Raw genomic sequence first — 72,089 nt, 5'->3', positions numbered from 1 at the left:
GGCATCTGTGGGGATGATGTGAATGGTGAACTTCACTTAGACAATCTGAGGGGCTCCAGGGGTAGAGGGACATAAGAGTAGTCAGATATCAGATCTGGGAGTGATGGAGCAGTTGAGAATTTCAATAACTCTGTCTCAGTTTTAGTTCCTCTGTGGAAGGGCAAGGCATGAAAATTAGCCTTCAATCCAGTTTATTTGTTGCTATCTAAATTCCAATTTATTTTTTGTCAAGGTGGTCCATTCACATGCAAGGCACCTCTCTCTAATCTACTCTGATAATGACTTGGGTAAGCAGGTTGAAAATTCCTTACTCCTCCCTGAAGGCCCACAATGTGGGAAGGATGGATAGTAAAACAACCTTTTCATGATTAAACAGGAGAGAAAATTGCATCTTGTTTTGCTTTTTTTTCCTTCTCTCACTACTTGGAATGCAGAGCTAGGCTTGGCAGGGATCTGGATTGGGGGTGGAGAAGCTTATTTGTTTCTTGGCATCACAATGCCTTACCACTTCTGTCAGCGTCAGCTCTACATTAAACAAACCCAAATGAAGGTAGAGGAGACATTGATCGCCATATGGCAGGTGTCCTTTAATAACATGGAAATATGTACTTTTAGAACTGAAAGGGAACTTAGGAGATCATCAAGGCCAACTTTCTCATTTTTTCAAGGAAGGAAACTGAGACCGAAAGGTGAATTGCTCAAGGCCACAGAGTTAGTAAGATGTAGGATTAGGACTCGAAAATGGGTCTTCTGACTTTGATACAGTTCTCTTTACACAAAACTATGCATGTTGAAAGGTACAGTGACATGATTATTTTGTTTTCCATACATATTTGGATTTCTTTTAATTTTGGTTATTAGAGCAGATATTCTTTGTTTTCTCATCTAACTAATATGACCTTTAGCTATTGACATGGCTGAAACAATGCACCTCCTTGAAATGGATTCAACAATCATCCATTCTTTTCCTTTCCTGACCTTTTCCATCTGATCCTATTCTAATCCCATCTCTTTCCAATCCTTCTAATTCCATCTCTTCCCACTTTGCTCCATCCCACCCCACCCCATTCCATCCCATCTCTTGTCATAATCAGAATACTACAAGTATTTCATAATAACCCTTCAGATTATTCTTCTACTAAAGTCTGTTTTTATCCCTCATTTTGATATGGAGATGAAGTTGGATTCTGGAAGACTATGGCAGAAGAGTATAAGGTCTTCCTGAGACGTAGATTTCCTTGAGATGGAAAGGCTTCAAGTATGCAACTACCAGTGAACTGTGTGACTACTGTCCAAAGACAAAAATAGCCTAGTAAGAAGATGCTCATTACTAAGAAACTGGCTATGGATAAGGATTATTTTTTATTTTACAGGCTCACCAGATGATAAAGAAAGACTAATAAAGTATTGAGGCATAGTTCTCTATTTTCATCTATTGAAATATTACCAACACCAATAACACATCATTGAAGTGTGAAGTAAACTAAAGAAGAAGGTGATAATTCATAAATTATAACAATAGTTTGAAAGACAGCCTGATGCTATGGATATAGAATGGTTTTCTACTTTCACCTTTTCAGTATCTCTCAAAATCACTCTGCCCCTTTATTCCTATGATACTACATATCACAAGCTCTCATGATTTCATGTTTGGACTATTGCAAGAGCCTTCTGGTGTGCCTATTTGCCTCCAATCTCTTTACACTCCATCCATTTAGTTGTCAAAGTTATTTTCTTAAAATGCTGGTTTGACCATGTTACTCCTTGCCCCCCCTCCCTTCTTCACTCAGTAAACTCTCGTGGCTCCCTATTACTTTCATGATCAAATGTAAAATTGTCTGTTTGGCATTTGAAGTCCTTCATAATTTAATCTCTTCATACCTTCTCAGTCTTCTTATACCTTACTCACCTCCACATACTCTGGGATCCAGTGACATAGTCTCCTGGCTGATCTAGGAACAAGATACTCCATCTCTCCACTCCAAGTATTTTCTATGTCTATCCCGAAAGCCTGGGATGATCTTGCTCATCAGCTTTGCTTGTTGCCTTCCATGGTTTCTTTTAAATCCCCAACTAAAATCTCAATACTGAAAATCTTTTCCAGTTTCTTTTAGTTCTAGTACCTTCCCTCTTCTAATTGTCTCCTATTTATTCTTTCTGTATTTGTTTCTTGTTGTCTCCTCCATTAAATTGTAAGCTCCTTTAGAGTAGGAATTGTCTTCATCCATAGTGCTTAGTATCATTTCTGCAATAATAAATAATAATTAATAAATGCTTAATGAAAGCCTTTGGAACCAGAAAGACGTAAGGACAAGTCCAGTCTCCCATGCTTATATGACAATGAGCAACTCAAATCCTCCTTTGGCATTCAAAGCCCTTCATAATTCCCCCCCCCCAAAAAAAAAATTTCCAGGATTTTCTCATATTATACATCCCGTACACAAACTCCTACTCTATAATATGGCGACACTGGCCTTCTTGCTGTTTCTCACTCAAGAGATTCTGTCTCCTGACTTGGGGCATTTTCACTGTCTGCCACTGCTTGCTGAGATCCTATTCCTCCTCATTTCTGCTTCCTGGGTTCTCTGGCTATGTTCACATCCTGGCTAAAATCCCACATTCTATAGGAAGTCTTTCCCAATGTTTCTTCATTCTGGTGTCTTCCCTCTGTTAATTATTTTTCCAATTTGTCCTGTATAGAGATTGTTTATACACAACTGTTTGTATGCTGTCTCTCCCATTAGACTGAAATCCTGGAGAGCAAAGATTGTCTTTTACCTTCCTTGAATCCCCTGCACTTAGCCCAGGCCCTGAGGTGCTTAATAGAAGATTGTTTATCGACCAAACTGACATCTTTTCAGTATTCTGGCAATGCTTGAAGACTATAGTCAATCTGCATCCATAGAAGGAATTTCTTATGCCAAGGGATTTATAGTCCTCATCCTAATCTCCCAAGAAGAGTTTATATATTACCTTATAATAATAGTAACAATAATCTTGATCTTGGAACAACTCCAAGAATTTGCCTGTATAAATATAATTGACTTTATTTTACATATGAGGAAAATGACATGGGGGTGGGGTTAAGTGATTTTCCCTTAGACACATGGTTAGCAAGTGACATAGTTAAAGTTCAAACCAGATTTCCCTCAATTGGTAGTTTCCTCTCTTTCTTGATATTACCTGGCCCTATTTATGATCTAAATTCAGGATTTACCACCATCTCAAAGTTAGAGACTGTTTAATTTTCGCTTTTGTATCCTCACCTCTCATGTTGTAGGTTCTTTATAAACTTATTAAATTTAATTCTGCCTATCTCATTCTATCCTATTTAATTCTACTCCCCCATGGAATAAAATACTGACTATTAATTCCCTTGCCCTCTCTACCTGCTTAATGATTGGGATGGTGACTTGAGATCTCTTTCTGTAGTCTAAGTTAAGACCCTGACAGAGTTCAGTTTCACTGAAAACTTTCATACCCTTGGACACTACTCACTGAGACATGTTCTTCAACACCAGTATGGTTTATAGACTACAGTCAAAGTGGATTTGCCAAACTGTGTAGGGCAGGTAGGTGGCTCAGTGGATTTAGTGTGAGACCTGGAGTCAGAAAGACTCATCTTCCTAAGTTCAAATCTGGCCTCAGAAACTTACTAGCTATGTGGTCTTGGGTAAGTGAACTGAACCTCTTTGTCTCAATTTCCTCATCTGTCAAATGAGCCAGAGAAGGAAATGGCAAGCCATTCCAGACTTTGCCAAGAGAATCCCAAATGGGGTCACAAAGAGTTGGACCCAACTGAAATGACTGAATAACAACAAAGAAGGGGAATACCAAGAAAGAAATAGCAGAAATTCAGGCTGGCTTGAGAGAGAGAGATTATGAACTAGGATAAATGTTACTGTCCCATCTAATTCTCCTTTCCTCTTCATCTTCCCTTTCCTATATCCCCATTTCTATTTCAGGGAACCAGTTTCTCTGATGCTATAGCTTGTCCAGATCTAGCATTCTATTTCTTCCCAGCCCTTTCTCAGGAGACAACAATCTCTCTCCCTTTTGACCAGCTAAATCTCTATTCTCTTATTTCCTTGAGGTCCTCCTCTTTCTAATTATCAGATAATTATCTAAGAAGTTAATAAAGGCTAAAGTGTTAATGACCAGATAAAGGATCATCCGTTCTACCTCCTTGAAGTTGTTAACATTTTAAATGGGGATTTCTAGGGTCCCTTAACCCAAAGGAAATACTTTCAGTGATGGGTGGAGGAGATTGGGGAAGAAAGGCAAGGAGTCAGGTACCTTTTGATTCTGTAGACAGGTCCCTATTCCATTTTGGAGAAAGGCCAGGTGTCACAATCTAGGACTATGAGATAAAGACCTTGGAGAGAGATGCTACTGACCCAAATCATTCCTTGAAGAACACAAATATATATACTGACTTCTTCCTGACCTATAATATTTGCCAAACTCAAGGCACCCACAAAAGAAGAAAAAGGGAATAATCGTATCAGCTGGTACACTTGAACTTATGGTTCCAACATGCACAGTAGTATTTTCTTCATACAGTTTAGGAATAAAGGGTATGGAAAAGAAAGATAAATACCAGAACAGGCTGCCTGCTAAAATATATTTAAAAATCAAATTACCATTTTAATAGTATGCATCATTTCCATATCAAATGATGACATTATTGGCAAAGACTAGAAGGTGACACAATTCTTGAGCACTGAAACCTCCCTTACAATAGATGAAGCCATTTCAAGTGACTACAAAGCCCTTCTACCATCTGGAACTGTCTTACCCACTTCTGGTAGGGCTGGGGAGGGGGGGAGGGAAATGGATATCTAAAAGCTAAAGTAGTATTTACTTTCACTTAGGGTATATAGATTCAGGATCTAAGGAGTCTTCAATATTTTAACTAATCCCACACTAGAGAAAAGACCATAACTAATCCTTTAAAAGGCCCCTACCTTTTTCTGAGAGGTTTACCCCACTTAAAGTTTCCAGACTAATAATGTTTTGACATTAACATAGGTAAATTTATATCCCCCATTTGAAAGAAAAGTTCAATTTAGCTTAATAAATTTATTAGTAATGTCACCAAATTCTGTCATTTCATTTTGGGACCTGACCTCTGATTTCATTGATTTCACAATGAGGGAAGCTCCTGTTCCTTCTACCAATGCAGATTGGCACCTGCCAATTGGTAATTGATAGTCTTAGAGAGGCAGCTAGATGACACATGAAGAAAGCATTGGCCTTGGAATCAGGGAAACTCATCTACCTGAGTTCAAATCCAGTCTTAGGCACTTCCTAGTTGTGTGATCCTAGGCAAATCACTTGACTGTTTGCCTCAGTTTCCTTACATGTAAAATGAGCTGGAAAAGAAAATGGCAAACCATTCTAGTATCTTTGCCAAGAAAATTTAAAAATGGGGTCACGAAGTGTCATACACACCTGAAATGACTCAACCATAACACTTTTAGAGAAGGGAGTTATATGGGTGAGGGAGGACTTACTCAGGCCAGTCTGTGTCTGGATCAAAAGGAAAATTTGAATTAGGTGTTTCTGATCCTGAGGGCTGATTCTCTATCAGCTCTACCTCTTTTGTCTTGTCCCATTACGAATGTTACACACCAGCTTTAATATTGCTATTTTTATAGCATTGTTTGTATGGAGTTAATTGCTCCCAATAACTTTATTTTTCTTAATGCAGTGTTTGTAAAGTACTAATTAATGATATTAGGCAGGTATGCCTATAGAACAGGTCAATGCATTTGAATCAGTGCGACTAACTGCTTAGTTCACAGGAAATTGTAATCAGGATTTATTATTATTATTATTTAGTTAGACACAATTTAGTACCTCATTACATAGTACTTTGTTCTTTACTTCATAGAATCATAAAATGTTTATAGCTGAAAGGGACCTTAGAGATAATTTAATCCAAGCCTATTATTTCACAGGTAAGGAAACTGAGGCTCAGAATTGGAGATATAAGTGGAGACAAAGCAATTAAAAATAGAAGAAAGAATTCCGTAGCTGCTGCCAAAATTCCCTAAAGTAACACTGACTTCTTTTCTATTCTGAAGTCAGTTTTAGGTAGTAGATAAAGTCAAGCAGAGCCAGAAACTCTGGGATGGTCATTCTAAGATGTCCAATTACATTTTGGCTACAACTCTGATTCTTAAAAGAGAAAGCTTGGGAAAGTGATAGAGGCAAGTGAAGAAGACTGTTCTTCGTAGGTAGCTTCCTTATTGGGTCATTGTGTTCCTTTTTCTTGTGTGACACCCTGAGGAAGACTTGTGTGCTGTGAAGCACCAGAATTTATAGGCATAGGGAACACCAAAGTGTTTGTCAGTGATTCATTTCATTTAGTTTCATTCATTCATTCATTCACTCACTCACTCACTCACTCACTCACTCACTCTATCAGCAAGTACTTTTTAAGTACCAATGGTTTTCCAGGCATTGTGCTCCATGTTAGGGATATAAAGACAATACAAAATAAAGCAACCAGAAAGATTTTTCCTGCTCTCCAGCAGCTTACATTATAGTGGACTATGCGACAAGTTTGGTGACAAGTAATTCCTTAATATTAGCTTTCAAGCCCACATGCCTCATATCTGAGCTTCTATACCGTGACATGCAAACCGTTTGTGTCATAGATTTATGACTTATATTTCCCTTCGATATGCGTAAATGCTCACTCTGAAAATTTAATAATGGACTCCATTAGAGTTGGCTCCAGCACTCCTCTTTGTTAGAATGGGCATGAGAGGTAAGATAGTTTATTCCCTGCCCAATGTATTCCCTACTGTTCCATTCTGCTTAAGGAACCTCAGTGCTAGGGAAGTCAATGCCTTCCTTAGAAGTAATAAAAGCTTTCTTATTTTTGAACAATTCTAAATATTGTAATTTTTCATAATGTTTAGTCAAAACTTTCCTCTAAGTGAATATCTGATTATTTCTAGTCCTGCTTCCCAGTATCAAATAGAGAAAATTGAATTTCTTTTCCTCACCACAGGTCATTACATATTGGAATGGAACTATTGTGTTCCCCCTATGTCTTCTCCTGACTAAACATTCCCATTTCTTTCAACTAGTCTTTGTGTGACACCCTCTTAAGAACTCTCATTATCTTGGCCATCTTCCCATGGACTCATTTTATTTGTAAATATGACTTCTAAAACATGGTACCTAAAATGCACACCACTCTCTGGAGGTGATCTGATCAGTACAGAGAACCCTAGATCTGTGACCTCCTTTGGTGGATAACTCAGAGAAATAGATAAAAAGTGGATATGTTAACATTGTGTTTTTTAAAAAAATGGTATCATTGCTAACTCACACTGAGCTTTTCCCAAAGTTCTTTTTATAAGGGTCTACTATGGAAGCACTTCTGATCTATCCTATACTTGTATAGTTGATTTTATAAGTGAAATGATTTAATTCATTAAACATTAAATGCTGTGTATGAGAAACAATGTACTAGGCACTGGAGCTGCAGAGATAAGAACAAAACAGCTTTTAAAGATGTAAGGAATGTATGTATAAGTGGTGGTTGAAAGTCAATAGTGTCAAAAAGCAGCCCAAAAGTGGAGAAGAATAAGGGACCAGGAGAAAGTCATTGGATTTTTCAGAGGATGTCTCCAGGATGATAATCCTGGAAAAAAGAAAATTCAGTCTAAGAATGAGGGTGGAAGTAAAATTGAAAGATGCTCAAAAGTGAGTAGGAGGTGAGAAAGTAAAGGCAAAGATGAATAATCTTTTCTAGGGGTCTCTCTGTGAAAGAAAAGTATAGATCACAGGTATCAAATTAAATAGAATTGGGAAGGGACATTAAATGGTATGTAAGGAAACCAGATAATCTGAAAGTTGACTTAGTTTTAAAATGTAACATTCTCAATGCTCTATTTTATTCATATTTATTTTTATTAAATATTCCACAATTATACTTTTTTCTAGTTCAGGACTCACTCTAGAGTGTTGCAGGCTGGTGGTCCATGAGTTTGACCCCTCTGGTATAGGTTATAGGACAATAGTTTGAAAAAAATATCAAGTCTAGTGAAAGGTTTTTGTTTTTGTTATTAATGGAGGTGACCTGCCTTTAATTTGTAGGTATAATGGAAAGGAATGGTTGTAAATTAAATAGAGAACGATTGAGTTAACAAAATCCTGGAGGACATGAGGGTGGAATAAAGAGCACAAGTAGAGGAGTTGACTTCATCCAGGAGAAGACCTATGTATTTGTAGCACATATTCTGTAGCTACTCATTTGCATTGGCTGGATGTCTAGAGCCTGGATCCTATAGCCACTCAAGGCCTTAGGGTTAATTCTGAAGGATGAAAAAGTGTCTTTCTAATACCACTTAACTCATGAGCCTCTACCAATGAGCTTCCTGCCATGACTATCAGTTGATATCATTTGGTAGGGGGATATAAATGCTATAGTAAGAAAAATTGGTATAAAACTCCCCTCTAGGAATAAGTAAATTAGGGGAACATAGAATAGTATACTTGTCAGATCTAATGGGAAAGGGAAGAATTTAAGACCAAGCAAGAGACAGAGAACATTACAAGATGTAAAATGAATAATTTTGATTTTATTAAATTAAAAAAGTTTTATTAAATTAAAAACAAAACCAATGCAAACAAAATTAGAAGGGAAGAAATAAACTGGGAAAAATTTATAACAAAATTCTCTGACAAAGATGTAATTTCTCAAATATATAAGGAACTAAGTCAAATGTGCAAGAGATCAAGCCATTCTCCAATTGACAAATGATCAAGGTATATGAATAAGAAGTTTTGAGATAAAGAAATTAAAGTTATCACTAATCACATGAAAAAGTATTCTTAATCCCTCTTTATAAGAGAAATGCAAATCAAAACAACTTTGAGATACTACCTCATACCTAGCAGATTAGCAAATATGACTGTAAAGGAAAGTAATAAATGTTGGAAGGGATGTGGCAAAATTGGCACACTAATGCATCACTGGTGGAGTTGTGAATTGATCCAACCATTCTGGAAGGCTATTTGGAATTATGTCCAAAGGACTTTAAAAGAATGCCTGCCCTAGGTTTGTACCTCAAAGAGATAAAAAAATTTTGTACAAAAAATATTTATAGCCACGCTCCTTGTGGTGGCAAATAACTGGAAAATGAGGGGCTGTCTGAGGTCAGATTTGACCTCATAATGATAAGCTTTCCTGACTCCAGGCCCAGAACTTTATCCACTGAGACACCTAGGTTCCCAAATGCTTCTTGTGTAGTCTTACATCTTTTTCTAGACCGTCCTTGGCTCCTAGTGTAGACACTGCTGTCAAGTGATCTGGAAATGTTGCTAGGATGATGAGGGGAAGATGGAAAGTCCTCTAGCTCTCTTAAGGTCATGAAGTCTTTTTGTGACCAAGGATCAAGGGGTGGGGGGGGGGAAAGAGATGCCTAGCTATTGATGACTGAGGCACTTCCTCCACACAACAGATTCCTTGTCTGGGGATTAGCTGGAATGTTTTCTTTTCTCCACTTGTTTTAATCTGTCTAATTTTATTCAAGCCCCACAATGCATCATCAAATATCTGACACAATTAGAACAGACTTCCTGTCACAATGAGTTGAAATGTTTTTGATGGATTTGTGGAGATGTCAAGGTCTTGTTCAAAACTACTGAACAATTGAAACATTTTCCTATATTAAATATTTTGGAGTTTATTATATAATCACTTACTTTAAGTGGGACAGAAGACTTGATTGATTTATTTAATTACTCCCTCCACACCTTTACCTCTTTATCAAAGACTATATAAAGGGAGAAAATAGAGGATGATCAAGAAGAATTCTGAAATGTGTATTGGGAAAAAAAAAGAAATTCATAACAAATAGCTGGTATTTTCTCAGTAAAGTGAGAGAAAAGATTCTCTAATGTAAGAAAGGCAAAGGAGATATAAGAAGAGAGAACATTTAGAATGCATAGGCTTTGTTGAGAATGGGGTAGAGAGTCAATCAAGAAAGAACAAAAGGGTTTGCTCTGGAGTAGTGAGGGCTCAATTGAGATTAAAACAAAAACTTAAATTTGTAATGAACTCAGTTACTGTGATGATGTGTCTTTTCCTCCAAAGATTTCAGTGACTGTGAATAGAACAGAGAAGGTGATTCATAGTAGCAACCTATGGTTGGAACTTGTTGGAATGTGATTGGCAATGGACAAAAGGGTCAAGGAATTCTAGGATAGTCAATATTATGTAGCTGAATTGGTCAACCATAGGGACAAACTTCTGAGGGTGAAGGAAGGAAATTATGGAGTATTTGGATAATGAACTGGAAGAAGAGAAAAGAGTAGAGTGCGGATTATTGTAAAGAAGAACAATCCAATAAGCATTTATTAAGGTCCTACAGTGTTCAAAACACCACATTAAATCCTAGAGATACATAGACAAAATGAATGCCCTCCAGGAGCTAGCATTCTAAACATTGGTGAAAAGGAGTCTGTTCTTTGTATCTCGGAAGACAGTGTTGATGTCAAACAAGCCTAAACTAAACCACTCAGATTACCTTTAATATGCTCTGCATGTATCTTATATGTAAACAGTTGTCTGTTTACAAACAGAGACATATTGTCTCTCCCATTGGAATGTAAGTTCCTTGAGGGCAGGGGCATGGTTGGCCTTTGGATCCCCAACTCTTAGCATATAGCAAGCCCTTAATAAAATATTTTTAACTTACTTTTGCCTCACCAGAAAGGTGGTAATAAGATTGAAGGCTGGTTCTTGGAGAACAATCTTGGTTTCTTCAGTCAGTATTGGGAATTGAAAACCTGTTATACTCCACTGAAGTTCTTCTCTGAGTTCATCATTTTATGGCAATGACCCTGACTTCTCAAATGCTATGCTAGTCAACACACTCTGCCAGTTCATTTTATAGATGAAGAAATGGAGTCAAACAGGGTAAAGTGACTTCCCAGGGTCATGCAGCTAGGAAGTATCTGAGGTGGATTTGACTCAGGTCTTCCTAAGTCCAGGTCTGGCACTGTATCCACTTTGCCACCTAGTGTCCAATTTTTCTTTTTTTTTTTTTTAACTTTTGGCAATTTTTGTCTTTCTCCTTTCCCCTTTATATTCTCCTGTTTCTTCTTTTCTGAATTCTTCCTCTTGATAGTAGTTCTCCTAAAACTATCTCAGCCTCCTCCCATGTTGGGGAATTCATTTTTCACCCACCTCAATCTCAATTCCAGGTAACTTCTGGGGGTAGGGGAGGAACAGAAATGGATTTAGCTGGATGGCATTTTCCTTTCCTTCAGGGCTGGTGGAGCTACCTTCCCATATATAGCGTTGTCCTTCTTCAGTTCCCTCTGTTCCTTAATATAAATTATTAACACAAACTATTAACATACTGTCATACCTTGCAGATCAGCCTTTCCATTTTCCTGTACCTATACCTCCATTTCACAAGGTGAGCATGGGGGCAGAGTGGAGTTCTGTTGTTTGTTGCCATAAAATAGTGGGATGAGGGGAGGGTTAAGGATGTGGCTGGCAGACCCTGTAGTAGCAGCAAGAAAATTGCTAGTGGATCTCAGGGCATGAGTCCATGGGTCAGACTGTGCTACTCTGTCAGAGCAAGGGGCTGGTGGGGAAGTAAGTACTAGGTGAATACATTAGGAATTTACACACGTTTTGCCAGCTCACTGGGTATTGCTTCATTAGGACTCTTGTTGTCTTAAGCTGTGGAGACAAATACTTTATCTCTTCTTGTGCATAATTCTTATTTTGATGAAGTTTTAAAGGTAGTGAGAATCAGAGAAAATGGTTCTATTGTGTTGGTTGTGTGACTATAAAGCCCAATCTAGCTACTCTTAACAACAACAACAACAACAAACCTTTACCTTCTGTCTTTGAATCAATACTGTGTATTTGTTCTAGGCAGAAGAGTGTTAAGGGAGTGGCAGTGGGGCTTAAATGGTCACACAACCAGGAAGTGTCTGAAGCTAAATTTGAACCCAGGACCTGGATCTGCTTCTCAACCCACTGTCACCTACCTGACCCCCAGACATCTACTTTTATACAAGAATTACAAAATTCATGTGATAGCACCATTGTCTACCCATGTTCTCCAAACTCTAGCAACATGATTGTGGTTAATTCTATTTCTCCTCATTCCTAAGACAGGAAAGTTGTCTCAGGGACTTGATCATTCTAGGATGCTAAGGCTCAAGCTATACTTTACTTGATGCAACTCCCTGATATTCTCTGGCTATGTGGATGTGACTGTCTGGTTGCCTAAGAACACATAAGGAAGCCATGCAGATAGAGTTGGGAGTGTTTCCTAGTGGGCATCCCAAGATCAAGTGAATCACTCTACCTTTTCCTGATGACCAGATAAGTTTCTGTAAGGAGATAGAAAGTAGTAAGGTATCTTTGTGGACTATTCTTTCTTTGCTATGGCTAAGTAAACCCCTTTTTGTTGATTGATGCATGACCAATAAGGGTCTCATTTCATTCCAACATGGTACTAGGGTACTATGCCTGTGTTGGCCCACCCATCACACTGAACCTGTGAAAGAAATGTCCACACTGTTGAAATCAGAGGGTTAAAGTAAAAATCTGGTAGAAAGAGTGTTGGGAAGTTGCTGACTAATCCAGGGAGACTCTCACAAGCTCTGAATAGTAGTCCAAAACACAGGCGGTTGGAAAGGAACTTGTGGTCCCATTAAATGGTGTCCTTCCAAATCTACATTTCCAACTTTATCTTTTCCCCATTATGTACTTCATAATCTGCCAAATTGGACTACTGTTTCTCATTGCCTTTTATTTTACCCTCTAATTTCTACTTCTGGGCATTTGTTTTAAATTCTTTTAAGAAAGGAATTGTTTTACACAAAGAATATTGGGAAAGTGGTTGGGAAATAGCTCATGTGAAAAGACCCAAGAATTTTTGTGAACTTCAAGCTCAAGGTGAATTGACATTGTATCACAGCAGCAAAAAAAAATACTAATGGAATCTTAGGTTGTATTATTTGGATCCTAATGATCAGAACAAGGGAGGCTAGAATCCCTTAGTATTCTGACCCTGTTATTCCACATATGTTATGTACTAGACACCACATCTTAGGAGAGTCATTAAGAAGCTGGAGTGTGTTTAGAGGAGAGTAAAGTGAATAGAGGAAGGATGATATAAAACCATGGCACTAATATTGGTTGAAATATCTGGGTTGAGAGGAAGAAGATGGTTGAATTTTCTTTACTTTCCTTTTAGCATTTACAAGATACCTTAATATTTACAAAACAATTTACAAATATTATCTCATATTATCTTCACAACAACAACCCTTAGAGATAGGTGTTATTATTATTCTCATTTTAAAGTTGAGGAAACTGAGGCAAATAGAGGATAAGTGACTTGCCCAGGAATACACAGGTAGTAACTGTCTGAGGGCAGATTTGAACTTAGGTCTTGTTACTGCCAGGCTGGTACTCTATTCACTGCAACTGTAACTACCTAGAGAAGAAAAGACAAATAATTGTCCTAAAGTAATTGAAGGGCTGTCATAGGTAAGAGGGATTGGGCTTATTCTGCTTGTCTGTAGGAAGCAGAATAATAAAAAATGAATTTCTGTTATATAGGGGCACATTTTAGTTTAGTATTTTTAAATATATATACCCCAACAATTGAAATTGACCTAAAGTGGGATGGACCACCTTGAAAAGTAGTGAATTTCTCATTTCTGGATATAGTTAATAAGATCCTGGAAAATCATTTCCAGTATGCTGAAGAAAACACTCTTTGCCAGGTATAGGCTGGTTTAGATGACCTCCAATGTCCCTTCCTATCATGAGATTCTATGATTCTTTGTCTTTTCCATTATACCTGGAACCACTCTCTGCATATCAAACAAGTAATTATTACTCTGGTGTTTTGGACACTGTCCTTGGTGCTAGAGATAAAAAGCATGAAGAATGAAACAATCTTCACTGGCATGGAGTTTATATTTTATTTGGAGAAACATGTACATATATGGGTATATATAATATGAATAAACAGTAAATAAATATAAATATATACAAAGTAGTTAAATACATAGTAGTTTAGGATGGATGACACTAGCAAGGGAAACCAGGAAAGACAATACAGAAGATGGTGCTAAAGTGATGTCTCAAAGGAAGAAAGGGACTGAGATGGAGATATGGGAAGAGTGAATTCTAATAACTATTGGGGAAGGTAAGTGCAAAGGCATTGAGAGTAGAGAAAGGATGTCATATGTGAAGCACACCTGAGAAGATTGATTTGGCTGGACAGAGTTTGGAATGTGAAAAGAGGGAGTGTCCAATGAGATTGGAAATATGGGTTGGGTCCAGATTGTGAAGGGCTTAAAAGACAAATGGTGGAATATATTTTATTTTAATGGTAATAAGGAGCCACTGGGGTCGATTGAATAGTGTAGTCACATTTTTATATTTTTGCTTGAGGAAAATTATTTTGGCAGCAGTGTGAGGGACAGAATGTAGTGAGAAGAAACTCGTGGCATGGCAGGGAGAGTAATTCAGAGACTGTTGCAAGAATCTCCTTAGGAATCTTAGGGGCCTGAATCAAGCTGATGGCTGGGGGTAAGTGGAGAGAAGGAATCAGTTTTTGGAAGTGCTCTAGAGTTAGAAATGGCAAGAATTGCTAGCTTGATTATATAGATTATGAGAAGGTGATGAATTCAAGATAATGCTTAAGTTATAAACCCAGGAAGCCTGGAGGAATAGTAGTGACATCAGGAGAAACAGGCAGTTTGGAAGTAGAAAAGAAGGTTTTTTTTTGGGGGGGGGGATAGTGGTATTGGATTTTGTTTTGAATCTGTTGAATTTGAGATATCTCTGGTATATGCACTCTGAAATATTCAATAGGTGATCAATAGAATATTCAACAGAAATTTCAATAGGTTTAATGGAAACTCAGGAGGGAGCCTGATGATGAATTTATAGATCTGTGAATTATCTGCATAGAAATGATATATTCATGGGAACTTACAAGATGGTCAAGAGAAAGTATAGAGGGAGAAAAGGTAGGATGGAAAGAACCTTGGAAAAACTAGTTAGGGGGCAAATATGAATAATGACCCAGAAAGGGAGAGTGAGGAGAGGTCAGACAGGTAGGAGGAGAATCAGGAGAATAGTAGTGTCACACACACACACACACACACACACACACACACACACAAACAAAAATAAAGGAAAGAATATCAAAGGGGAGTGAGTGGTCAGCAGTGCTAAATGTAGCAGAAAGGTCAAGAAGAATGAGGATTGAGAGAAAACCACTGCATTTGGCATTTAAGAGACCTGCTGAGTTAGAAGGAAACACTTTCCGTTTAGTTATGAGGTAAAAAATCAGATTGTAAAGTTTTGAAGAAAGGAACTGGAGTAAAGTGTAGGTAGCTTTTTAAAAGGAGTTTTAGATATAGAAGAAAGATATAGAACAAGAACATGAGGGAATGGTATGGACCAGTTAGACATGTGTGTGTTTGAGAGTATTATTATGAAGGGACAGTTGGTAGGAGAGGTTGAAAATTTGAAAAAGTGGATGCATGACTGAAGACAAAATCTGCTGGGGGAAATGAGAAAGGAGGGGAACAAGAACACATTTAGAGAAAGGGATTGACTTTAGAAAGGAAAAAAAGACACCTCTTTTTCAGACTGGGGGGAAGGGAAGAATGAAGAAGAGATGATGTTTTGGGATATGGAGAGGATGGGAGAAAAGGGAACTGCTGTCAAATGGTCTCTGTTTGCTCAGTCAAATGTCTTCACATCCAGTGCTCTGCACAGTTCCTTGAACATGGTAGTCTTTAATAAATGTTTATTGAGTTGAACTTATTTTGTGGAATAGCAGATGCTAAATACAGGAAATATTTGCTTAACTGAATTGAATAATTGAATTGAATTCTCCAGGTAAGAGGAATATTTCAGCTCTACTGCTGAGGCAATCTGGGGACTTTCACCAGCTCACTCAAATTAAGGGGGAAATGAGTGGGGTGGAGAATTGAAACAAGGAGAGAATAAATTGAATGTGAATAATTGAATAATAAAAAAGAGCAGTGGCATAGTCCTCATAACCTCCCAATGCCAGATAATATTACTAAGATGCAAGTCAAAATGCATTATGTCTTTAATGTGTCACATATGGTGGCCATCAGCGGTAATTGGAAGAGAAGACAGGGATAATAATCAATGTGGAAAGAGTTGAAGACACTTAACTGATGAGAAAAGGTCAGAGTGGATCTTCTGTAGAAATTTAGTTAGAAATTTGTGGCAGAGACAGGGAGGATGGGAGATGGGGGAGAGGAAGTGAATGGAAAAAAGGGGGAGAAGGAAATAAAAAAAGTAAAAGCAAAAAGAGGAGGAGGGAAAGAAAATAAAGATGGGGATAGGGACTTGTATGGGGAAAAAGGATAGGGGAAATGGGAAGAGTTTGGTTGAGTAGTAACAAATGAGAGGGAAGGGAAAGTGGAAAAAGAAGAGGTGAGAGAGGGAAAGGGGGAGGAGGGAAAAGAAAATAGAGAACGTGAAAGGGAAGGAGAAGAGTAAGAGAGAAGGGCCACGCAGAAGGAGAAGAGGAAGAAAAAGGTGACAAGGAGAAAGAGGAAAGAGAAAAAGAAGATATGAAAGAGAGAAGAGAAGGGAAAAGGGTCAAGTGCACTTTACTCTCTGTTAGTTTCTACTCTCTGGGCTCTGGACTTCATTTCTTCCCCAGCAGCTTTGACCCCATAGGAAAGCCTCTATCCTTTCTTATATCCTTTTAAATGTTGTCTTTTCTTTATAGGATATAAGTACCTTGAGGGCAGAAAATTTTACATTCTTATCTTCAGAATTTAGCATGGTTCCTAATCTGTAGAAAACTTAAATATGTTCGGTCTTCTGTCTGTCTGTCTGTCTCACTCCTCTATCTCTCTTCCAATTCCCCATCTTCTCTCTTCCCCTCTTTTTCTCTCCCTACCTGCTCTCTCTTTTTTCCCTTCTTCTCCCCCTCTCTCTTGCTCTCTTCCTTTCCCACTCCTCCTTCCTCTCCTTCTCCTACCCCTCTTCTCCTCCTCCTTCTCCTTCTCCTCCTCCTCCTTCTTCTTCTCCTCCTTCTTGTTCTTCTTGTTCTTCTTCTCTCCCTTCCTCTCTCTGTATCTCTCTCTGTGTCTCTCTTTCCTTCTCTCTGTCTCTCTTTCTCTTTCTCTCTTTCTTTCTCTCTCTCCTGCCCCCAAGGGGGACTAAAAAAAAGCTTCCTTGAGTTCTTCCAATAAGATGAACAGTGAAAGGGATGATGCAGATCCCTCTGTGTTGGGTTTTGAATTTTTGTTTGTTAGATCTTAGCAGAGTCCCTGGTTCAAGGTGGCAGCCATATTTGTTGATTGGCTTGGGGAATTACTGTGGGGATGGGAGATTTGCTTTAATTTTCCTCAGATAAGACATGAGTAAAGATGAACTGCTACCTTTCCTTGTGCTCCCTATTGCTGAGGCCAGACCAGCTGCCTCTCATTCTTGGAGAAACCAGAAGGCACAGGGGAGCTTTAGTGTCCTCAGCATGTCATTGGGGATTTTACATAGCAATAGAACATTGACCAGGGGACCCAGATGGTGATTTCAATTGTCTCTACTCTTGAAGAATTGTCTGGGAAAAAGGAAGGAAAAATAGCTCAAGACACACCGGCCTCCCTTGGGAACTCATCAGTGTCATCTTGTCACTGGTCAAAGAGGTCGCCATTGAGAGATCAGGGGCTGGAGCTGCTCCTTCCTATTTCTCAGCCCAGGCAGAAAGGTAGCAAGCACAGACATCATAACGGAGTCCCCTAGGTGTCAATGCAGGCAAAAGGAATGTGCCTTCCTGGATCACACAAATTCCTTTGGCATTTCTCTGCCTTTGCTGCTGCTTCTCACTTGACAATTCTGCCTCTCCAAGGCTACCAGCTGTCTCTGTCACTGGGAGCATCCTCCCTGTCTCTCTCTTCTCCCTCTCTGCCTTGGCATCAAACAAAATATGTTTGTTAAGCAGAAGCTTTTTGCAGTAGGGGAGTGAGGTCATGTGGTTGAAGGCCCCCCTCCCCCATCAGCAACTTCAGCTGCCTGGGGCTCTAGACATTTTTAAGATCAAAATGGGGGGGAGAAATCAAACCACTTTTTGAAGTTGGTATTCCAAGCTTCCTTTGGAGTGTTGGTGTTCCTCTCCACCCACTGCCCCAGGCTGTGTCTGACCCAGCCTTTTATATACTTACACTCTGGAACATTTCCTAAAATATATATGCACTTTAAATCAAAAGTCAGCATTGCCCGTGTTCTCTTGCACAGAGCTTGGCTGTGTATGCATTCCATGGCTTCTAGCTTTGAGAAGAGGACTGGGAAGGAAGTGGAGGAGCTTGGAGCTTAAAGGAGGCAGAGTCTCTTCCATCTGGAGCCAGAAAATGGGGATTTTTCTATTTGGGAGCAAGCATTGTAAACTGCACCAGGAAAAAACAGAACAAACCCTGGAACTAAGTTAGGGAGAAGGCTAAGAATGGGACTGGAGGAAAGTGGGGAGAAGAGCCATACTGTAGTTTTTTATTTAGTTATTATTGATGACAAGCTCTACTAAAGGATAACAGATTTAGTCAGAACCTCCATTTTCTCTCTTGTTTAGAGGTTCACCCTCCTTACAACTCTGCTCTCACTGCTGCCACTTTCTATGCATGACCTTGGGAAAAGGCACTTTGTCTCTGAGCCTCAGTTTCCTCATCTGTAAAATAAGTTTACCACTAGATATGAGAAAGCAAGATGTTATATAGTAGATAGTGTGCTGAACTTGGAGGCATAAAGACCTGACTTTGAATCCTACCTAGATACTTACTGTGTTGTTCTGGACAAATCATTTAACTGTTCAAGCATCAGTTTCTTCATCTGTTAAATGAGGGGGCTGGATTCAGTGGCTTCTAGGGTTTCTTCCAGGTCAAAATCTTTAACATTGTGATCTTTAAGATTCCTTTCTGATCTGGTCATCCTATGATATGGCCTACTTTTAGCTCTCTAGCCCTAGTCAAAGCAAAATGTTTGGTTTTAAGAGAAGCACATCTTTCTTCCCCTTTGAGTTATAGTTTTGGATTCTACAACCTTCTCATTCCAATTATACATTGAAATTGACTTGTTAAATGGTACCCCTTCTGGTATGATGAGCACCTGAGGAACAGAGAGAAGATGTAATTAGCTTGAGATTATAGGCTCAGAGATCTAGATCTGGAAAGGATCTTGGAAGTTATTTTGTCCAACCCTCTCATTTTATAGTTGAAAAAACTGAGGCTTTCAAAGATATTAAGTTATTTTCTCATGGCCACACAACTCGTTAACAACAGAACAGACATAAGAAGCCAAGTCCCTTGACTCCCAAATCAGGGTTTCCCCCTCAGACTTCCACCTTGGAAGGGATCACAGAAACTACAAACTATGACTAAGATCTCCTTTTCCACCAGAGATTCTAAGCAGAAATGGTTAGACTAGACCAGTGATGACAAGCCTTTTTAGAGGGGGGTGTGATGTTCTTAGTTACACATGGAAAGGAGGAGGGGAGCAGCTTAGCCTTGCATCCCTCTGGCTTTCTAATAATGAACTCTGTGCTGAGGCAATGGCAGGTATGGCCACAGAGAGGGCTCTGACTGCCCCCTCTGGCACATGTTGCCATAAGTTCACCACCATGGAACTAAATCAAGAGAAAAAGAGGATCTATGGCTTCTTAAGTCTTAATCTTAATCAGTGACTGAGTAGATTCAGGTCTCCTGAATGGTTATCTTTTCCAAACAAGTCCCCTTTGGTTAGTTTTCCTAATTAACTTCTTTCCCAGCTTCCATAAAGGCCCCAGTACTTAAGAAATTCATCAGCACATTTGTTGAGGGGGGGGAGGGCATTAGGATGAAATCAATGAAGTTATTTTATCAATAAACATTAATTGAGCACCTACTAATTGTTTAGCACTCTGGTAGGGCAATAGAGCAAGACACAGCATCTGCCCTCAAAGGGATTATTCTATTGCTAGAGATATACAGTTACACAAATATGAAACAATTAAAACATAGTGTATTTGAAAGATCTGCATACACTTCAGCTGGTATATCCTTTATGCAGGTGCTCTTTGTAATTTCCTGTTACTTGATAGATGGTTTTCAAAGGAGAGAGAGAGAAAGAGAGAGACAGACATACAGACAGACAGAGACAGTGAGACAGAGAGAGACAGAGAGACAGAGAGAGATAGACAGAGAGAGAGACAGAGAGACAGAGAGACAGACAGAAATAGAGAGACAGACAGACAGAGAGAGAGACAGAGACAGACAGAGACAGAGAAAGAGAGAAAGAGAGACAGACAGAGAGAGACAGAGAGGGAAAGAGAGAGAGAGAGAGACAGACAGACAGACAGAAACAGAGAGACAGAGAGAGACAGAGAGACAGAGACAGAGAGACAGAGGCAGACAGAGAGAAACAGAGAAAGAGAGAAACAGAGACAGACAGAGAGAGACAGAGAGGGAAAGAGAGACACACAGAGAGAGAGAGAGAGAGAGAGAGAGAGAGAGAGAGAGAGAGAGAGAGAGAGAGAGAGAGATTGAGGGGAGCCCTTTCTACCTCATGTAGTCTTGTTCTTAAATAACAGGCATACAAATTGAAAGCCTTTCCAGCTTGGTAGATGGTACCAGAGTTCACAAACCCTGGCCTGGCCTTCAAGAACCCAAGTTCATTGCCATGCTATAAGGAGACATTAGGGGAAGTCTTTAGTGGAGAAGGAATAGCTTAAGATGGCATATAATCATGTGTTAAATGGTGGGTAAATCAGTGGTGTTCAACTCAATTAGAAACAGGGCTACTAATGGTACATCAGATCCCTTCATGCCACATATTGACTTAGAAAACCACATATTAACATCTATGTTCTGTTATATTTTTATTTATTTTTAAAATATTTCCCAATTACATTTTAATTTAGTTCATGCCTCAGGGATAGTATTGGATATTTCTGATGTAGACAATTTGTAGACTGAGAGAACAAATAAACAAAAGATTATTAGTAGTTCTTATAGTCAGGGAATGCTTCATGGAAGAGATGGCTTAGGCTAGACACTGAGGGATGATTTGAATTTAAGCAGACACAGAGGGAAAAGGATACTTCTGAAAGAGAGATTCCCAGGAATATAGGTGTAAAGATAAATATAAGAATGGCATATTGGATGGATAACCAGATTGACTTGTCTGGAATAGAGCCGAGGAACAGTAAAGAATCTGAGGCCAAATCGTGGAGGGTGTAAGTAAGGCAGAGCTACTAAGGGTTTAGCTTTAACCCCAAGGAGGTTAAAGATAGCAACAAAATATTTATAACAGTATTTGTGTGAGTGTGTATGTGTGGTCAAAATGAGCTGGAAACAAAATGGTTCCCTATCAACTGGGGAATCTCTGAACAAAGTCTGGTACATGAATGTAATGGAAATATTATTGTATCATAAACAATGAAGAACATGAATTCATTTGGGAATACTTGTATGAACCAAGAAAGAGCAAAGCCAGCAGAAACAAGAGAATAATTGTACCCAATGACTGTGATCATATCAAGATAAAAACAAGACTGAAATGTAATAGAATGCCGATCAATGCAGTGACCAATGGCCCGACTGTGATTTCACCAATGGTGAAGTATACTTCCTATCATGGTGGATGATAATGGGTTTAAAAGGAAGTGTATGATGTCAGGTATGGGCAAGGTCTTGATTTATCTTGCTTATCTTTACTCCTTGGTTATAAAGGAGGTTTTTGTTGGTGGGTTAGTGAAATGGGATATTAAGGAGAAGAAAAGGTATTAATAAAAACTTTATATTAACTAGTGAGGGAGTCAAGTTTAAAAAAAGAAGGCAGAAGAACTTAGGTTTGATAATGCTGGCAATGAGGGAAGATCTATATAGGATTAAATTATTTTAAAAGCTATATTAAGTGTTTTGGCCTTTCTTTATATTCCCAGCACTTAATACATCTGGCATAATGGTAAGCACTTAAAAGATGTTTGTGGACTAACTGACCATCATTTATGAAACACCACATTAAGTGTCTAGGTAAGGCAAGTAGGTGGTACCATAGTGCATAGACTATCGGGTCTAAAATCAGTGAATCTTCATCTTCTGAGTTCAAATCTGGCCTCAGACACTTATGAGCTGGGTGACCCTGGACAAGTCACTCAATCCTGTTTACCTCAGTTTGTCATCTATAAAATGAACTGAAAAAGAAAGTGGCAAATCACTCCAGTATATTTGCCAAGAAAGGCCCAAATAGGGTCACAAAGAGTTAGACATGAGTGAAAAACAACTAAAAAATGTTAACAGACATCAAGATGTTAGATATAACATGAATTGAAGGGGGCAGACTGATGTTGAAGAGTTCAGCTTAGGAAGCTATTGAAAATAGTACAGATATGAGGTGGTCAAGGGGAGGAAGAAGAAGAATGAATAAAGTGCCTACTATGTGCAAGGCGCCATGCTAAACACTTTACAAATTTCTCAATTAATCATGGCCAAGAACAGGATACTGATAGTTGTCTTGGGGGAGAAAGAATGAATTCAAATGACATTTCCAAAGGAAAAATGGACTAGTCTTGGAGACAAATTGTTAAGACAGAAGGTGAAGGTGAGGAAGGGGTCATGCTGAAATTATGACTTTTCTTAGAGCCTGACCATCCCTCTGAGCTGAGCTGTAGAAAGAAAATGATTTCCCAGCCAGAAGCGAGAGGTTCCAAACCATTGAAACTGTTATTATATGCTCTGGTAGCTTCCAGCAAAACAGAATGCTGTGCAACACGGGAAGCTGGGACAGAGAGTCCTCGCAGGTGTTCACTTAGTGGCACCCAGTGAAATCGAAATCTGAGAACCAGTTTAGTGGCTCCATTCTGCCCAGGTGGAGAGCATCCCAGAGAGCTGGGTGGTGCTGTTTTGTATTTGACCAGGTGGTTTGTATTGGATCAGCTGATACTTGATCCCAAGCACTAGTTACTTTTTTAAATTTCTGGATTTATTTTGAGCAAACACCAAATAAAATGAATGTCTTACTGTACATTCTAGCAGAGTAGAGGATTGTACATAAAACTGTGTAACTATTATGTAGAAGATGTTCTTTTTTAGCCACTGGCTGACCTTATGCATGCCATGTCTCACATGTGTGGTCTTACATGTGTCATGTCAATAAAAATTGACATTGATAACTTCAGGGTTGAGGCAATGCCTAGGCTCTTTTAAACCCTTTTATCTTCCATCTGAGAATCAGTACTAATATTGGTACAAGGCAGAAGAACAGTAAGAGCTAGGTAATTGGTATTGAATGACTTGTCTAGGATAACATAGCTAGGAAATATCTTAGGTCAAATTTGAACCCAGAACCTCCCATTACCAGGCCTGGCTCTCTATTCACTGAGCCACATGACTAAGTCCCTAGTACTTAGTTTAGATGCTTGGGAAAAAAAGTAGAAGTGGGGAAGGGAAGAAAGAGGAGAGACAAAGAAAGAGATACAGAGAGAGAAAGAGACAGAGAAAGACAGAGAGAGACAGAGACAGACAGACAGAGAGAGGGACAAAGAGAGAGTGAGAGAGAGTGAGAGAGAGAGAGAGAGAGAGACAGAGAGAGAGACAGAGAGAGAGAGAGAGAGAGAGAGAGAGAGAGAGAGAGAGAGAGAGAGAGACAGAGAGACAGAGAGAGACAGAGAGAGACAGAGAGACAGAGTAAGAGGTGTTGGGATGGTAATAGGCAAAGAAAGACTAAGCTTCTCCTATCTTAAACATGAAGATAAATAATTGGAAGGTCAACTCATAGAGGCAGAGTCTAGCCTTTCCAAAGTACAGTGTATACCTTACTGTTCTGAAAGTAGCCTACCCCCTGGAGGAGACTTCTGAGATAATCAGGGGGGTTTTATGGAAAGAGCCCTGGATTGGAAACACATTCCTTCCTTCAAAGCGTGGTTCTGATTCTTGTGTGCTGTGTGATCTTGGGCAGGTCAATTATGTTTTCTGGGTCATAGTTTCCTTATTGGCACTTTCTCAACTGTGCCACCTTGCTGCCCAGTTGTGACCTTAGGCAAATCACTATTCTTCTTTGAGGTTCCCCTTTCCTCATGAAGAGTTTGGATTAGATGACCTGAAAGGTGCCTTCCAGCTTTACAATTTATCTTAAAACATAAACTTATATTTTAGGGATATAAAGGACAAATGTAGTTGTCCAAGATGTAGGGGTGCTTTTGTATAGACTGATTTAAGTTCCATTCTGCCCAGAGTTTGACGAATGAACAAGATAGAATTTAGAATGCTCTGATTTTAGTCAAAATTCTCTGGTCATTTCCTCTGTAGACTTATCAGTGGCCTTCATAACCTGGAGAGAGTTTTATCCTGGGACAATCTCTCTTGATTGATAGGTCTCTCATTTGGTCACTATTTCAGGAAAACCCTGAGCCACCACTTTACTTCATGTTGTACTCTATAGTCATTTCCTTTAGGGACTCTCTAACTACATTGTCTCCCCCCCCACCCCCCAGTGATGTCCCTCATCAGTTTTGGACCCAGAAACCATGAATAGGATTGAATCAACTCTACTATTGATCCTGGATGGGGGTATGTCAATAAAATCCCCAACTACCTCCCTTACCATCTTGATAACTTTCCAGACTATAATGGCCTCTCTGGCGATCATTCCTTTCTATATAATATCAGAGTATAAACTCTTTGAAGGCAGAGACTCAATCTGCTTTTCTTTTTTGAATCCCCAGTGCTTAATAATTTTTCCTCATTCATTCATTCATTCATTCATTCATTCATTCATTCATTCTGACAACTTGAGCTATTACCAAGTGCTCTTTTTGTCATTATATTTTGTTTTGGTGTTTATAAAATGATCATTTTAAAAGTGATATCATTTTATATAGCATCACTTTATATAGTGATAATGATCTCTAGAACATTGGGCCTGGATTCAGGAAGACTTAAGTTCAAACCAAGTATGTGATCTTGAACCTTAACCTTTTTGTGCCTCAGTTTCCACATCTGTAAAATGAGGTTACAGTACTTTTTTCACAGGACTGTTGCGATGATCAAATGAGTTAGCATTTATAAGTACTTGACATACAATAGATGCTTATTTCCTTCCTTTCTTCCTTTCCTTCCTCTTCTCATTGGTTCATTAATTTATTTGAAAGGACATAGCCAAGATAAAACATTCCTATTGGAAGAGGCCAGAAGAAACAAGAGGTGATATGTCTGTTCTGGAATAAATTGATCTTGGCTTAGGACTTTGTAGGGTTTAAAGCTGGAAGGGACTTTAGACATCATTATGTCCAATCCCTTCCATATTAGAGGCAGTTAGGTTGCCCAATGGTTAGAATATTTTAGGGATAATATTTTTCTCTTTCTTGGTAATCCCAGAGTTTAGCACAGGGCCAGGGAACTAGTAAGCATATAATCAATGCTTATCAATTGACCTAGGGACTTGCCCAATGTTACACAACCAGTATAAGTCAAAAGCAAGTCTAACAGAGATTTTCCTGACTAAAAAGCCAATGTAGACAGATTTTAGGAGATCTTGAAAGCCAGACAGGTTTCCTTGTCAGTGGAAATGTTCAAGGAAGAGACCAGATAATAATCTGTCTTGAATTTCATAGAGGAGATTTCTATGTTGCCTAGAAAGGTTGGACCAGATAGCCTCTAATGTTCCTTCAAATTCTAAGGTCCTATGAATTTGATGTAGTAGGTAATCTGGAGCCATGTAAAGTTATGTGCAGATCCAATAAAAAAAAGTCTATTTGAGGAAGGTAAGCAGAATGTTGCATGGTCAACTAAGTGGTGTATTAGAGTCCTCAACTGGAGTCAGGAAAACTCATCTTCCTGAGTTCAAATCTAGCCTCAATTCCTAGTGGTGTGACCCTGTCACACTTTACTCTGTTGGTGTGAGTTTTCACATCTGTAAAATGATCTGGAGAAGGAAATGATTAAGCACTCCAGTATCTTTGCCCAGAAAACCCCAAATTGGCTCACAAGGAGTCAGCCAGAACTGAAATGGCTGAATAACAACAACAAATAATCCTTATATCCCTAATTTAAAGCTATGCAATGCAATGCACAGGAGATCCTAGAGGTACCCCTCACCCTGGCTCAAACACTACTGACTTATAGAGATTTTTGAATACACCAGCATGGTATAGTGAAGACATCCCTGGCTCTGGAGACAGAACCTGGGTTCAAATCTTCTGTTGCTTACTACCTCTGTGATCTTGGGAAAGCCACTTCAAAGCCACCTTTCTAGATTTCAGTTAACTGATCAGTGAAATATTTAGAGGGAGTTAGGAGAGATAATTTTTTCTTCTTTTTTTCTTAAACCCTTACCTTCTCTCTTAGAATCAATTATAAGAGTGACAAGGGCTAGGCAATTAAAGTAAGAGACTTGCCCAGGGTCATATAGCTAAGAATTGTCTGGTCACATGTAAAACCCAGTGGAACTGGTTGTTGGCCATGGGAGGGGAATGGAAGGAGGGAATGAAAAGAACATGAATCATGTAACCATGGGGAAATATTCTAAATTAATTAATTAAATAAACAAACTTAATAAAATAAATTGTCTAGGGTCAGATTTGAACCCAAGTCCACCTGACTTCAGGCATGGCACTCTATCCACTGTGCTACCTAACTGCCCTTCTCATTTGAATGACAGATCACTTGTGAAGTCCCCAAAATGTTGGTTTCCATAGATAGTAGTTCAGTAAAATCAACACTTCCTTATTCAGGTCCTATTTCCCTTAAGGATCCTGCTTCTTTCTTGGTCTTCAGTTTCCCACTTGGTGTTTTCTTCCTTTTACTCTTCCATCCCTCCCCTCTTGGAGGATGACTCACAATGGCTACAGAGTCCTTTTCCAGCCCCTTGGTGCTGCTGAGGAGACAAGCACTATATAAATGCTAAACAGAATATGCCCAGTCTGTCTTGGGGATAAATAGAAAGTCAGCTTGCACTGTCAATCCACTACCTTTCATGAGCAAAGGCACTTCTCAGAGAGAAAGGGGGGAAATGTCAGTGTCTTCTCTCCATTCAATTTAGGTTTTCACTCTCAATATTGTTTATAGGGTTGTGTGTGTGTGTGTGTGTGTGTCTGTGTGTGTGTGTGTGTGTGTGTGTGTGTGTTTTACAGAAGACCTTTTTTTTAAAGCATTTTGATTAGCATTACTCCATCCCAGGGAGGCTAGCTTTTTTTTTTTTTCTTAGAAAGAGCTTTATTTCTATTTCATCTTGCATGTGATCTGCTTCCTCCAAAAATTTAATGTGATTAAAAATGATGCCAGGCTTTGATTTAAATAACTGCACAGTGATGTAATTGACTGACATGAAGATCTCCTTTACAAGTCCTATAAGAAGGGCCAAACTTCAGGGAGAGGAGACAGGGGCTAGGAAGAGAAGGTGAGTGCACTCTTCCCGTTGATTTAACCAACCCCAGATCATTCATAATCTGAGTGATCCTGGGATGATTGACTGGTTCTAGGATCAGTCTAGGACTTTGAGTAGGGTAAACCCAGATGTCAGCTCAATTCAGAAATAGGAACAAGCTAGAGGACCCTTTGACCTTTGGATAAATTGAGGAGATTACCATTCCTATAAGCTCTGTGTGTGTGTATGTATGTACAATATATATGTTATTGTTCAGTCATTTCAATCATGCCTGACTCTTCCTGACCCCATTTGGGGTTCTCTTGGCAAAGATATGGGGATGGTTTGCCATTTCCTTCTCCAGCTCATTTTACAGATCATTTAACATTTAATAAACAGGGTTAAATGGCTTGCCTTGGGTCACATAGCTAGTAAGTGTCTGAGACCAGATTTGATTTGAAGAAGATGGTCTTCTTGATTCCAGGTCCAGCACTCTATCGACTGTACCACCTAGTTGTCTATGATAAACATGTATATATGTGTATCTATATCTATAACTTGTATTTATGTTTTTGGCACGTTGTTCTCCTACTAGAATGTGAACTCTTTTAAGAACAAGTCCCTTCATTTTGCCTTTCTTCTCATCCACAGCACTTAGCCAGTGCTTGACACATCATAAACTCTTTAAAAAATCCTTACCTTCTGTCTTAGAATTAGTACTTCCAAGGCAGAAGGGTGGTAAGAGCTAGATAATGGGGGTTAAGTGACTTACCCAGGGTCACACAGCTAGGAAGTATCTGAGGCCAGATTTGTACCCAGGATTTCCCATCTTCAGGATTGGCTTTCAATCCACCAGCCACCTAGCTACCCCTATCCTAGTAGTAGTAGTAGTCTCTCGGTAACCGAGGATGACAATTGTCTGTGCGTTTTCATCTATGGTGTATAGATGAGTGTGCACAAAGACACTTGTGGATGGAGATTTAAGTGGAAAAGTCGATGCACAGAGACAGTCCCACTCTCTCGGCGTTGGAAACCTGGGTCCATTGGCACAAAAAGTCGGTACACCTGGAGACTTCCTCAGCTGCATTGGATGGCCTTGTTGTCTTATGTGCTCCAACATGCCCTAAGCACTCCACAGTGCCTTGCTGCGTCGCCATCTCAGCCGTTGAACCTTCTTGTTGGTTTCTTCCGTCTGTTCGGCCGAAGCAGTCTTCACATGCTGGGTGAGCAAAGCCCTGGTTCACCAGGGGTCGATGACCCGATGGCTACCCTCACAAGGTTTAGCCGGCCTGTCGAAGCCGTTGCCTGGGGTGTGGCCGCTGCCGCATGCCAGCAGCTACTGGGAGCCACAAGTGAGAGCTGGGTGTCAGGTGAGGGTCAGAGGCTGGAGAGCTGCCCTAGGAGGGCACGACAAGCCCTCCATACCAGAGATATTACCCCTCCCTGAGCACCCCATACACCCCCTATCCTAGACTCTTAATAAATGCTAGTCAACTGCTCAGGCAACAGCATGTCTCAAACTCCGTATCTGTCTCTACACATATGTAGAGAGCAGGCATGAGGATGGCAGGAGGTGGGGGTCTTACACCAAAGAAACATAGTCTCTGTTCTAAAGGAGTTTCCAATTTAGTAGAGGCAACAGTACCCACCAATATGAATTTTTCAGTCTAGTGAGGAAGATAAACCCCACATACATCGAACAACTTCCATGATACTTAAAAATCAACATGTCTATGGCAGATAGGTGGCACAGTAGATAGAACACTATGATTAGAGTTGAGAGGACCTGGGTTCAAATCGAGCCTCAGATACTTCTTTCTGTGTGACCATTTTGCAAGTCATTTAACTCTATTTGCCTAGACTTTGCTGTTCTATAATAGTTGTTACTGAGACAGAAAGTAAGGATTTAAGAAAAAGAACCCAACACACCAAAAAGTTAATGGAGATCTACATACCAAATCCTCTAGAGTACCAGTTCTTTCCCACTATGATTGTGAGGTGCAAAGAGAATCCTAGATTCCCAGAATGTCATAGTTGGAAAAGACCGTAAAGATCTTTTAGTCAAGCCCTTTAATTAAAAAAAGGAAACTGAGGCCCAGAAATGAAAGGGACTTGCCCAAGGCCACCTAGGTAGTTAGGTCAATTGGCCTAGCAAAAGACAACTTAAAACTTGCTTGGAGAGAACTTGGTTTCAAATCCTATTTGTTATGACCACAGATACTTCTTAGCTGTGTGACCCTGGGCAAGTAATTTACCTTCCCTCTGAATAATTCATTATCTGTAAAATGAGGATGTTTTACTTGTTGAAGAAGATCCCATCAACCTCTCAGTTTGTGATTCTTAAACATTTTTTGTTGATGAATTTGGGAGGATGTGGGTTCAAATATAGCCTCATTTGCTTTCTAGTTGGGTGACACTGGGCAACCCACTTAACCCCAATTGCTTAGCCCTTACCACTCTTCCATCTTAGAGCTGTTGTTGAGATGGAAAATAAGGGTATTAAAAAAAGTTATTGTTGATACAGAGTCTTGGTGGTTGAGTAGAGGACTGGCCTCTATCAGGAGGAGGGGACTCCTGGGTAAACATGGCTACAGTTTAGACACAGGAATCTACCTCTCCTCATTACCTACCAATATAAACTACCTCAAAAGGCCCCCCCCCAAATTCATATGAATGAAGGGACTAGACAATAGGTTGTAGCATCTAAGGTATGTGGGATTTGGGCATTTCCACACTATAAGGAGGTGAAATAGCTTCCACCAAAACACAAGCTGATCTACCGCTCCCCCCCCCCAATCAACAGAGTCAGTGTGCTAGAGTCAGAGCCAGCACATGTTAGAAACAGTGAGTGAGTGAGGGGAACCTCTAGAACTAGTGAGGAGTGAGGGGCACCTCTAGGTCCTTGGCAGCTGACTAAGACCACCAAAGACCTACCCCTGAGAGCAGCTAGATGTGAGATCCCAACAGGCAGAAGAGAGCAGACCCTGGGTGCAGAGACAGGGCAGAGAAGGACTGCAAATAGTAGAAGCTCCAGAGACTCGAGAGGTGGCCTCAGGCAAAAACCTTTCTCTTCAGCTCCATACACAGAGAGCCTGTCCTCTTCACTCAAGACTTCTGACTGGAAAGGGAAGGAAAGGCCAACATAGTGATGGCAAACAATGCCCAGGAAAAACAACTTCCCAATACCAAGAAGAATAAGAAGAAGGCTTTGACCCTGGATAATTTTTATGGAGGAAAAATCCAGACTATAGATGAAATAGTAGAAGAGGACAAACAAATGAATGCATCCAAATCTTCCAAAAAAAGGAAATTGGCCACAAGCTCTTGAAGATTTTAAATCAGAGCTTATGAAAAAGATGGAAGGATATTGACAAGAAAAGTGGGAAATAGTTCAAAAAGAAAATAATAGCTTAAAAGACAGGAACTCCCAATTGAAGAAAGAAACTCAGAAATCAAATGAAATGATAAATAAATTAGAGACCAAAATTAAACATCTGGAAGCCATGAAAAGCATGATAGACCAAATTGAAAAGGAAAATCAAAAGATTATAGCAGAAAATCAGCCTTTAAAGACCAGAATTGGGAATTTAGAAGCCAATGATCTTGCAAAACAAAAGAAAATTAATAAAGCAAAATCAAAAGATTGACAAAATAGAAGGAAACATGAACTATCTCACTGAGAAGATGACTGACCAAGAAAACAGATTTAGAAGAGACAATTTGAAAATCATCGGTCTACCTGAAAACCCAGAAATAAACAGAAACCTTGACATCATACTATAAGAAAATATCCAAGAAAACTGCCCTGATGTTCTTGAACAAGAGGGCAAAATAGACATTGAAAGAATTCATAGAACACCCTCTAAGAGCTTCCAAACTAAGGAAGAATTTTTATAAGAAGCCAAAAAGAGACAAATCAGATATCAAGTAGCACCAATCAGAATCACACAAGATCTGGTAGTGTCCACACTAAAGGACTGCAAGCCTTGGAATATGATAGTCAGAAAAGCAAGAGATTTGGGTTTTCAACCAAGGATCACCTACCCATCAAATCTGACTATATACTTCCAAGAGAAAACATGAGCATTCAAGCAAATAGAAGATTTCCAATATTTGCAAAGAAAAGACCAGAACTAAGAAGAAAGTATGATATTTAAACACAAAGATCAAGAAAAACATGAAAAGGTAAATAAGAAAGAGAGATTAAAGGGGGAAATTTATTTTATTTTAATTTTCTTCTTTAAAGACTTCGATAACATTAAATTATTTATACTACTATCTGGAAAAATGTTATTCTCTCATACTCTCAAAAATTATATATATGAATTATTATAAATACACAATATATTTATAATTGTATATAATATATATTTATAAATATATAATATATAAAAAATATAAAAATTATATATATAAATATACTCTCAAAATTATATACACTAATATAGTAATTCGAAGAATCATTCATAGGTAAAGATTGGGGTAATAAGTAGTATAAGATGATATGCAAAAAAAGAAAAAGGGAAGGAGGTAATAGAAGATGGCACTAAGAGAAACTTGAAGGAATGAGATATTAGGATAATCGATATCACACTAAGAGGCACATGGGAAGGAGAGAGGAAGAATACTATTATAAGAAGGAGGGGAAGAAAGTGCTAATAGGAAATACTTAAACCTTACTCTCAGTGGAATCAATTCTGAGAGGGAAGAGCATCTAGATCCATTGGGGGTATAGAATTCTATCTTACTCTACAGGGAAAGTGAGAAGGAAAAAACTAAGTGGGGAAGTGGGTTGGGGAGTACAAAAAAGGAGAGAAAAGGGGAGGGAAGGGAACTTAATAGATGCTAAAAATAAGAAAGGAACAAAAAGGGAGGGGGTGTAAAGGGAAGGATAATAAGGGTAGGGATTAGGGGGACTGATGAAAATCAAACCACTTGTTTAAAAAGATATAGCAAAAGAAGAAAGGGAAGAACAGGGAGAGGATATAAAAATATTTGGGAATACAGAGGTGGTTATCATAACTCTGAATGTGAATGGAATGAACTCATACATAAAATGAAAGCAAATAGCAGAGTAGATTAGAAACCAAAATGCTACCATATGTTGTCTACAAGAAACACACATGAGGCAAGTAGACACTCACAGAATAAGGATCAAAGGCTGGAGCAAAATGTATTGGGCCTCAACTGAGAAAAAGAAGGCAGGAGTTGCAATCATGATATCTGACAAAGCCAAAGTAAAAATAGATCTGATTAAAAGAGATAGGGAAGGTAATTACATTCTGATAAAAGGCAGTATAGACAATTAGGAAATATCAGTAATCAACATGTATGCACCAAATGGTATAGCATCCAAATTTCTAAAGGAGAAACTAGTAGAATTAAAGGAGGAAATGGATAGTAAAACTATACTAGTAGGAGATCTGAGCCTTCCTCTATCATATCTTGATAAATCAAGCCAAAAAAAAAACAAGAAAGAGGTGAGAGAAGCAAATGAAATCTTAGAAAAATTAGAATTAATAGATATGTGGAGAAAAATAAATAGGGACAAAAAGGAATACACCTTGTTTTCAGCAGCACCTGGTACATTCACACAGATTGACCAAGTATTAACTGGTGCCTATGAACATGGCAAACAACTACAAAATAGAAGAAGTAATAAATGCAAACTTTTCAGATCATAATACAATAAAAATAATAATTAGTAAGTGTACATGGAGAGCCAAATCAAAATTAATTGGAAATTAAATAATATGATTCTCAAAAATTGGTTAGTTAAAGAACAAATCATAGAAACAATAATTTCATTGAAGAAAATAAAAATGATGAGATATCCTTTCAAAATCTATGGGATGTAGCCAAATCTATGGGATATAGCAATAGGGGAAATGTATATCCTTGAGTTCATATATTAACAAATTAGGAAGGGCAGAGTTCAAAGAAAATTGGGCATGCAAATAAAAATAAACACTTGAAAGGGAACAAATTAAAAACACTCAGTTGAAAATTAAATTAGAAATCCTAAAAATTAAAGGAGAAATTAATAAAACCAAAAGTCAAAGTACTATTGATTTAATAAATAAGACTAGAAACTGGTATTTGATAAAACAAATAAAATAGACAAAGTACTAGTCAATGTAATAAAAAAAGGAAAGAAGAAAACCAAATTAACAGTGTCAAAGTTGAAAAGGGGAACCACACCTCTAATGAAGAGGTAATTAAGGCAATCGTTAAAAACTATTTTGCCCAATTATATGGCAATCTAGGTGATATGGATGAATATTTGCAAAAATATGAATTGCCTAGATTAACAGAGGAAGAAATAGAATGCTTAAATAATCCTGTATAAGAAAAAGAAATTGAATAAGCCATCAAAGAACTCTTTAAGAAAAAATCCCTAGGGCCTGATGGATTCACAAATGAATTCTATCAAATATTTAAAGAACAACTAATCCAAATATTATACAAACTATCTGATATAATTTGCAAAGAAGAAGTTCTACCAAATTCCTTTTATGACACAAATATGGTACCGATTCCAAAGCCAGGCAGTTCAAAAACAGAGAAAGAAAACTATAAACCAATCTCCTTAATGAACATAGATGCAAAAATTTTAGATAGAATACACCAAAAAGACTCCAGCAAGTGATCACGGGAATCATTCATTATGATAAGGTGGAATTAATATCTGGAATGCAAGGATGGTTTAATATTAGGAAAACCATCCACATAATTGACCATATCAACAAGCAAACCAACAAAACTGCATGATTATCTCAATAGATCCAGAAAAAGCCTTTGACAAAATACAACACTCATTCCTACTGAAAAACACCAGAAGGTATAGAAATAGAAGGGTCTTTCCTAAAAATAATAAACAGTATATATCTAAAACCATTAGCAAGCATCATCTGCAATGGTAAGGATGCCCATTATCACTTCTATTATTTAACATTGTACCAGAAACACTAGCTATATAGCAATTAGAGAAGAAAAAGAAATTGAAAGTATTAAAATTGGCAGTGAGAACACCAAGCTATCATTCTTTGCAGATGATATGATGGTCTACTTAATGAACCTTAGAGAATCCACTAAAAAGCTAGTGGAAATCATCAACAACTTTAGCAAAGTTGCAGGTTACAAAATAAACCCACAGAAGTCATTAGCATTTCTCTTTATTTCCAAGGCACCTCAGTAGCAAGAGTTAGAAAGAGAAATTCCACTTAAAATAACCCTAGACAATGAAAAATACTTGGGAATCTATCTTCCAAGACAAACACAGGAACTATTTGAACACAACTATAAAACACTATCCACACAATTAAAACTAGATCTAAATAATTGGAAAAACATTAATTGCTCATGGGTAGGATGAGCTAACATAATAAAAATGACAATCCTACCCAAACTAATTTACTTATTTTGTGCCATACCCATTAAACTACCAAGAAACTTTTTTTTAAACCCTTATCTTCTGTCTTGGAGTCAATACTGTGTATTGGCTCCAAGGCAGAAGAGTGGTAAGGGCTAGGCAATGGGGGTCAAGTGACTTGCCCAGGGTCACACAGCTGGGAAATGTCTGAGGCCACATTTGAACCTAGGACCTCCCATCTCTAGGCCTGGCTCTCAATCTACTGAGCTACCCAGCTGCCCCCAAGAAACTTTTTTTACTGAATTACAAAAAAAAAAACACTATAAAAAGTTCATTTGGAAGAATAAAAAATCAAGAATATCAAGGGAAATCTTGAAAAAATGTGAAAAAAATCAAGTCATTGCCCAATTGACAAATGGGCAAAGGAAATGAATAGGCAATTTTCAGATAAAAAAATAAAAAATATCAATAAACACTTGTGAAAATGTTCTAAATTTCTTATAATCAGAGAGATGCAAATTAAAACAACTCTGAGGTATCACCTCATACCTAGCATATTGTCTAACATGACAGTAAAGGAAAGTAATAAATGCTGGAGGGGATGTGGCAAAATTGGGACATTAATTCATTGCTGTTAGAGTCGTGAATTGATTCAACCATTCTGGAGGGCAATTTGGAACTATGCCCAAAGGACGCTAAAAGATTGCCTACTCTTTGATCCAGCCATAGTACTGCTACTTTTGTATCCCAAAGATATAATGGAGAAAAAAGACTTGTACAAGAATATTCATAGCTGAGCTTTTTGTGGTGGCAAAGAATTGGAAAATGAGGAGATGCCCTCCGATTGGGGAATGACTGAACAAATTGTGGTATCTGTTGGTGAAGGAATACTATTGTGCTCAGAGAAACAATGAACTGGAGGAATTCTATGTCAACTGGTATGACCTCCAGGAATTGATGCAGAGTGAAAGGAGCAGAACCAGGAGAACATTTTACACAGAGACTGATACACTTTGGTACAATCAAATGTCATGGACTTCTCTATGAATAGCAATGCAATGATCCAGGACAATTCTGAAGGACTTATGATAAAGAATACTATCCACATTCAGATGAAGAACTGTGGGTGTAAAAACACAGAAGAAAAACAACTGTTTGATCACATTGGTCAATGGGATTATTATTGGGGTTATAGACCCTAAAAATGGTCACCCTAGTCCAAATATCAATAATTTGGAAATAGGTCTTGAACAATGACACATGTAAAACCAGTGGAGTTGTGCATTGGCTATGGGGGTGCAGTGGGAGGAGGGGAGGGAAAGAACATGATTTTTGTTATCTTGGAAAAATACTCTAATCAATTAAATAAAATTAAAAAAAAAAGAATCAGGAGGAGGGGACCTTTGTTCAAGTCCTTTTTTCTGAATAAATGACAACACTTAATCTCTGAGTGCTCTAAGCCTCTCTCTAAGATAATAAATTGCAAACAAGTCAATATCTGAATCTATAGAGTATGCTTCCACATATTCCTATATGCTATTAAAATTTAACGTAGAACAGTAGTCAGGCATTAAGCTTTTATTAATAATAAGAAAAAAAAGTAGATGGTATTTATACAATGTTTCACAACTATGACCTCATTTGAGTCTCACAACAACCCTGGGAGATAGGTCCTATTATCATGCCCATTTAATAGATATGGAAACTGAGGCAGACACAGGTTAAGTGCCTTACCCTGGGTCAAACAACTAGGAAATGTCTGAGGAAGGATTTAAACTTGAGTCCTTTTATGTTCAAATCCAGGACTCTATTTACTATGGAGTCTTACCTGTGGAAAGGAAACAAGACTGACAGTTTGTGGGGGAAGGGCCCAACTGGGAGTGGCAGTTGGGTCTTGTGACTAGCACTTCCTTCCTGCCATGTGAGACTGGCTTCCGGATGTTGGAGGAGAGAGGAGCGTGTTCAGCCCAGTCTGGAGTGGCATGTTCTTCTTGGTTCAGCTGGAAGACACAGGCTTCTGAAGGTCAGATCTGTTCTTGTTTGCTTTCTGTCTACTGTTAAGATTCTAAAAAGAAAGACAAAACTGGACTGATATAGAGTGGATGGGAGTGGGAGAACCTTCTGCCAGTCTCTGGGGCCTGGCCTCAGGTCTGAAGCTAAAAAAAAACTCCAATCCCAACTAGTTATTAAACTTTATATTATTTGAATATGCAGTCAGATAGGTGGACTATCATTTCTGGTCACAGAGGGAGCTGAAAATCAGTTCAGTCATCAAGGCAATAAAAGACCTTATCGGACCCCTGCTATTTCTTCTCAGCAGGGGGCATCTCCCTCCCTTGCCTCACCAAGCAATATACCCTCTCTCCCCTCTCTCCTACATACCCTGCTACAAACCTCCCCAAATCCCCATTTTTCCAATCCTATTTCCTTTCCCAATAAATATTACATACCTATCACTGTCCCCTTACAATGTGCCACGCATTGTGCTGAATCCTGAAAATACGGAGGACAAAATCACCCGGCCCATCCTCAAGTAGCTTTTGCCCTATTGGGGGAGAAAATATACAAATAATTATGCTTGTACATATGTAGGTAGGAAGAAAGCAAATATTTACTACAAAATACTTATGGAGTAGGTGGAAGATGGTAATCTCCGAGGCAACCCAGAGCCCAGGCTAGAACTCCTGGTTCCTGACTCCTAGGAAGTTTATCATTCTTTCTAGATGAGACACACTTGCCTCCCTCAATCCAGGAGAGGACCCCGGACAGGGGAAGACTTCCTCCGCTAGGTAATAATGGTGGTTGAATAATGGAATGGAGAGAGGTTTGGATTTATGGTCAGGAAGACCCTTTCGAATCCTGCCTCGGACACTGAATAGCTTTGGGACCGTGAGGAAATCACTGAACTCTCTGCCCGCCTCAGTTTCCTCCTCTGTAAACCCGAATAATCAGAGCACCTGCTTCCCAAGGTCATTGTGAGGATCAAACGGGATGCAAAGCACTTTGTCAACTCTTGAGGTGGTAAATAAATACTAGCTAAGAAGTCTCCTCAGGGAGGATCAAACACGGGGATAGAGAAGAGAGAGTGGCTCCTCTTCCCCTCTTCCCAGGGCTCAGAGCCTCTTCGCGGGGATCTCATTGAGGGGCTTGGGCTGTGGGATCCGGGAGACCCCTGCTGCATTCTTGCCGAAGGAGCCCCAGCCGCCGAGCCCTCCCAGAACCCTTCCTTCAGATGTTGTTGCTGTTGTGTTGTGGCCTTCTCATCGCCTTGTCCTGACAATGGTCGTAAATAACTGCAGTGCTGTAGAGAAATCATTTTAACAGCAGAGAGTCAAATAAATACATTAGACTTGACAGCTTAACTACGCAGAATCCATTTGTATGGGGTGGGCAGCGGCTTCTAGGGACCTCAGGTCCTCGAGTTGACCACGAGAGGGCGCTCGGAGCTCAGTTAGCACAGGGAACGCAAACTCCCTGTGCCCATCACACTCCCGTTCCCTGAACTCACAGCTGCCTGCCTTGGGCAGTGCTTTCAAATTCAAATCCAAATTCATTGAGGGGATTAATAAGGGAGAGAAAACACACATGCACATTCCCCTTCCTCTCACCTGGGGAGGATTTTGTGAGCGTGTGTATGTGGGTAGCATGGGAAATCAAGGAGAATAAATAATGATAATAAGCGATAATGCTCATCTAGGCAGTGTTCTAAGGTCACAAAGCATAGCGGTCCTTTGAATAAATAGCAAAATGGTATATTTTAAACAGAAGAAAAAATATACACACATATAAAACATGTAACATAGTACATATATAATATAGAGATATTATATGGTTATTTTTTTTTATCCCTGAATCAGTCTGATTTAGAGTCATCATCAGAGATGAATGAGCATCATTCTTGAATCAATCTGTTTCTATTCCCAGTGGTTACAGGATTTTACTGGCTGGAACTCATCAGAGCAACACAGAAGTTTGATGTTGCTCTTGCTATGGTCTACCTCCTTCCACATCCTTCTGCTAAGGGCACACTAACTCTATGGGAGAACTGAGCAAAAAGAGCATATGTTGTTCAGCAGGCCACTGCTCAGAATGATTTGGGCTTGTATTTTTACTTCCTGGCCTGAGCTTCTACTTAGCAAGATGCAAGGCTGAAATATTAACTTAATAAAAAGAAAGCAGGAAGAAAGGGAAGGGAAGGGAAGGGTAGGGCAGGAAGGAAGAAAGAAAGAAAGAGAGAAAGAGAGAAAGAGAGAGAGAAAGAAGAAAGAAAGGAAGAAAGAGAGAAAGAGAGAGAGAAAGAAGAAAGAAAGAAAGAAAGAAAGAAAGAAAGAAAGAAAGAAAGAAAGAAAGAAAGAAAGAAAGAAAGAAAGAAAGAAAGAAAGAAAGAAAGAAAGAAAGAAAGAAAGAAAGAAAGAAAGAAAGAAAGAAAGGAAGGAAGGAAGGAAGGAAGGAAGGAAGGAAGGAAGGAAGGAAGGAAGGAAGGAGGAAAGAAAGAATGAAAAAGAAAGAAGGGAGAGAGAGAAGGAAGGAAGAAAGAGAGAAAGAAGGAAGAGAGAGAAAAGGAAGGAAGAAAGGAATGAAGGAAGGAAGGAAGAAACCTGATCCCACTTTTTCCAAATTTAAAAAGAACTTCTTGGAATGAAACTCACTACCTCTGCAGAGTCCTGATTCCTTACCTGGCCCTAATACTTCTCAATAAGCCTTTAGAGGGGGAACAAATTGTTGATTTATACATAAACCTTGGGGCAGGAGTATGGAGCTGAGGAAATCACTTTGAGTTAGATCTTATAACTTTAAGTAGACTGACCCTTTTCTCCTATTCTACTCTCTCTGAACTTCATCATATTCAGAACCTGATGTCATAGAGAATCTCAATTCTTCCCCAGGTCCCCAGGCAATTTATCTCTTTAGTTTCTGAGGTCTGGGTTTCAAGGATATGTATGACAGGTTCCATCTTTTTCCTGGAGGAATTTTGGATAGCAGTTATCCAAATTTAGGAAGCACAGGTCTCTGGGTTCCCCAGGATCTAGTTAATCTCCTTGCTAAGGCCCAAGACTCCATGATTCAAGGAATGATTTCTTATGAATGCCAACAATGATGGCAGGCTTTTGAATTTGGACTCAAATAGGTCTCCACAAGAGACTTTTGCTTATTCACTTAAATACATAAGGTGAATAGATACCAGTTTCTTTTATAGGAGCCCAGTGTACTATAAAATCAAAAATACTAAATAAAAGTTCAGATTTTGGCTCTGTTAGTTACTATCATTGGGGTTCCAAGTCACTTTTTTCTCTGGGGCCTCAGTTTCTTCTTTTGTAAAAAAAGAGCTCCAGATGAATTCTAAATTCTCTTCCAGCCCTAACTTTGCTGATTCCTTTGGATCACTGATTTTTGTTCATAGGCTGTCAACAAGAGTATAAATCTCCTATAAAGCAAGGAGTGTGTGTGTGTGTGTATGTGTGTGTGTGTGTGTGTGTGTGCATGTGTGTCCCTGATCTACAAGTTCATCAGCATAGAGATCTTTTAGTGGGAAAACTTTCTCACCCATGTAGATCAGCAATTTCTCTGTAATTTAAAGTCTAAGAGTTGCTTGGGACCAATTAGTCAAGGAGTCAGTGTGCAGCAGACATAGGAATTGAACCCAGGTCTTCTTCACTCTAAGGTTGGGGTTTTGTCCACTCCACTATACTGTTTCTCACTATCTCATACTTTTTTCTTATTCTCCATAGGACTGGGCACACACATGGTTGGCATACAAAACAGTATTGTTAATGAATAAAGTTTGATACTTCCTTGAATGATCAGTACTTTTACAAAGAACATAAGCTTCTTGAGAGAAAGGATGGTTTTATTCTTTGGATCCCCAGTGCCTGGCATAGTGTCTGGTGCTTAATCAATCCTTATTGATTGAATGATTGATTTCACTCTTTCAGAGATTTCTTGTTTGTTTAGCGAACATCATCTTAGCTCTGTGGGTGCTATTGGTAAGTCTTAGTGGCTGCTCTAATGTGTGAGATGTTTGTTCTGTAGGATTTCCAGCTCTTTGTTTTGAGAAGCAAATAAGTCTCGAGCTTTTAACTAGGAACAAAGAATGAATCGGAATCCATTTGGTTGAAGAAGAGGTGGATGAGGAAATGTTTTATAAATTGAGCAGGACAGAGAATGATGATCAATGATATTCCATGTTGTCCAAGAAGTACAGGTTTACATTTCAGCAGGTGACATAAGAAGAGCATGTTATGGTTATAGGTTGATGCAATCAGAGTCTGAAGGGACTTTAGTGATTACTGGTTCAGTCTACTCATGTTATAGATGAGAATATAAAGAATAGGTAAGCAGTAGAATGGATGAATCAGAGATTCATTCATTCAGAGAATATGCAATTCTCTGCTCCACAGATCTTACCAAACAGAATGGACATCTGTCTTTTAGAACTGGGTTTTACACAGTGGTGCACTCTTAAATATTTAACAATCAGCTTTTTGGAAAGTGATGTACACACAACTTATTTAAGTGTAATCTGCATTATTGACACTTTTAAAAAAATCCAGGCAATTAATTAAATAATAAATCAGGCCCTGATTTCTAACTGGTGATTTTTGTGTAAATGATTATCTTGAAAATTTAAGTTGGCCTTTTGGGCCAGTATAAGCTGGTTCCCAAATACTCCCAATCACAATCCTCATGGAAACAGCAGAATAGCTGAAATGATCCTTAAAGGTTCATAGCATTCCTACATTTGATACCTAAAGGCTTAGTGTTTTCAGGGGGATAATAAGAGTAAAACAACCAGGGCAGTGGTACATATATTAATTCAGGTAGATTTTTTCCCTTAGCCTTTGTTCTTCCTCCCTAACATTCTTTCCACTTCTCTTGTTTCCCATTTTGTTGGTCAGGGTTAGTCTGTCAGTCACTAAGTTTTTATGTGCCAGGCATTGTGCTAAGTGCTGAGGCTACAAAGAGAAACAAAATCTACTCCATGCCCTCAAGAAACTCATAGTTTAATAGGGGGGACAACTCAAAAACTAGTGTATACAAATAAGATCGATACAGGATAAAACAGAGATAATCAACAGAGGGAAGGTACTTTGTTAAGAGGAATCAGGAAAAACTTCCTGTAGAAGGTGGGATTTTATTCACAGTATAAAAGAAACCAAGAAGAAGAAGAGTTTTCCAGGCATGGGGGACAATCATGGAAAATGCCTGGAGTTTGGAGATGGAGTGTCTTGTGAAAGGAACAGCAAGGAGGTGGGTGTCACTGGATCACAGAGTATATAAGGAAGAGGGATAAGGAAAAAGAAGAATTTAGAACAGCTTCAGCCCTTCCCAAACAAGAAAACATCACCTTCAATTTCACCTTCTTCAGGAAATTCAGTTGTCAGCACACCCCTGCTTCCTCCACTTAAAACTAAAAGAAAAAAATTAAAGCTGGGAGAGAAAAAGAGAAAGGGGAAAAGAAAAAATTATCTATTTCTCAACATTTTGTTCTTTGCCATTTAAACTTCTGGAGGCAAAAACCACACAATCTGTATGTTTTGTAACATGCTGGCTTTCTTATGGGAATTTCATAAATTGATGATGGTAACCGAGCACATTTCTTTTAAGTCCTCAGACATCCAGTCTTTATTGCTTTATAAAGTCTGCTCAGGGCAGAGATGAAATGAATCTGGTGAGATTTCTCTCTGTCCATTCAGCAAATTCTCTCTCAAAATCTAGGCTAAGCCTGTTATGTAGCCTGTGTTCTAAAGGAGCAACATAAATGGTAAACCAGGAGGGAGCATGAGGCTAAAGGTCATTGGATAAGGTAGAATTAGTGGGGGTGCTGGAGAAGGATCTGCAGGGGGGTCCAGATCTCAGAGGTATTTGCAATTAGAAATGGAAAACCTAGATTTGCACCCCAGCTCTGTTTCTTACTATCCATATTATATTCAAAAATTGATTGAGTCTTTCTGAGCTTTAACTCTATTTTTAAATAAAGGAGTGGGGCTAACTGACCTCTGGAGTTCTTTCTAGTCCCACATCCAGAATCTTATGAATCCTTTGGGTGTGACAGAAGAAAGAAGTCCTTTAATGGACAAAAAAGCACTGGGTTGGGGGATGGAGAGGGTGGAGAAGATCTGGGATCTAATTTTGATTCTGTCATATACTAACTAGAATTATGAAAATAGTAATGTGTGTAAATGTTATGTAAATATAAACTATGAGGCTTCTAGGTGGCACAGTGAATAGAGTGCCAGACCTGGGGTTAGAAAGACTCATCTTCCTGTCAAAATTGACCTCAGACACTTTATTATCCATGTGACTCTATTTGCCTCAGTTTCTCATCTGTAAAATGGGATGGAGAAGGAAACTATAACCACTCCAGTGTCTTTGCCAAGAAAATGTCAAATGAGATCATGAAGGGTCAGACACAACTGAAATGATTAATAACAAGAGATTGTTGATTTTTTAATTGAAAAATTTTATTTAAATAATTTAGAATATTTTCCCAGGGTTACATGATTCATATTCTTTCCCTCCCCTACTCCCCCTATCTCCCCCATAGGAGATTATTGATTAATGGCAGTTAGGTGGCACAGTAGATAAAGCACTAGGATTGAAGTCAGGAAGACTTGAGTTCAAATCCAGCCCCAGACACTTAATAGCTATGTAATCCTGGGCAAGTCACTTAACTATTTGCCTTGAAGGCAATCAAGTCCAAGCCCCTCATTTTGCAGATAAGGAAACTGAGGACTCAGAGAGATTGTGCCTTGCCCACCAAGAGTCTCATAGCTAGTGTGTGTCTGAGATCAGCTTTTAATCTAAGACTTCCTAGTCCTGTGCTTTACTTTCGATTTCTAAAGAGACACAGATCTAAGTAAGAGAACTTAACCTAATTTCAACTTCTTACTATTGAAACTAAAGATACACAGAGAACACATGTGGTTTTATATGACAAGACCATTTGAGCCAGCCTTTTGTCCTGATCCTTGGATAGCACATGTGGCATCCGTAGGAGATGACCAGTCCTGACCATGATTTCAGAGGATCCAGAGTAACCCATTTCTGGGTCCACAGGGTCTACTCCTTCATACTACAGAGTAAACAAGTTATTATACATTGTACAAGTAAGTTAAGAAAAAAAAAACATTGGTACCTGTGGATAGATGTAAGCCAGCTAATGTATACTCAGGTCAGGACAATTTCTTTGGTGTTTAGTGGCTGTGCCTTAGGGTTCTTTAGGCACTTTGTCTCTATCAACATGTGGGCCAAGTCAAACTAGTTTGCATCATTTCCAGGGGCACTATATTTCTGAATTTTATGCTGATTTTAAAAAATATTAATTCTGTTCATTTGAAGCACACACAACAGTGTAATGCATTATCACCTTCGAAGATTCAGTGGGTCCCTGAAACTCAAACTTGGATCAATGACTCCAGCTGGTAAGAAAATAATCACAAACATCCCAGGCCATTCTAGAAAATACTATAAGCAAATAGATCAATTAAAGATGCTACTTTTCTAATCCAGTATTGTCCCTCTTCTCTTATCTCCCTCCCCTCCCCAAACCCCAAACTCTAATTTTAATTGGTTCATCCTTGAACATGTTTTGATGGATCTACCCTCCCTGAATAGATCTAAAAAAAAGAAGATCCTAGTAGGTTCCTATCTGGGAAAAGAGAACAGATTATATCTGTTTGGCCCAGAGCAGAAAGGGTTTGGGGCTAAATCAACTAGTGACCAGAAACAGATTCTTTGCTCTTCAAGTTGTTGAGGTCTTTGAGTGACTGTTTAACTGCTAGAGGTCATGGAGAGATTTAACAGAGCTGTTAATGGATTCTGTCCTTTTTTTGACTTCCTGGGACTTTAGTTGGTTGTTGCAGGATATTGGCAGGACTTGCTTGCTGCAATAAATGATGTTTGTTCATTGATTTGTTAAAGTTATGTGGCCATGTACAACTTACATGTGGATGCACACAGATTAGGGCATTCAGACCTTGGGCATATATTTAATTTATAATTTAACTCATCATCTGCCTTAGTTCATTGTGGCTCTACTGACTTGAAGAGAAAAATGAATAACAAAAAAATCTGGGAGCTTTTACCATCAACTAATTTAGTTTTCACCTAAATAATAAGCAAGTAAAATATTGAACCAGTAAAATATTTAATCACAGAATCTCAAAATTAAAAGGTCATCCAATTGAAATAGATTGACAAGGATTCCCTCTATACTAGGGATCCTTAACCTTCTTGATGCCATGGACACTTTTGGTAACAATCTGATGAAGCCACCTCCCTACTCATTCCTCCCCCCCCAACCCCCATTCTCAGGATAGTGTTTTTTAAATGCATAAATCCAAAAGACTAAAAAAACTCAAATGATATTGAAACAATGATCAAAGTATTAAAAAAGCAACAAATTCAAATACCTCAGGTTAAAAATTCTCTCAGTTTTCATCATGATTAGCAAGTGGCCAACTAAACTTTGCTAAAGATCTTCACTAAAGGAAAATCTAATACATCCTGGGAAAGTCTACTGTACTTTTGAATAAGTTTAAGACAGAATCTCAGGATATATCAATAGAAAATTGCTCTCATTATTCATTCTTGAATAAGTGTCCCTATCAATTTTTTCCACCAGTTTAGCCTGTAAAAGAAGTCCTTCCAGGTACCTAAATGAGAAAAGTATGCTGAAGTTCCAGGCATGACTAAAACAAAGGCTGGGAAACTACCTATGTAGTATCTGGATCCCCATTTGGCCTATCTTTGGTCTATCTATGGCCTATCTCTAGAGACCATGGTCTCCACAGTGTAGCCATTATGGGAGGGGCGGTGTCTTCTTTTCCCTGCCCTTGTCTTTATTTGCCTCTGTCTCTTTCTTCTCCCTCCCTTCCCTTCACTCCTTAGTACTCTACAGTATGCTTTCTGAGCTGGTGAAAGTGTTACATCAAAACTTAATAAATGAAAAGATAAAAAAATAAGTGACATATGTCAGACTGTGCTAAACACAAAGGATGCAAATACAAAATTTTTAAAAAATCCCTGCTTTCATGCAGATATATTGTAACAGAGGGAGCAACAGATATATGGAGTAGTAACCAAGTAAAGAAGTGACTACGGAATCTCAAAGATGGTGAGTAGACCCATAGACTAGATGGCTCCCTTTCCATGAAAAAAAAGTGTGGTAGTTTTGTTAATTACTGAACCCAGAGTAAGAGATGGAAAATGAGTAAGAGAGGGCCAGCTGGCAAGAAAACCAGGGTGGATGACTAGATGTAATAGAAAGCAAGGTTTGAACTGATGGCTTAGTTCTGCCTAATGATGATGGTGCCTTGATTTTGGGGATGGGTCAGGCCACGATCGCTTCATCTTCTTTTTCCAGGCTTCAGTGGCATAGCCCCATGATTGTTGGAGAGTTGGAGTCATGGGCCATTGGTTAACAATCCCATTGCTCTGCTGTATAATATTGATTTATCTCAGGTAATTTCCTGATAAATGATAATATAATAATAATTATATTATTACATCCAAATCCCCCTAGAGTAGAAGACCTAAATTCAAATCTGACCTCAGATACTTATTAGGTATGTGACCCTAAGCAGGTTATTTAACTTCTGTTTGCCCCTGTTTCCTCAACTTCAGAATCGCGATAAAAAATAGCACCCACCTTCCATGAATATTATAAAGATCAAATGAGGTAATATTTGTAAAACACTTAAAATAGTGCCCAGCACATAATAAGCACTCATTAAATGCTTGTTTTCTTCCCCTTCATTCCCTCCCTCTTTCCCCCTTCTTTCTTTACTAACCCCCTTTCCTTCTCTCTTTGTCCTACTTACCCTCTCTCCTTTTTCCATCCCTTCTTATTTCCCTCTCTCCTCTCCTTCCATCACTCCTTCTCTTGTTCTTTTTCTTCTCCTCTTTCTCCTTCTCTCCCTCTCCCTCCCTCCCTCCCTCCATTCCTTCCTTGCTTCCTTGCTTCCTTCCTTCCTTCCTTCCTTCCTTCCTTCCTTCCTTCCTTCCTTCCTTCCTTCCTTCCTTCCTTCCTTCCTTCCTTTCTTCCTTCCTTCCTTCCTTCCTTTCTTCCTTCCTTCTTTTCCTCCCTCTCTCCTTCCTTCTTCCTCTCCTGAGCTCTGGGGCTCAAGATCTAATGGGAAATGTAGTCTGCTTCTTAACAGATATGCCTTCATTATGATTACTTGAATAAGGATACATATCTATTTGTTCATTAATATGAATAGAAGTAATGAGAATAGTAACAAAGAATCCTAGATTGAAGGAGTTAGGAGATGTTTTATGATCTGAATTGTGGTACTAAGGGAAGAATCCTGTCATATGTGACCTCAGAAAATGACCATTTTTTTTTGTCTGGGCCTCCATAAGTGTCCCTTTTTTTAGAAATTGAGGAGGTTAAGCTGGCTAATCGCGAAGATTCCTTGTAGCTCTAATAATCTCTGGTTCTAATTTGCATTATTACTGTGATTTCTCTTTCATATGCAAACCAATTAGTGTCTGAAGACCCTGAGAAAACAGTGTCATACAAGCAAACCTTTACTATTCTTGATAGAAATTATTTTAAAAAATAAGAAGTAACATCAGGAATTATTAACTTCATGTAGAGCAATAAGTTTAAGGTGCTTCTAGACAGGAGGAGTTTTTATGTTTATTTCACATCTCATTTCAGGAAAGTACATCATTTAGGATGCCACCTAGTATGGAAAAATAATTTTGTAATTCCCTCAGATGTAGGGGAAGAGGAAAAACTTCACTCTATTCCACCAATAATTAATAAGCTCCTACTATGGGCAAGGCCCTATGGCTACTGGGAGAGATGAAAGGGACAAAGTCATGTTATGTGGGCCCTGAGAATTTCTTTTGGGGCCACAAGTGCTGCTTTTTGGAGGTGTTGGGGCAATGAGAAAGACAGACAGACACAAATAGGAAGAGACAGAGACAGGGAGGAGAAGGGGGAGTAGGCAGAAGAGAGAGAGAGGGGCTATCATTTTTGTTTACCCCAATTAGACCATACGCTTAATTTCAGTCATGGTTGTAGAAGCAGTTTATCTGTGTAAACTTTCAAGCTCTGTGGGCCTTCTGACCATAGAAATGATGATGATGATGATGATGATGATGATGATGATGATGATGATGAAGATGATGATAATGATTATAATAGTTTCATAATTATAATAGTTAATAATAATAAAATATGTCTTCCTGACATTGTAGAATTTCAGAGTTTAAAGAGATGTCCAAAGTCTTCTAGTGTAATCTATCCCTGGAAAGGAATTTTCTTCACACAACTCTTGACAAGTGATCATTCCAGTCTTTATTTAAAGACCTGTAATGACTGGGAACCATATTGCTTTTCAGCTTCTCATTCCTGTCTTCACCCAGACCCACAGTTATACATTGTAGAGGAAATTCAAGGAGTTGCAAAGAAAACATGGAACATGCTCTTGATAATGTGTGTCCTCACCAGCAAAGGGGTCCATGCTGGGATAGAGTGGATGGAAAGGAACAAGGGAAGCCAGATGAGTTGGGATTAAGTTATGCAGAGGTGGGAAGGAAGAAGATTCAGGAAAAGCAAAAGGTTGTATTTAAAAAACAAAATAAAATATGTTTTCCAAGATGTCAACCCTATTTTTTTTTCAAGGAGCATAGAATATTAAAATCAGCTTTTTAGAGATAAAAAAGTGCCAAGCAGAGATTGTTGGGGAGCTAGTGTCTTACTCATCCCCCACATGCTGTCTAAGCAAATCTGTTTGCAATTTGGGCCCAATTTAAGCAAAATCCTCAAACGATCTGATTTTCATGTTTTAATTTTTAATTTTGCTGGCACTTTGATGGTTAGGAACAGCTGCGGCAGCCCATCGTGTTACCTGTTACCCACTTTCTAATCCTACATGCCTGTTACACACCGGTGTTGCCTTGCAGAAACACACCACAGTTGTCAAGAAAAATAAAGGCAGTTTGGGGTAGGAAGATTTCCTCCAGAGGCATAACAAACTGAGAAGCAGCTGGTAAACAGTGTCCTTTGAACCCTGGAAACAGGCCACTAGAACAGAGCTATTAGGGATGAAATTCTCTCCCATTCTAAGATGCCCCCTTTGCCTAGTGGTGGGGGAGATAGACTCTTCTAGAGCTGGGCCCCTGAATTACTATGAACACATCACACGACACTCGCTGCAGAGAAAATTAAAAAAAGACATACTCTCCAAGCTCTGACCTGTGCTTTACCTGAAAAGCATTTCCGATTATTTGAGGATTGGCGTCCTAATGTCCGTGGGTAGAAAGAGTCCACCGCTTTCCCATTAAAGCGAAAACATTTATCTGACCAAATGAAGCTACTCTAAGATTATTCCAAGAGCAAATGTCCTTTGGCTATTTTGTGCCTGATGTTTGTCTTCCTGTAGTGTCTCTTATCTAGGGACTTCATGGATTTCCTGAAAATCAATACTAGAAGCTGGAGAGGAGATAGCAGAAGTTAACAGTAAGAACTGTGCTGGAAAGGAAAAAAAAAAGAAAGCATCAGTAAATCAACTAATATTTAATGAGCACCACCTGTGAACTAGCTGTCAGAAAGAACTGGATTCTAATCTTGCCTCAAATCCTTATTTCCTCACCTTCCTTTTGTCATTTCCTCAGGTCCTGATCTACCAACGACTCACTGGGGTTACTTGGCTGCTTGAACAGCTTGGATGAGATGGGAGGCATCAGCTCCGTTCCTTCTGGTGAAATGGAAGATCACTAAACCTTACTTCTGTAGGTCCTGCCTCTGCCTTCTAAGGTCCTCTAGACTTTATCATCTGCCCTGACTCTATACCACCCCAATTCCAGCACAGTCTTCTGATATACTTTTAGGACCCCTCAGTCTTCTTATCTTCCCCTTAGAAGTATTGGCCCTCTCTACCTAACAACCTAAAGCTAAACTTTCTTTTATGCGTTGTCTTCCCCAATTAGAGTATGAGCTTCCTCTGAGCAGAGACTATCATGATTTCCCTTTTCTTATCCCCAGTGTTTCATCCAGTACTTGACAATTTGTAATTAATATATTCTTTTGATTAAGTAAGTCATACCTATGTGACACTAAGCACGTTACTTAATCCCTCTAAGTATTAGGAATCTCATTTGGGGATAACCATGTCTATAAGAACCTACCTTACAGAATTCTTGGGCAACTCAGATAAAATATGTGAAATCTTAAAGTAAAAATATAAAGATGTTAAAACTATCATTGTTCTCAACAATATCTACCTTAATCATTTAATGATTATTTCATCATATCCAAAGGAACCTCATAGGATCATTGATTTAGAACTTCATAACCTAGACCAAAGAACTGAGGCCCATGAGGTTAAGTGACTTGGTTATAGTCAAACAGGTAATAAATTACAGAATAGTCACTTGAATCTAAGTCCTATGATTTTCCAATGCTAAACCTAGTGATTTTCCAAATATATTATACTGTTTTCTACATTGTACATTATTTGACTTTATTTCATTAAATGTAGAGACATTTTCTCAGTAGTTTTATTGCTAAGGGGATTATTTCTCAGTAAATTCATAATCATATTTACTGGTCACATTCCTTTCTACTAGTCTAGTTCTCCCATTTTCATGGCTGTTCCTTACTAAGGATAAACAATGGTTTCTGTGGCATTTTAAAAAATGTCATGTTTTGATGCAATACCATCTTCAGTCAATCAACACACATTTATTATGTGCCTACTTTGTGCCAGGCACTGGAATCTTAAAAACTAAGGGCTTTGGTTCTAACACCATAAACTAGATTGAGTGAGAAGTGTGTCAAGGAAGAAGACTATAATCCATGCATCAATAACTAGTAAATTTTGTATATGTCAAATATTTATAAATATGAATGAAAAAGAATGTCAAATTTTAATAAAATTATGCTGCCCATGGTTGGATATAGGACAAGGGTAGGATGGAATATGAAAAGATGACTGTGTAAATAGGGAGAATGCCAGTAGAAGAAGTCATAAAGAATGTGAGGGATGTTGAGATAATGAAATCATTTGCCTCCATAAAGTAATGGCTGGATGGAGTGCCTCTACACTACTTTCACTTCTAAACCATTTCCTTCTTGAAGTAGAATTTTGGAGGGACCGCCTCTAGGGTGCAACTGGACTGACTGCTTTGAAAGCACTGACTGATGGGTTTGACTGATTTTTCTTTTAACTGAACAGACTGGATGTTTGACTGAATTGACTGGATCGACCTGCTGTTTTGGCATCATGTGAACACAGCCAGTAAGTGCTGATGCAGCTACAGAATTGTAGAAATTAATCCTGAAAATGGTGGTGAAGGAAATCCAAGCCCGAGTCAGAAACCATGCTCAGTCGGGGAAGGCTGATCAATTTCCCGCTCCCTAATTAAAACAAGCCACCAAACACCACAGTAGCACAAAATCTAGTGCATTCTTTAGTGATGGATGTGACCGGCTTGCAAATTTCTTCTTGCTGGAGGATGGTGATTTCTTGTGCAACAGCAGGTAAACAGAAAGCCTGCTGGCAATTCATGTTCTATAATGTGTATAGATCCACACCCTCAACCCCTAGACACAGAAATCCCGTTTGAACTGAATTCATAAGAATATTTTTACCAAGGAGTCAGGTTGGGTGTAATGGATATGGAGTACTTGATTTAAAATCAGATACCCTGAGTTGAAATGCTACCCATGTAAAAAAAAAACCACTTAAAAAGTGATTTCTCCAGGTCTAAATTTCTTCATTTGTGAAATAAAAAAAAACCATATTGGATTAGATGTCTTCTATGGTCTCACAAACTAACAATCAATTATTATCTGAGGTTGACTCATATTAAGAGAAACTTTCACTCTTAATACCTAAAATGAATGAACACATGAAAATGTGTTTAAGGAATTACTCTGAGTCAAGAACTTTGACAAGCACTAGAAATACAGAGATGAATCTAGACAATCCTTGCTCTCAAATAGCTCATACTCTAACTGGCAGAAACAGAACAGAGGTGAGTTCCGTTTCAGGACTGATACAAAGAACCAGAAGTCCAAAGGGTTCAGTAGGTCATATGGAAAGGCTTGGGGGTCTTTAGAGTGCATAGTCATATCATAGAACTTTGCCCAGGGGTCTTCAGGGCCCAGAAGTAGGGCAGTTGATAAAGGTCCTAGGATTCAGGGGCAGGGCAGATCTTAAGGGAGATATTAGGGCTTCCCATATTATTGGAAGGATTAATTAATGACTTCTACCTCATCCAGACAGTGTGAACTACCACAGTACTTTTCCTGACCTGGGGCAAAGGAAAGTGGTCAAAAAGCTGAGGGAAAAGTTCCCTTAAGGAGTTTATATACTTTGAAATGTTGGAATGATAATGGCAGGTCCACAGAGAAGAATAATGTAAAGTAGGAAATGATGGCACAAATGAAAGACTAGTGAATTTATAGTCAAAGGGTTCAATTAACAGCTCTGCCATCTTGGGCAAATCAATTGACCCCTCCAGACTTCTGTTTCCTAATCAGCAAAGGAAGAAGAGGAGGGAGATTGACATATAAAGACCCTTCTACTTCTAAGTCAATCATCCAATAATAAGTATTGAGCATTGATAAAAGGCCATTGATTTGACAATTGAGAGATCATCAGAAACTTTGGAGAGAGACGTTTTGGTGGAATGATAAAGTTGGGGATGCAAAGTGGGGAGATAGCAGAGTAGAATGTGTATCTTCTTCACCATCCCAATACTCACTACAAATAACCAAAAATAATACCATAGAATTAAAGCTAAAAGTGGCAGGAAAAAAGTACAGGAGTTGGCAGTGAAATTGAACATCCTGAGAAAACTAGGGAAGAAGGTTTCTTAACTCTCTTGCCACAGCTATAGGCTTTAGGGGCAGGAAAAGAGCAAACAGAATGGAATCAGCAAGATCACCTCTGGGGAAAGGATTGGCAACCTCATTTTGTTTGTTGAGCCCTGGAGCCTGAATCCCCAAGGATACCATCAGAATCCTTAGGTGTGGGGCCCTGGGAACAGCTGTGTCTGTTTCTGCCCCATTTCTGAAGATCCGTGCTGTCTCACAGCTGAGGGTTAAATGAGTGGACACTGTGCAGTCTGTGGGTATCTGGCTCTGAGGACAGGAGTTCAAGCCTTTCTGCTAGCAAATGAGGGAATTTGATGGTTCAAGGAACATGGGTGGGAAATCTGCCCTTTACCAGACTACAGCAGTAGGAGAGGAGGTGTGAGGAAGAAACATGCAGTGGTGAATGTGACTGCTGAGGTCTGGGGCCCTATCAACTGTAGCCACTCCTAGGAGAATGGAATCTCTGATTTCTGCCACTATGGGAGATGTACTGGTTATTTACAATAGCTGTAGTAAAACTGCCTGGGGGACTCTGATTGGGACCCCTGAGGTCAATCACAGACTAAGGCTTAAGCAGGGGACCTGGAACTATATAATATCCTGTATTATAAAAATTTATAATAAGTTAATAGGACTTAGGTTAAAACAAATGCACACAAAAAATTCTGAAACCTGAGTAACCCAGGAGTTCAATAAAAAGCCAATAATTAAATTTATTGGCCTGACCACTAAAACTTTCAAAATTAATTAAAATGACCAAGGAAAGGATAAACAACCCAATTTATGATAGCTACAGAGAACATCTCAATTCAACCTCAGAGGAAGGTGAAGTAAAAATATCTACTTCAAAAACAGCAAAAAATACAATAAATGGTCACAAGTTTGAAAAGAGCTTTTGGAAGAGCTTGGAAAACATCCTCAAAAACCAAATGAAAGACACTGAGGAAAAATGAGAAAAAAAGAGCAGTTCAACAAAGTAAAGAAAATTATGAAAAAAAAAAGATCAGCCAAATGGAAAAAGAGATCCAAAAGTCAAAGAAGAAAATGATAGGTTAATGATTATCTAAGACAACAAGAAATAATAAAAGAGAATATGAAACATCTTATCACAAAAACAACTGATATGGAAAACAGATCAAGAAGAGACACTATTAGAATAATTGGACTCCCAGAGAATTACCATAAAACAAATACTTTCATACTGGAAGGAATCATGAAGGAAAACTGCCCAGAAATTCTAGAATCTGAAGATAAAATAGAAATTAAAAGAATCCACCAATCACCATCTGAAAGAGACCCAAAGATAAACATGCATAGGAACATCATTGCTAAGTTATGAAGCTCCTAGGTCAAGAAGAATTTGATACAAAGGAAAAAGCAAAAAAATAAATATAAATACTATGGAGTTACAATCAGAATAATAAAATTCTTAGCATCCATAACATTAAAAGAACACAGGACATGGAACACAAAATTTCATAGACTAAAAGAATTGGGCTTAGAACCAAGAAAAATATGTACAGTAAAGATGAGCTTAATTTTTAAAAGGTTAAAAAAGTGGTTATTCAAATGCTGAGTTTCAACAGTTCCTGAGGAAAAACTCAGCAGAAAATCTGATCTATAAGAAACTTTAAAAGGTAATTAAAGACTAAACATTAGCAATCCAAAAAAGGTCAAATTGTTTAATTCCTGTATGAGAGGACTGGTAATACTAGAACCCTATGCTCAGCAGACTTGGGATAGTGAGCAATATGTACAATTAAAAGGGTAAAACTTTTCTTAATACACAGAGAAACAGGAGGGAAAGAGGATGGGATAATTGAGGGACTGGGATGAGAACTACATATGAAGAGGTAGAGGGATAAGGTGAGATGATAGAGAGGGACTCATGACAAAACAGGGGAGAGATTTTTAGAATTGAACTCATATCACGAAATAGAAAGGCAAAGTTGAATAAGGAAAGGAATTTTGGAAAGGTGGATAGAATAAGAATTAAAAGGCAAGAAGGAAGGGACAAGGGAAACACCTTTGGAAAGATGAACCAATTAGGAAGTAGGAGGGCAAAGGGGCAGGATAGGTTAGGTTTTTTGGGAAAGGGTGTGAATTGGAGAGGTATTAGTCAAAGGAACTTGTATATCTGTGGAAGGATATAGTGGAAAAAAGGGAAGGATAAAGTGGAAAAAAAGGGTACAAAAAATGAGGTGGAGCAAAGTAAATGGAATTGCCTAGCTAGTAACAATGACATTGAATGTAATGGGATGAATTCACACATGGGAAGAATATGGATAGCAGAAAGGATAAAAAAAAACAGAACTTGGCAATATATTATTTATAAGAAACACACTGCGAATGAGAGAAACACATAGCATGAAGGTAATTGGCTAGAATAGAATATACTATGCCTCAACTGATCCAGGGAAGGAAGGGGTAACAGTCCTGATTTCTGACAGAATTGGGGCTAAAATGAATATAATTAGAAGAGATTAACAGGGTAACTATTATGTTTAGGGGTGGGGAACTGTAGATAATGAAGCATTATCAATATTGAATCTGTATGTACCAAGTGTTATGGTATCCAGAGTTTTTAAAGGAAAAACTAAATGAGATGTAGATGGAAATAGATAGCAAAATAGAAATAGTGGGGGACTTTAATTTTTCCCTCTCAGAACTAGATAACTCTAATTAAAAAGTATATAAGAAAGAAATTAAGGAGATGAATAGGACCTTATATAAGTTAAATATTATAGATATTGAGAGAACCCTCACACACCTTGCATGAAGATATTTGTAGGTCTAAGCCTAAGCATACACATAATCCAAACAGTTTTTAATGGTACAATAATGATTTAGAGAGCATACAAATTGTGCAAAAGTCTTACATTAATACTCATCATTCTATGGAGTTAATCTTACATTCCTGAGGGGAACTGGGAAAAAAGTTCCACTGGGTATGACTAAGCTAGAAAGAGTTGGTTTTGGAAAAAGTCTGGTCCTGGCAACAGATTGTGTCTACTGCCTAAGGACCAATCTAGCAAAATTTGGTCCTGGCAATATATGGTAACTAAGAATCAGATGGGTTATAATGATTAAATAAGATTATATATAAATATATATAAAGATTAAATAAGAACATGGAGAAACAGACTTAATATTACATTGCTAGAGCAGTTGTGAATTTTTTTTTTAGAAAACAAAATGGAAATAGGCATTAAGAACTGTAAAGTTGTGCATGCTCATTAACTTAGAAATCTTATTACTAGGATTAGTCCCTAAGTGTATTATTGAGATGATAAGAAGCTGAGAATATATGGAAAATATTCATGAAAACTTTGTTTATAATGACAAAATAACTAGAAATAAAAAAATGCAATGAATGGGAGAAATGACTGAATAGTAGGAACTGAACCAGCAGACAAATAGAGAGACTGAAGATATGTGAGAAAGGGATGACAGAAGGGGTAATCTGTTGGATACAGTATAGAATAAGATCACTTGGAGAGGTAGAAGGGTTTAACTTTATGAGAAGCAGGATCACATCTTCTTGTGAGATAGGGATAATGGAGAAAATAGTGGCAGAAGGGACCCAAGTGATAGGAGCTCAGGAAGAGAGAAGAGGGAGCTCATAGTGCATGGATGGCCTTGATTTATTTTTGTAAAAATGAGGTGAGATTTTCAAATGAGAGAATAGGAGGTGGGGGAGCCAAGGGAGGGTTTAAGAAAGCATGGAAATATTTGGACGAGACATCATATAGCATGGGATAGTGAATTGATAAGGGGTGTGTAAATATATAACAGCAGTGAGGGCACAGTTGAAGTTATGTAAGATAAATTTGTAGTGAATCCAGTCACAAGAGCTGCATGATTTTCTCTGTCTTTTATCAGCAGCACATACATAGCAGCCAAGGCAACAAATGATAGGAGGGATACAAAGCAGATACTTGACTGGGCATTATCACCAATATAATAGAGAGTCTAGAAATTCAAGAGAGAAGGACAGTGTAGAGCTGATTTGGTTCACCAAAGAGTCAAGATACAAAGTGGAGTGGGTGGGTAGTGTAGGGAAGATGGCCTTGGAGAGAACTGAGGGGCAAGGGATAGGAATTCACAAAGCAGATGAAGACTAGGGTTTTGTAAGGGAAGGTAGGAGGAATGATTAAAATCTAATAAATTATAGAATTACTGAACATAGAAGTATATTTGTGGGTAATGATTAAGGGCTATAACTACCTTTGTATGTGGCTGAGAGCTCATTGGAGATAAGTAGGATAAAGAACTCTCAGTGATTAGAGTATTTGATAGATAATCAATATGTATGTTGAAGTTTCCTAATAAAAGAGCATGAGTTGGGGAGGAGAGAAAAACTGTGAACTAAGTTTTGAACTCACTAATTAAGGAAAGGTAGTGCCCTGTGGATCTGTAGAGAGCATCTATCAGAAATTTGATTGTATGATAGAAATGACTAGCATGGAATTCAAAGGAACAAAGGTTACTGATTGATGGTGGAAGGGGGCACCCTGGAAGTGGCAGTGGTGAGCAAGGAATATTCCAACTCCATAGACCAGTGTGTTGAGAAAAATGAGCAAATGAATGATTTTTGGCTGTGTATTATGAGCATTATGTGCAATATGAGATTAGAGATTCAAGAGAGGAGGACAGTGTAGAGCTGAATTTGAACACCAAGGAGTCAAAATGGAAAGAAGAAGAAAGGGGGGATACTAGTATAGGGAAGATGGCCTTGGAGAGGATTGAGGAGTCAAAGGATTGGAGGTCATAGAGCAGACAAAGAGTAGAGTTTTGTCAGTACTTGAAAGGGTGGCTAGGGGGACTCTGTCATGTGGGAAATTCAGATTTCAGTAAGTGCTTAGAGATGAAAGGAGTGGGAAAGGAAATTTTTGCAATGAAAGGAAGTTTATTGCCTGTTGAACAGTCATTTCAAAGGGCTAGATGAGTTAGATCAAAACTTTGGGTTGAGAGGGTTGAAAAAGATGAGAGTAAGTAAAAGGTGTGTGGAATGGGGTTTGAATGAAGTTCTATAGGAGTTCAGAGTCATTGGGATGTGAAAAGTATGACCAGGTATGAGAATGTTCATTGTTGAGTGGGGCGGGGGGTGGCGGCAATTTTCTATCTTCCAAGAACAGGTTTAGCAGGAGATATAAGGTCTGAAGTCAAAAGAAGGGTTATTCTTCTTTGCACCAGAGGTTCTAATATCCCAGTTGGGAGATGGGTCTGGCAGCAGGAAATAATTGCTTTGTTTGGACCCAAATTGAAGTAGTTGCTTAGTAATCTCCCTGAAGACAGAGACTATTCCATTTATGTTTCTGTGTCTCCACTACCTACCATAACACCTTTCATATGATAGATATTTGATAAATGCTTACTGTTTATTTATTTTATTAGCTCTATGAAGACTTCATTAAAAGAAATTCTAGATAGTGAATCAGAGAAAAGATGTTTACCACACCATCAGTTGCCATTAACATGACCAGTCTTTCAGGCAAGAAAAAGAAGGGAAGAAAATATTCTAAGCAAAGAGAATGGCATGAGTAAACATCTCAAATTTGGAAGATCTAAGGAATGTTTGGGAAATGTATATAAAGCTGGACATGTGGAAGATTTTGAAAGCTTGGAAAGATCAGCAAATGAGTGTGAACTTTACTTAGGAGGCCAAAGATAGCTGCTGAATATTTTTGAACAAGGAATGGCATGACCATATCTCTACATAAAGAATTTTATTCTGGTAGCCATATAAGGTTTGGATTAAGGAAGGTAGGGAAAAACAGTTATCAAAAGTCTATTATAATAGAACAGGTGTGTGGTAATGAGGACCTTACCAAAGGGGTGGCAGAGGGAAAAGAGAGAAGAGGCCATATTTGAGATATATAATGAAGGTAGAACTGACAGGACTTTGTAACTTAGATATATGGATGGAAAGTGTGGGAAAGGGATTAAAAGAGAACCTCATGTTTTCCATGTAGAAGATAGAGTAGATTGTGGTACCACTGAGAGAAATAAGTGAAATGAGAAGCAGCATATCTCAGGAGAAAGCTAAATGCAATCTTAGCCTTCCAGTTAATGGAATTTCAGAGATGCTTTTGCCTCCTCATTTCTGATTGATCTTCAATTGGCAGTGACTCCTAACACTTTAGCTATAAATTTTTAATTCATTTACCCTCCCTCACTTCCTAGGAGGCAGTTGGGGTTCGATTCTGGCTTTGAAGTGCTAAGAGTTCTTTAAGATAAAGAATCTCTATTTTTGTTGACTCACTTTATCCTTGACCAGTATTTCAAACCAACCTTATTTCTGCTACCCACTGGCATTCCCTGAGATTGTCTCTCTGCCTGATTATGTCTGCTTAAGAAATACCAACAAGATGCAATATTCTCTTCTACAAAATGGAATACAGATACCAGCTGGAAAACAAACAATAATAAATGTATGCATCATATCACTTATGAAACAGAAAATCTCTTAGTGTTCTGAAATGAAGTAATTCATTAGTTGAACCATCCATCTATTCATTCATTCATTCATTCATTCATTCAAAGTAACAGTCCTTTCAGGATTTGGGGATCAAATGACGCTGTTTTGTATCTCTCATGATTTTCTTACTGATATCACTCTCATTCCTTCTCCAAAATAACAGACTCTTTTTTATAAACTCTCTCCGTGCAACATATTTTTGTAGCTTTTGTTGTAATTTAGTCATGTTCAAGTCTTCATGGCCCCATTTGGAATTTCCTTAGCAAAAATACATCTTAAGGATAAGGAAACTGAGGCAAACAATGTTAAGTGATTTTCTCAGGATCACACATCTAGTAAATGTTGGAGGCCTAATTTGAACTCCAGTCTTCCTGCTTTTAGGCCTGGTGTTGTATTCACTGCATCACCTAGCTGCTTCAATAAAAAATCCTGGCAGATGCCTAATATCCAAAAACTAATCAGGGCATTCAATATAGAGAAATAGGGTCACCAAGCTAGAATTATATCTATCTTCTCATTTAAATATTATTTTTCTACTGGAAGTCATTTTTAGGTTCAACTTAGGTTCAATGAGGAGAGAGTGCCATGCAACTGGTCCTATGAGTCAACTGTTACAATAAATATGTAATTTTAAACATCAACTGGTGGGATAAGTATAAGGACTAGATCTATGATTTCATTGGAATAGGAAATTTGTCATCTGAGAACCTGGACTAATAGGTTAAAGTGACCTGACCAGAGTCAAACAACCAATGAGCCAGGGACAGGATTTGAAGCCCAAGTCTTCTTGTATTTGAGATTTGCTCTCTATCTAATATACTATGTTTGCTCTCATAATGAGAAGAAATATATATTTTTCCTTCTGGAGAGACACATATCTGATTTCATAATAACAGTTAGTAAAGAAACAAGATTCATTTAACTGAGGTTTTCTATAGAGCCAGTTTTTCTGCAATTCACCTGTGTACCATTAAGCAAGGGATTTGTTGAATGAATGAATGGAGACTCCTAACGCTAAATACATATGACCTTTTGATTATCTATTCTTTGGGATTATATGCACCACTGCACCCTTTTATTAGCAGGGCATATTGAGAGTTGACTATACATATGAGGGAAAATTCAGGTTTCAAACACTGGAAAACATTTGCAGTCAAGCAGTGCCCTTAAATTCAATAAGCAAATACTATTTTCTTATCCTTCCCAGTTTGTTGGTTTGTGGAGATAGCTTCCCCTTTAACTGTTCCTTTTGCTTTCCCCAAATACAGAAAGGGCTATGAGTCATCTGATTAGTGATTTACCTCCTCTTAATTAGATGCAGTTGATTGGACAACCTTCCTTTTTTAAAAATTAGGGACTGTTTTTTTCCTTTCTGTCAACTTTCCTGCTGGTAGATTAACTACCCACTCCATTCTCATAGTAGGCGGGCCTATTGCTATGATGTCATGGTTTGTTAGGCAGAAGATGGGGGATGCTTCCACAATAAGCCATAAAATGTAGAGCTTGGGAATTGTGAAAATAGAAATTTGTGCCAAGCTTGATGGCTATGATAAGTCCTGTTGTGTTGTGTCATGGCATGGGGATGACCACCAATCAGGAAACCTATTTATGGTACATTTAACCAATCTCTTGATGGGGACCCTCCATCAATGGGCATTCTTGGATATTGTAGATGGGCCTTTTCATGAGATGAGACTGTCTTAAAGGTCCCTTCTAGTTCTAGAGTTATATCTCATATATAACAGAAGCAAAAGCAGCATAGCACAATGGAAATTATGCCAGGTTTGCAGCGAGGCTTTATAACACTGAAATTAGGGCAATGTCAATAATTATATTTTAGTCAATAAATATTCATTTGTTTATTTTTAAAACTCTTATCTTCTGTCTCAGAATTGATACTAAATATCTGTTTAAAGGTAGAAGAGCTTAAGAGATGGTAATTGGTCTTAAATTACATGCCCAGGGAAACACAGCAAGGAAGTGTCTGAGGATAGATTTGAAACCAATATCTCCCATGTCTAGTCCTGACTCTCTATTTACTGAGCCACTTAGGTGCCCCTCCATAAATATTTAATAAGTGATGAGTATGTGCCAAGGTTTGTGTTAAGGGATTACAGTGTAAATATGAAAAAAAAAGCAATCCTTGCCCTCAAGGAGTTTACAGCCTAATGGGGGAAGACCACAAAAAAGAAAACTGAAAGATAGAGAAAATACCTAGTGTGGGTTCATGAAAAGAAATCCCAAATGAGTACAAGGCAGAGATGTCGAAGAAGCCAAACATGAGGACAAATGGATGAGAAATGAAGGACTGCTGATAGAAGGAGAGATGTCTAGCTGTAGGAATCAGGGAATAAGTTAGCGATCGAATGGAAATGCAAAGGAGAACTTGGGATGTCCACCCAAAGGCATATTACTGCTATGTAATTTGGAATTTTGTTGCCTCAAAACAATTCTCTCTTGTCTCAGTTGCCTATTGATGACTGGAGGCAAGAACAAGTTCATAATGAAGGAATGTGAGAAACATTACAAGAAACAAAGCGAAGGGCTTATCCTCAGGAGCTCATGTTTCATTTCTCATTGGGGACCTTATTATTAAGACCATGGGAAGGTCAGAGTTGTGCAATGGAGTGCTATACCAAAGTGTAACACATCTTAGACATGGTACCGGGAAGGAGGTGAAGGCCTTATGCATTTTGTATGGTGTCTATGAAGATATTGATGATACATTTCAACATCTGGGTCAAGTGATAACTTTTGGATTAGGGAGAAATAGATTTTTACTGTCCCTGATGGCCTAAATATGTTGTTTATACTCAATGTATCCAAAAGCAACTAAATAGGGCAATAGATAGAAGTCTGGGTCTTGAGTCAGGAAGCCCTGAGGTGAAAACTAACTTCAGATATTTAGTCTATATTTTGCCCTAGACAAATCACTTAACCTGTGTCTGCCTCAGTTTCCTCAATACAAAATGGAGATCATGTTAACAGTTACCTCCCAGGGTTGCTCTATCAAATGAGATACTATTTGTAAAACATTTCACATAGCATCTAGCACATATTAGGTATTTAATACATTTTCCCCTTCTCTTTCTCTCTCTCCCTCTCTCTCTCTCTCTCTCTCTCTCTCTCTCTCTCTCTCTCTCTCTCTCTCTCTCTCTCTCTCTCTCTGTCACATTCTCTTCTTTCCACCCTCTTCTTCTTTCCTTCCTTCCTTCCTTCCTTCCTTCCTTCCTTCCTTCCTTCCTTCCTTCCTTCCTTCCTTCCTTCCTTCCTTCCTTCCTTCTTTCCATCCTTCCTTTCTTCCTTCCCTTCTTCCTTCCTCCCTCCCTTTTTCACTTCCTCCCTCTGTCTCTCACTTTCTTCCTTCCTCCTTACCTCCCTAACCCTGATGAACTAGTGAACAGTAATGATAGATAACCAACTAAATAGACACTAAGTAAGAAAAGCCCACCCAGCTGTTAAGTTAATAATTGTAAAGCCCTTAGCACAATGCCTGCCCAATAATAAGTGCTACATAAATTTCTGCTATTATTATTATTATTATTATTAGCTAACAAAGCAGGTGAAAGTTTAGTTTAGTAGATGATTCTATTAAAGTTGAAATTTAGAATATGTACCCACTAGAGAGTTATAATCCAATCAAGAATATCTAAACTAAAGGAAGGAGGGCAGCTAGATTGAGAGCCAGTCTTAAAGAGAGATAGTCCTGGATTCAAATCTTGCCTTTGACACTACCTAGCCATGTGATCCTGGCCAAGTCACTTAACCCCCATTGCTTGGCCCTTACTGTTGTTCTGTCTTGGAACCAATACCAAAAATAAAAATAAAATAAAATAAAATAAATGAGAACTCTTGAGCTTAGGAGGAAGGATAGAACCTGGAGACAACCCAGAGTCAAAATGACAACGTAATGATATACTGCATATATAGGAAACTATGATTGTGAGCATGAAATATTTACAAACTCAGAAGAAGGACCACCAGAGACCAAAAGTCTACCAATCATAGTTTCAAAAGGTCTCTGCAGAAGTGCCCTGTCTGGCTAGTAACCAGGCTTACTTAAAATGCAATAAGGGAAACAGGAAGAGATGGTTACTCATACAGTCACATGACATTCCTTAATGAATTATATAGAATATAGACCACTACAATATATGTCATTATGTTTTGTATTATATATTGTTGCTAGAGTACTATATTTCTTTCCCATGAGCGCAGTTTTGAAATCTATGAAACTTTGAGATATTTGCTGTAAAATACTGATAAAAATTTCCCTCAATGTACTATTGCAAAATATTCATAGGGCTTATAATTTGACACTTATTTGCAATCATCTCATGCATACATGACTTATTATCAGGCTTGAAGTACACCATCCCAAACCATCTTAACCAAGGGAATTCTGTAAAATGTTAAATTCTGACACACCCATAGACATCCTGGTGTCTCTCAAGTTTATTTTCAGGGACTAGAAATTTCTCACTGTGGGGAGGGTGTAAGCAAAAGATTAAAGAGGTGTGTGTGTGTGTGTGTGTGTGTGTGTGTGTGTGTGTGTGTGTGTACAAAAGAGCTAAAAGACAGAGACAAAGTCTTCAAATTCAAAACAAACCTTCCTAGAAAGGGTGAGAGCCTTCAAGAACTTATGAACAGAAGAACTTAGAGACCAGGAACTTGCCTCCAGGGCAAAGACTGATTTGACAACTTTGTCCCTAGACACTCATTTACATAATATTGCCTAAGGATTATGGGAGCTGTAACTAACTGAATTGAAAGTAATCACCTTGAAACAAGGGATGTCTTACAGAAGTGCTTTTGAATCAAAAAAGATTTGTCAAATAGGAGTGAAGAGATTTCCCAAATTTCTGGCTGGTAGGAAAAAAGCAACTTTAGAGATGAGGAACTGAAGGAAGGAATAGAAGTGTTTATAGCACCTACTATGTGCCAGATACTCTGGTGAGTGCAACAAATATAATCTCATTTGATCCTCACAGTAATGCTATAAGGTAAGGGCATTGGTTATCCCCATTCTGTAGTTGAAGAAACTGAGTCAAAGAGAGGCTAAGTAGACTTGATTATTAATTATCACACAGCTATGAAGTACCTGAGAACACATTTGGACTCAGATCTTCCTGATTCTAAGCCCAGTACCTCTCTATTCACTGTGCCACCTAGTATTCAAAAACAAAAAGGTTATGCCCAGCTATTTCTAAGCTAGTTTTCCTTGCCCTGGCTCTATAGCACCTCTTGATCCAGCTCATGGCTGATGGAAGAAGATCCTGAAGCTTTCTATTGATGAGGAAGCAAATCCAGGAGGTCAAAAAATGACCTACTTGAGACACTGAACTCTAAGAAGGGCCAAGTGGCAAAGTAAACTTCCCAACTCAGCCTTCCAGAAACTATGTAGTCTATCTGGCTTCATCTGCCCAGTCCAATAGTAACCAAGACTGGAACCAGAACAGCCACCATTTACTCAGCTGATCAGTGTAGTGATCTGTCCCTCCAAGACAGAGGAATACTAAGCCCTACCAATCTTCTGTTTCCTTAGAGAAATTCCTTAGAGATAGACTGGCTAAAGAGTAGAATACATAGTACAATGGCCTGGCACATAGTAGGACTTCATAAATGCTACCCTACTGACTGACTCATCCATCACTTCCCATATACCCTGTGATGTATGTTTGAGAACTCTTTGGAATGAGGACACTGAGGGTGTCCAATTCTGGAGTTATGAGTTGCTTTTTAATATATGTTCCCTCTCTGTGAGGGAACTAAACAAACACACTGGTGGGGAATTATGAGCTAGTGAGAAAGATAGCCACCCACAAAATCACTCTGAGAACCCTAAATATAATAGTGGCCAACTCTCTGGGGCTTCAAATTTCCAGAGTCAATAGGAGTTAGGCAAATGAATCTCAAAGTGAGTGTTACTATAATAAAAAACAAAATAGAAAATAAATAAAATATAGAAAAAGAAAAAAATAAAATAATTTTTAAAAGCCCGAGTCTACCACAACTGTCACTGAGAACATAATTACACACATATGTATGCATTATGTATGTACACATACACACATACATGTACATATACATACCTATAGAAATATATATAAATATAAATATATATATATATATATATATATATATATATATATATAACAAGCTATCTGCTTCTTTGCTTTCCTCTGTAGGATCATGTTTAAACCTGAGCAGGTACAGATATCCTTTGCCTGATACTAGTCTTGTCGATTCATCTCTGGGTTGTCACCCAAGTTGGTTGCTGAGCCAAGCAAAACTGTTCACTTGGAGTCAATGTTCAAGAAAAGATTTGATTCTAGTTTGGAGATGGAGAGGTTGGGGCATGGAAGGAGGAAATGTTCTTCCCTTATCTAGATTTCTGGTAAGGATGTGGCTCTTGGGACCTTACTCCTCACATGGAATGTCAGGTTTTTACCAAAGACCCTGGGCTCTCTTCTTTTTCTGTTTCTTTGTTTCCTTCAATCTAGGTTCAACCCTGTGACCTTCAATTGGTCTAGGAAAGCCTTTGAGCATCAGTGACAAGGACACCTTCTCCTGGACCAGTGTAGTTACAAAGCTTTTATAAATATGATCTCCTTTTATCCTCACAGTAGCAGGATGATAACTTGTGACAAAGAAAGCGTTGGTATTGATGAAGGAGGCACTCATAAGGAGGTTCCCATTTGGTGAGTGATCCAATTGTGTTCAGAGAAAATGAAATGTGAACTACTAAATGAGTAGCCTTGAAAAAAATGTTTATGTCCTAACTAGGTTTGACTATCTTCCTCCCAACTGATTGAAGCAGTAATTCTGGATTTTGTCCTAATCCTTCTAAGATTTTTTTTCCCTTAGAATTCCCTTTTTCTGCATTGGAATAAAACATTTTTTCATACCTGATTAATATTTGTATTTTGGGTACCTTGTGTACTTTTCCATTTGCTGCGAATAACTCTCAGACATTGAATTCAAAATCATTTAAATATTTTGTAATTTTGTAGCAAATTTCCTAGAATAACTGATGTGTATTTGAAGAGTGAATAAGTTTAAGAACTGGAAAGACCATTTCCCCTATTGAAAATTGTGATAACGGGGATAGGAAAGGGATAGGCTCTTTCCTTTAGAATTATTTGTGTCCTCAGCCAGCTACACACATAGACATACATGTGTGCATAAATATATGTATATATCTAAATATATTCATACACATAGACATACACGCTTTTGTGCAGTTATATAAATTACATATGACTATATAATAGTGTCATTGAGAAAAGCTTAAATTATATTCAGTATGGTCTCTTATGAAGTCAAGGAAGTCTTTTATGCCTTATAAAAAAAGAAAGTCTATAAAACTGGTTAAAGTGGACAATAAAATATTGTTGCTTAAAGCTATAAGATTCAGATACTCACTTATGCAGAACATCTCATTCCTCCAAAGTGTCAGATAAATGAGGTGTTGCCATAATTCATTCCAATGCTAAACATGAATAAATTTTTATAAAATCACCATATTCTATATAATCCACATCCTAACATGGCGACAAGAAAAGAGAAGTAGCCTTAGAGTCAGGAGATTCATGGTTCCAAATATGACTTTAGTCCTTAATAGCTGAGTGACCATAGGCATGTTACTAATCTTTCGTCCTGTCATTTATAAAATTGGATGTTTCTACTACCTACCTCACAAGACTGCTTTGAGGAAAATGCCTTGTAAACCTGCAAGCATTATATGTTTGAGTTATTATCATTGAGTTGAGTTTTCCCATTTCCTGAGAAGGTAGCGAGGATGGATAGGTCATTGTTGTATGGGCTTGTGTTTGAATGCAGGCATCTTGTCATTAGGAGTCATACCATTCCTCGTATTTATAGTATTCCCTGGGCATAGTACTGGGCTGGCACATAGAAAAGAGATAAAACATTTATTAAAAGCTTACCAGGCACTTAATAAATCCTTGTTGATTATTTGAAATGAACTCTCGACCATCAAGGCTCAATCAACCAGCACTTTTGACATGTTTTCTCATAAGTTTGCTAAAATCCCTGCCTTTCACTTCCCTCAAAAACCAAGTGGTCGGGGTTGGATGATCTGTGTTGGATGAGCTGACGTTAAAGAGATTCCATTGAAAAAAATGACAAGTCAGTTTGAGAATAAGAATCCAAACAGTGACTCTAACCAACTGATTTCAGTTTTCCCTATCTGTGAAATGGAAATGCCTTTCCAATCTGAAGAAAAATTCACTTCCTCATATAACTTAAAACAATGGAAAGACAATTAAGCTTGTTTCCCTTTGCAATATTAGAACAGTAAAGGGAGCCAACCAACTGCATAAAGAATAAGGACTTTATCCCTTGGGTTTTATCTTTTCTGGGAGCTAGGTGATAGAGTCCAGGGAGAGACATGGGTCATTGAGTAGCTCTAAGTTTAATGGCCTTCCTGGCAGAGCTTCTGTTATTATAGTCATAAGACAAACAGTCTCTGAAACTCGTTAAATAAATCTGGTGGGGCTAGAGTCAAGCAAAATGCTCACAAGACTCTCAAGGAGACATTTTAAATAGATTTTCATATCATAAAAGCCCTACCTGAGGATGACTAAAAGAAGGAAAAGTTGGGTGGAGGGGAGGATGAGTTTTTATCTTGGGGAAGAACTCTATGTCCTGGAAATAGAAGAATTATAATAAATGTTTTTTAGTAAATAATATATTTCCAGAGATGACCAAGGAAAAGGAAATTGGAAGCAGCAGGAATGAAATTAGAAAGAATAATTGCATTGCTCTAAAAATTTTGATATAGTCAAGAGAAATATCATTAGATGTAATAGTAATGGCTAACCCATGTAACAGGGCAGCTAGGTGGTTCAGTAGATGTGGAGCCAGGAAGACCTGAGTTCAAATTCTAACTCAGACATTTACTAGGTGTGTGATCCTGGGCAAGTCACTTCATCCTGTTTGCCCCAGATTCCTCATCTGTTGAATGACCCGAAGAAGGAAATGACAAACCACTCCAGTATTTTTACCAAGTAAACCCCAAATGAGGTCATGAAGAGGTGGACATGATAGAAACAACTGAAAAACAACAGAAGTTTGGCACATTAAGATTTTCAAAACTCTTTGTAAATAAGACCTCTTTTTATCCTTACAACAGTCATACGATGTAGGGACTATTATCCCCATTTTATAGATAAGGAAACTGAGGCAAACATAAAGTGACTTGCATAGGATCACAAAGCTAGCAAGTATCTGAGACTGGATTTAAACCCAGGACTCTCTGATGGCCAAATTTGATATCCACTGTGCCACTTAGATGCTTCATGTTAGATATTAGAGAGAGAGTAAGTGAGACAGTGAAATGTATGCTGGATTTGTACTCAGAAGTCCTGGTTTCAAATCTGACATGTGCAAGTTATTCCTGGCTTAATTTTGAGCAAATCAGTTAACCTCTCTATACTATAATTTGTCTATTTAATAATAGGATGGCAGGATGAACAGGATGACCTCTAAGATTCCTTCCAGCCCTAAGTCTATGATCCTATGAAATTGGGGATATTGATGAAAAGGCTAGTATAGAGGGGGCTGAAAAACTCTATTGGGGTTTCAAAGACTTTTAATTTTTATCCCAAGCTCCACCACTAATAGTTGTGTAATGTTGGGCAAGTCACTTAAGTTTTCTGGACCTCGATGTCCTTATCTGTAAAATAAAGACAAAGCAGACTTTTAGAGATTAATTAATTTGTTCAAAAGAGTTATGATTAAGTGCCAATTATTTTCTGGGTACCATACCAGGTGCTAGGCATACAAAGACAAAAATAAAATGATAGTCTAGTTTAATGTCCTTATTTTTACAGATGAGGAAACTGAGGTTTAGTTGTAGGGAGAGTTACTTTTCCAAGGTTGAATAGCAGGTTCATAGTGCCCAAGTCTGTCTTAGAACCCAAACCTCTTGACCCTCAGATTAGTGTCATTTCCACTATATCTCCATTGTGCCCCATTGATCTCTTTTTCACCTTGAGTATTCTCTAATTTGGGGCAGCTAGATGGTCTAGTGGATAGAGCACTGGGCCTGACATCAGGAATACTTGAGTTCAAATTCAGCCTCAGATATTTACTCTGTAACACTGGACAAGTCACTGGACCTCAGTTTCCCTTAATATACTAGAAGAAAGTGACAAAATCCTTAGTAATTTTGCCAAGAAAACTCCATGGTATGGTCCATGGGGTCGAAAAGATTTGGAGATGACTGAAGACTGAACAACAACAACACATTCTGTAATTTATTCTTTGGGGATGTTTGAAAATTAAAGAGGGGCCCATATTTCTAGGAATAATTTGGGCAATGGTGCATCATGAGCAAAGACAACAGACAAGAAAAATGATAGCTAGAGATCCCTATAGACCTCTAATTTATTGGAAGGTTTTTGTAAGGGGAAAGGGTATGAGTTGTAAAACTTAATGTCTTTTCAATTCTATTATCAAAGAAAGAAAATATGTTTAAATGCATGTGTGCACATAGGGCAAAATCAGTACCTTTTTTCTTCACCTTCCTCCTCCCTGCCCTATGAGGGCTGATTGACCTGGCCCTGAGCAAGTACATTTAGAATAATGGTACGAGCACAATAATAAAGTCTCTTTCCTTGGGCTGATTTGTCTGTAGATGGAGGAAGCCATCTGTCAGGGCACATTGTGAGAAGACCCATCTTCTTCTAACAATGGCCCTGATGAAGCAGCCATAAAGCATCAAATCAGGAGGTTACTGGGAGAGGGGGAGGAGAATCACCTCCTGGCAACAGGAGAAGAGGAAAGGAGAGATAAAAAAAATCCAGCACCCCCATACAAAACCCCAAATCAACTTCTAAGATCATTGTAGCCGACAAGATGAAGGGAACAGCACACCATCTGAATGCCAATTGACAGTGCTGGCTGGTTCGTTTAAAATGAGCCACTAAAGGGGGAAATTTTTTAAAAAGGAGAAGGCGAAATGCCAAGTTCCACTGCCTATGGAATTTAAAAAGGGGGCCCTATTGGCTTTTTACCCCATAGAATTCTGGAATAGTGTAATGACTGGAGCATTGGACCTGAGGTCAGAAATACCTGGCATAAGACTTAATGATTGTGTGATCCTGGGAAAATCATTTAACTTCTTTTGCATTTTAGTTTCTTTATCTATCTATAAAATGAGAGTGTTGGACTTCATGGGCTGTTATTATTTAGTCATGTCCAACTCTTTATGACCCTCGTTGGAGTTTTCTTGACAAGATACTGGAGTGGTTTTTTATTTTCTTCTCCAACTCATTTTAAAGTTGAGGAAACCGAGGCAAACAAGGTTAGGAGACTTTCCCAGGGCACATGGCAATTCAGTGTCTGAGGTCAGATTAAAACTCAGGAAGATGAGTCTTCCTGACTCCAAGCTCAGAACTCTATCCATTGCACCATTTCAGCTGCTCCCTCGGTGGCTTCTAAATTCTTTCTTACCTCCATGATCCCTAAGTGCTTGGCCTGGAATGGGTAACTAGACATCATAAAAATCCATTTCTCTGCCTTCAGAAAGAGAATTCCCAATTCTAACCTGCTGAAAGTGTATCACTCTACATTGGAGTAGCTTATTGATGGGAGGGATAGTTATTATACCAATATTTGGATTTTTAGGTAAATATATGAGTGACAGGGTGGGGATTGTCAATGTAGCACATAGATTTATTGTTTTCTAATTTCTAAGTTACCTTGAATGAGGAGGAGAGGAATTTAAAAACAAACAAACAAAAATTTGGATCTAAGTAGACACAAGATACAAATTCTGGACTGAAAAGAAAAAAAATGGCAGTTTTTGTTGCTGTTATTGTTTTTATTTGGGAAGAAAAAGGGTAAACTGTGATACTAGGTCGAAATTTAAATAGAGAAGTCATGGACTAAATCTATGTTTCTGTTATAGAAAATTAGGATCCTCATTCCTCCCCTCATGTTCTTTTATCCCTCCCTCAACATAATCCAAATAGAAAGCATCTGCATACCTTAATGGAAATCAGTGGTTAGACTCTTATTCATAGAATGACAGACATGGAAGAGTATCTACTCTTACCTGTATAAAATTCTGAACTCAATTGTCAGCTTTCACCGAGAAGAGGTGCTCAATTATTACGACAATGTGTTAAATTCAGAATTGGTGAAGTGACTAGAGTTAGGAGTTTTGATTAGTAGAATAATTTTATTCATGCCAACTTTGATGGAAGCCTGGAATGGAATATCCCAGGGCTTTGTCCTTATTGTTGTTCAATATTTTATCAATGACGTGGATGAAGGTATACAAAGCATGCTAATGAAATTTGCAGATTATCCAAAGCTGAGAGGAAGAAGTAACATGTGGGATAACAGAATTGAATAGTAGTCCAAATCAATTACTCTTGAATTTAATAAAGATCATTTAAAAATTCTACACTTGGGCTCAAGGAAATCATCTACACAAATATAAGCTTAGGAAGAGGAGGTCAGAAAACAACTTTTGCAATAACATAATGCAGTAGTAGAAAAATCTGAATTTGGGGTCCGAAAATCTGAGTTTAAACTTTGGCTTTGTGAAAAGGGGGATTAACTCTACTTTGTAAAAGGATTAGTTAAAGTTATAAAAGATAAATTGGGTAAAGATGGAGGAATGCAAGGAAGGGACTGTGCATCATAGGGAAAGAAGATTTAAAGAGGAATCAGAAGTTTGATCTTTACTATTGAAAGGACCTTCAGCTTTGACTGAAGATATTAAATGGATTACATGAGCTATTGGTTCTGCATGTTAGCTAGGAAAATAATGCCCATTAGCTGTGGCTGTGATGATCAATAAAGTCTTTAACTGATCAGCAGAAAATGATGGCTTCTGCCTCAGTGGTTGTGATAGTCATAGGTAAGATGTGGAGCTGGAAAGGATCTTAGAGGCAACTGAGTTCTTTTTCCTCATTGAACTGATGAGGAAAATTAGTCTCTGACAGGTTGTGACTTTCACAGA

General features: G+C 38.4%; 1 long non-coding RNA gene across 1 annotated transcript; it reads left to right on the top strand.

The window, feature by feature from the left end:
* The first annotated feature begins 36,688 nt into the window (after positions 1-36,688).
* Positions 36,689-50,200, top strand: LOC103098234 (uncharacterized). The gene is made up of 4 exons (XR_001627876.2): positions 36,689-36,792; positions 44,109-44,191; positions 45,809-45,885; positions 49,401-50,200. It is a non-coding gene; the product is annotated as an uncharacterized LOC103098234 (long non-coding RNA).
* The last annotated feature ends 21,889 nt before the right edge of the window (positions 50,201-72,089 follow it).

Source organism: Monodelphis domestica, chromosome 2, assembly GCF_027887165.1.
Source record: "Monodelphis domestica isolate mMonDom1 chromosome 2, mMonDom1.pri, whole genome shotgun sequence".
Taxonomy (NCBI): domain Eukaryota; kingdom Metazoa; phylum Chordata; class Mammalia; order Didelphimorphia; family Didelphidae; genus Monodelphis; species Monodelphis domestica.
This window is presented reverse-complemented; position numbering and strand designations above follow the sequence as displayed.